At 53.6% G+C, this 67,664-nt stretch overlaps 4 protein-coding genes across 5 annotated transcripts in view; 1 reads left to right on the forward strand and 3 right to left on the reverse strand.

Annotated features, from left to right (window-relative positions):
* Positions 1-1,121: 1,121 nt before the first annotated feature.
* On the forward strand, positions 1,122-39,979 carry ITPR3 (inositol 1,4,5-trisphosphate receptor type 3). The gene is made up of 59 exons (XM_030473258.1): positions 1,122-1,159; positions 1,447-1,852; positions 8,698-8,768; positions 12,258-12,379; positions 14,569-14,655; positions 14,834-14,992; positions 15,134-15,232; positions 15,354-15,437; positions 16,158-16,304; positions 16,476-16,571; positions 17,587-17,637; positions 18,197-18,339; positions 18,494-18,593; positions 18,879-19,039; positions 19,680-19,821; positions 20,024-20,185; positions 20,304-20,476; positions 20,585-20,704; positions 20,840-21,022; positions 21,107-21,358; positions 21,631-21,775; positions 21,939-22,086; positions 22,366-22,562; positions 22,709-22,838; positions 23,087-23,144; positions 23,353-23,518; positions 23,670-23,834; positions 24,049-24,117; positions 24,301-24,426; positions 24,559-24,681; positions 24,838-25,038; positions 25,390-25,641; positions 25,728-25,853; positions 26,138-26,263; positions 26,382-26,502; positions 27,205-27,389; positions 27,525-27,673; positions 27,854-27,962; positions 28,096-28,186; positions 28,420-28,589; positions 29,226-29,400; positions 29,486-29,670; positions 30,005-30,205; positions 30,614-30,724; positions 30,810-30,905; positions 31,132-31,233; positions 31,502-31,588; positions 32,222-32,332; positions 32,842-33,034; positions 33,981-34,106; positions 34,610-34,782; positions 34,881-35,045; positions 35,517-35,709; positions 36,141-36,236; positions 36,665-36,789; positions 37,045-37,210; positions 37,922-38,082; positions 38,604-38,765; positions 39,104-39,979. Exons 2-59 carry the CDS (start codon positions 1,764-1,766, stop codon positions 39,170-39,172), a joined length of 7,995 nt encoding a protein of 2,664 aa, XP_030329118.1. The 5' UTR covers positions 1,122-1,159; positions 1,447-1,763; the 3' UTR covers positions 39,173-39,979.
* A 1,064-nt stretch (positions 39,980-41,043) lies between these two features.
* Positions 41,044-44,961, reverse strand: LOC115602290 (ubiquinol-cytochrome-c reductase complex assembly factor 2). Of its 2 annotated transcripts, none has more exons than XM_030473259.1 (4): positions 44,761-44,961; positions 42,359-42,433; positions 41,935-42,004; positions 41,044-41,219 (listed from the first exon to the last, which is right to left on the reverse strand). In XM_030473259.1, exons 1-4 carry the CDS (start codon positions 44,896-44,898, stop codon positions 41,125-41,127), a joined length of 378 nt encoding a protein of 125 aa, XP_030329119.1. In that variant the 5' UTR covers positions 44,899-44,961; the 3' UTR covers positions 41,044-41,124. The 2 variants fall into 2 exon arrangements, with proteins under 2 accessions (XP_030329119.1, XP_030329120.1); XM_030473260.1 differs by having other exon boundaries at positions 41,044-41,242; positions 44,761-44,939.
* A 1,306-nt stretch (positions 44,962-46,267) lies between these two features.
* On the reverse strand, positions 46,268-55,676 carry IP6K3 (inositol hexakisphosphate kinase 3). The gene is made up of 5 exons (XM_030473262.1): positions 55,484-55,676; positions 50,949-51,171; positions 49,771-49,943; positions 49,010-49,185; positions 46,268-47,779 (listed from the first exon to the last, which is right to left on the reverse strand). The coding sequence occupies exons 1-5, from the start codon at positions 55,674-55,676 to the stop codon at positions 47,309-47,311; spliced, it is 1,236 nt and encodes a 411-aa protein (XP_030329122.1). The 3' UTR covers positions 46,268-47,308.
* An 8,776-nt stretch (positions 55,677-64,452) lies between these two features.
* LEMD2 (LEM domain nuclear envelope protein 2) overlaps positions 64,453-67,664 on the reverse strand; it is a 12,740-nt gene continuing 9,528 nt past the window's right edge. Inside the window, exon 9 of the mRNA XM_030473263.1 lies at positions 64,453-66,613. Coding sequence (XP_030329123.1) covers positions 66,463-66,613 — 151 coding nt within the window. The 3' untranslated portion in view covers positions 64,453-66,462. The remainder of the gene's footprint in view (positions 66,614-67,664) is intronic.

Below are 67,664 nucleotides of genomic sequence, written 5' to 3' on the forward strand. Positions count from 1 at the left end.
ACCAGTGTTATATTCATGGAATCATGGAATATGTTGAAGTGACCTTAAAGCTCATCCAGTTCCAACCCCCTGCCATGGGCAGGGACACCTTCCACTAGAGCAGGTTGCTCCAAGCCCCTGTGTCCAACCTGGCCTTGAACACTGCCAGGGATGGGGCAGCCACAGCTTCTCTGGGCACCCTGTGCCAGCGCCTCAGCACCCTCACAGGGGAAAGCTTCTGCCTCAGAGCTCATCTCAATCTCCCTCTGGCAGGTTAAAGCCATTCCCCTTGGCCTGTCCCTACAGGCCTTGTCCAAAGCCCCTCTCCAGGTTTCCTGGAGCCCCTTTAGGCACTGGAGCTGCTCTAAGGTCTCCCCTTCAGGAGCCTTCTCTTCTCCAGGCTGCCCCAGCCCAGCTCTCTCAGCCCGGCTCCAGAGCAGAGCTGCTCCAGCCCTCGCAGCAGCTCCATGGCCTCCTCTGGGTGCCCAGAGCTGCTCACCTGGCCCTGTCATGTTGGGTTTACTGTGGAAAGGCTCCTTATGGGCTGCTGGGACTGGGTGGGATCTGGGATGGGCTGGGGGGTCTCCTTCCTGCTCATGGTCCCAGTGGTGCTGGTGAACTCTGTGGCACCACCAGGGTGGACAGGCCTGGGGACAGCAGCTTGGTACCACCCTGGATGAGGGGTGAAGGGGGAAAGCTCCAGTATTGAGCAGGGTGAGGGTTTGGGCAGCGGTGCGAGCAAAGGATGGAGGTGGCAAGAGGTGAAGCAGGAATGAACCAGACCAGTGTGGGAGCGGCAGGTTGGCAGGAGGCTGCTGGGCTTCAGGAAGCCACAAGCACTTGCCTGGGGCAGAAAAATCCAGCGGGAGCCGCCAGGTCCTCACTGGGGTTTCCTTGCTCCGGGATCCCCGGGCTGGGGAAGCACCGGCCCACGGGCAGCTCTTGGGGTGCAGGGGTGGGGACAGGGAGCTGCGGCTCCTGGTGCCAAGTGAGGAGGAGGATGAAGCAAAGGGGAAGCGCAGGACGTGGAGCGGCAGGAGCAGGGCTGTGTGGGACAGCGGTGGCTGCAGGAGCCGGGGCCACGCGTGGGAAGGGGCCGGAGGGAGCTGGGACACCCCAAGTGCACCCGCTGCTGCTCCCGCTGGTGGACGCCGTCGGAGCACCCCAGGACCCCGCAAAGGTGCCTTTGCGAGCCCCAGCCGAGGAGGGGAAGAAGCCGTAGAGACCGCGGGGGGTGACACGGGGGGACCCCGCGGGGCCGGGAGCCGCGTCCCCCCATCCCCGGTGCCCCCCTCACCGCACGCTCGCCCAAGGCAGGAGGCGGGGAGGGGAGGGTGGGGCCTCATTTTGGGCACCCCCCGCTTCTCCCCCCCCCCCTCCCCCGGCGGCTCCGCTTCTCCTCCCAGGCCAAAAAGATTTGCATGCTTTTTCGAGCAGGACTTCCTGATCGCTCTCCATTGGCTGCAGGTAGAACGCTGAGCACGGACGGAGGCAGCCGGACAGACCTCCTGCAAACCTCGAGTTGAGCTTCACCCCCCCCCTCCTCCTTCATCCTCCTCCTCTTCTTCCTCCTCCTCCTCCCGCTCCTGCTCGCCGCACGTCCCGGCACATGTAGAAGTTGTTCGGGGGCTCCTGCTGCCGCCCCGCGCCCGTCGCGGCTCGCAGGGAGCCGGGCTGGGGTGACCCCCGCCCCGGGCAGGGACCCTCCGCTCGCCCCATGCTGGATTTCGGCTCGGGAAGGTGACTCGGGGAAGAAGCGGCGCCGCGCCGGGGCGAGGGCAACCATGAATGAGATGTCAAGTTTCCTGCACATCGGGGACATCGTCTCCCTGTACGCCGAGGGCTCCGTCAATGGCTTCATCAGCACCTTGGGGTGAGTGAGGCGCTCCTGCGGCTGCCCCGCAGAGAGCCGGGTCCCAGGCAGCCGGGTGGGACGGGACGGGATGGAACAAGGTGGTGGTTGAGTCTGGGACGAGCGGGAAGAGAGGCTGGGAAGCTCTGGAAGCTGCAGCGAGGGTAGGCGCAAAAGAAGCCGTGTGCCTCCAGGCTCTCCTGGGATCCAGTCACTGCCAGGGGCAGGAGGTGGCCCTGGAGGGACCCTGCGGGACACCCTTGCCCCCCATTAGGGGCTGGGGGAGATGAAATGGGCTTAAGCAGCATGAGGGGTTGGTGGGGTTAGGAAGGGGTTGTGTGTGTGTGTGGCTGAACGGGATGGCTCCAGGAGCTGGGATCCCTCCTGGGCATCAAGTGCTTCCAGCCCTGTCTGGTGCGGCTGGAGGCTGGATGGGCCAGGCAGTGATGGCTCTTGCTGTCCCCCCATCACTGCTGGTGGCCAGCAAGAATCACTGCAGGGTCATCAATGCGTAGGTACCCATGGCCACCAAGTGCTTTGGCTGCAGGGACCAGGACATTGCCAGGTCCAGGCTGAGCTGACTCCTTGCAGCCCCCTGGACGTGTCAGCACGGGCAAAGGGATCATCTCCAATGTGGGGAGATGCGATGAAAGCTCAGGGACCTGTCGCTTGTCCCTCCTGTTTCTGTTCAAGCCAAAGGCAAAGCCAGGCCAAGACCTTCAGCGATGCCCTTCGCCATCCACTGCCTGCCTGCTCCCAGCGGGAGTGCTTCCCTGCGGTGCTGAGGGCTCTGTCAGGGCTGCTGGGCGTCCCAGGGCACGGGTGGGTCTTTTTCTTACCCCAAGCAGGGACCCAAACCTTGCCCACAGCCCCAGGCGGGTGGACATGTGTCTGTGCCAGCGTGCCTGCCCCACGCTGCGTGTAGGAGAGGCTGAGCTCAGCCAGGAATGCTGACTTGGATGGGATTCCTGGGGCAAGAGCTGCCTGGCTCTATAATCTGTGCTGAATGCACTTGCTCCCACATGCCTATGTATAACCGGAGACATACGTACCTTCGCCTACACGTATTCATGCACCCACCGCTGGGCACATGCAGCCCCTGGGTTCATGCCCACCAGAGCCTTCCTCCAGCTCTATATAGTGTTGGGTGGATGGTCCTGCATGTGCAGGATGCAGCCTGTCGGTGCCAGCCCTCCCCGATGAGTGGAAGAACATCCCCATGGTCCATTCTGGACAGGTCTCCTTGTAGCTGCCCGCTCTCGCTGCCAGAGCCGTCCCTCAGCAGCTCGGTGCTGAGCACCCCTCCAGCCTGTCTGTTAAACTGGGTCCCTGGGACCCAACACTGGTTGTCAGTCCATGTAGCACATCCCAGTGGCTCACCAGGCACTGAGTTAAGAGGTGTTTAGACTCTTTGGAGCTCCCATCGCTTTGCAGCTCTGGCCCCAGGTCCCCCTTTTTGCCGGGTGCTTCTTTAGACTTACTTAGAAGCATCTGAAAAGCAGGGCTTGCTCGGAGATCCTCTCCTCCCAGGCCCCAGCACAGGGCAGCCCCACTTTCCTGGTGTTCTCCTTTCTCTGGGATGCTTCCTGCCCTCTGAAATTGTTTTCCCTTGTGGCCCTCAACCTCGGAGACCCAACCACACCTTAAATCACTTCTGCGATAAGGGACTGGGTGACACAGGGACAGTGCTTCTCCCTGGCCCTCCTGCCACAGCTCCGGGCCTTATTTGTCTCATTTGCAAAGCAAATGGCCCTGCCAGCCCCATGCCGGGTGCTGTGCGCTGGCTGAGCACCCAGTGGAAGCACCCCCTCCATCCTCCCTTGCAGAGGGACGAGGGGCTGGTTTTGGGTGTGCGATTGCTGGGGGTCTGCAGTGAGATCCTCTGTTGATATGGGGTGATGTGGAGTGTCTCCAGGTGCTGGTCGCAAGTGTTACGTTAAGGGATGTACCCCAGTGTGCGGTTGCTCTGATATCCCTGTGACTGTGTCTCAGCCGGGCAGGGAGCTCATCCTGGGGGCACTGCTGGGGATTGGGGTCTGTCATCTGGGCTCGGAATGTGCCCCTGGTGTATGGTGCAGCAGAGTTTGGAGCCTCTTCCCCTCTCCCTTTCTTTCCCCTCTCCCTTTCTTTCCCTCTCCCTTTCTTTCTCCTCTCCCTTTCTTCCCCTCTCCCTTTCTTCCCCTCTCCCTTTCTTTCCCCTCTCCCTTTCTTTCCCCTCTCCTTTTCTTTCCCCTCTCCCTTTCTTTCCCCTCTCCCTTTCTTCCCCTCTCCCTTTCTTTCCCCTCTCCCTTTCTTTCCCCTCTCCCTTTCTTTCCCCTCTCCCTTTCTTTCCCTCTCCCTTTCTTTCTCCTCTCCCTTTCTTCCCCTCTCCCTTTCTTTCCCCTCTCCCTTTCTTTCCCTCTCCTTTTCTTTCCCCTCTCCCTTTCTTCCCCTCTCCCTTTCTTTCCCCTCTCCCTTTCTTTCCCCTCTCCTTTTCTTTCCCCTCTCCCTTTCTTTCCCCTCTCCTTTTCTTTCCCCTCTCCTTTTCTTTCCCCTCTCCCTTTCTTTCCCCTCTCCTTTTCATTCCCCTCTCCCTTTCTTTCCCCTCTTCCTTTCTTTCCCTCTCCCTTTCTTTCCCCTCTTCCTTTCTTTCCCCTCTCCCTTTCTTCCCCTCTCCCTTTCTTCCCCTCTCCCTTTCTTTCCCCTCTCCCTTTCTTTCCCTTCTCCCTTTCTTTCCCTTCTCCCTTTCTTTCCCCTCTTCCTTTCTTTCCCTCTCCCTTTCTTTCCCCTCTTCCTTTCTTTCCCCTCTCCCTTTCTTTCCCCTCTCCCTTTCTTCCCCTCTCCCTTTCTTCCCCTCTCCCTTTCTTTCCCCTCTCCCTTTCTTTCCCTTCTCCCTTTCTTTCCCTTCTCCCTTTCTTTCCCCTCTCCCTTTCTTTCCCCTCTCCTTTTCTTTCCCCTCTCCCTTTCTTTCCCCTCTCCCTTTCTTTCCCCTCTCCCTTTCTTTCCCCTCTCCCTTTCTTTCCCCTCTCCCTTTCTTTCCCTCTTTCTTTCTTTCCCTCTTGCTTTCTTTCCCTTTCCCTTTCCCTCTCCCTTTTTCTCTCCCTTTCTCTCTGCCTTTTCCTCTGCCTTTCCTTCTCCCATCCCTTTCCTCCTTTCGTACCTGGTGTAAGCAGCAGCTTCCCCAGGACATGGCACCCACTGCAGGGAGCTGGGGTGTGTGTGCTGCTCAGGCACTGTCACTGATAACTCCTGGGGGATCTGTGCTTGGGGAGAAGGAACTTTTGGGACTGGGTCTGGGATGGAGGGAACAGCCACTGATGTGGGGTGCCCTGTGGGGATCATCCAGAGAAAGCAAACGCGCGGCAAGCAGGGAAAGGAGCTCAGAGACCTTGATGTGGTTCCTGCTCCCGCGTGATGGATGGGGTGATGCTGTGACCCTGGGAGACGCTGCTGCCATGAGTGTCCCCATCTTATCGTGTGTCCCTGAGAAGCCAGCACCACATAGCCAGAGCCAGAGAGAAGGAGCAATGCGGCGCTGGTGCCTGTGCTCCTGGGGACGTGCTGCCCTGTCCCTGCTATCCCAGGGGCTCAGGGGAGGGGAAGGGCCAGTGGCAAACCTGCCTGCATGGCTGTTTAAGGAGAAAGACTCCCTTTGATAGCTGTAGGTGCCGTTGCAGGTGGATTTGCAGGGTGGAGCAGCTCAGGGAAACGCAGTGGCTGGTTAAAGGGTAACTCCAGCTCTGCCGGGTCAGGACGAACTCGTCTGTGGGGAGGAGAAGCACGCGAGGCTGGGAGCAGTTCCTTCTCCTGGCACTGGGACAGGGCAAAGCTGCATTTTGGTGGCTGCCTTGTGTTCACTCGCTTTATTTCTCCCCATGGGCTCAGTGCCTGTCCTGCACCCTGAGCCAGAGAGGCTGACCTGACCCCGTGCCCAGCAGCGAGCTTTCTTCCTCATCATCCTCCTCCTCATCGCCAGGGGATGGTTGCTTTGTAGTGGGGTGCTCCTGCCTGCGTTGGGGCTCCCCTTCTCCCAGAGCACAGCTGGACCATGGAGCTCCCCTGTGCATCCAGCTCTCCGCAGCCGGGGAAGGCTCCCTCCCTCCTCTTCCTCAGTCCCGGTTCATGTTGTTCCACGTCAGTCTCGCTGGCCGCCATCCCCGGGGCTGCTCGGGGTGTCCAACCGCTGCACATCACTGTGCTGGACCCTGACCTCGCACGAGGCCAAGCACGCTGGCCCCCAGCCACGGAACCACTTTGTGCTTTATAATTTAAAGCCCCACTGGAACCACGGCGATGACTTGCGTGGCTTAAAGTGAACCAGATGCTGGCCCATGCTTTGCTGGGCTGTGGGCAGCAGGCTCAGCAGGGCAAGGACCCAGCCCCTGGAGGTTAAGTGGAAGGGTAAAATTAAGTTTCCACGGTGTTCATCAGTGCTTCCAGCCTCCTGCTTTGTTCAGGATCTTCCTCCAGGTGCTCGGACATCAGCCGCCTGTTTTCTCATTAACACCTGAGCAATGAAAGCTGCTCTCTGCATTCCCAGTGTCCTCCCTGCTGCTCGGTGTGGCAGTGAGTGCCCCCATGTCCCTGCTGCTCTAATAGCAGAGGGAGCCTCCACTGGCCCCATCCCGCTGCGGTGATGCTGGTTCTTAGTGGAAGCATGTCCTGGCCCCAGCAGTGTCCCAGGTGATTCATGTCCGCCCTCTCAGAATCTTTTTCTTTTCAGCAATTTTTGACTGAAGAATGTTAGTCTGGAGCATGAGTTTAATAGAAACAACACTGCGTTCTTGCAGAGCGCGTAATCCTGGGCTTAGAGATGCTGAAACTGCCGTGAGATCATTAATTAATTAAGACTTCCAGCCTGGCAGGTCACTGTCTCTAATGCTGCCCAGTGGAGCGGTAACTATGGGGATGCGGCCGGTGAGTGCTGCCGGCAGAGCTGGTGAGGGTGGGAGGCTCCTGTGCTGTTTACTTCGGCACTGGAAATAGGCCACTCAGGGCAGGAGCTTCCTTGGAGACCCCCAGCCATGACCATGGAGGATTTCTATTATTTGAAGTGCTTTGCTCTGTGACCATTGGGTTGATCGGGCTCAGCCCGTGGTGGTCTTTGCTCCCAGGAGCATTGAACACGTTTGTTTCTCCCTGTTCCCTCCCCAAAGTCATAGTAATAGAAATCAAAACCGCCTACAAGGGGCACTAGAGCTGGGCTGAGGCTCTGCATGTGCCCGGTGGGGTGGGATGTGGTACAGCCCCTGCCCGCGGCTGCCTCTGCTCCACTCTGTTTTTCCCCTCTTTACCTCTTTCCCTGCCCTCCCAACGCTCCGTGCCCTGCGGGAGTTTGGGAACATGCCCAACTACTTCCCTGCTGTCATGGCCCATGGAAGAGGCATCATGTTCGGGCAGCCCCTGGTTGGGGGCCTGAGACCCTGCGTTGCTGACCATGAGTGTCTGCTCCTGCCAGCCCACAGCAGTGCTGGAGTCCTGGGGTCCCAATCCATCAACGCAGAGGCCAAATTCCTCTCTGACGAGCTATTGAAAGGAATTTTCCCTTCCTCCGGCGAGCGGCGGGGCCGGGGGAAGAGGCTGGATCTGTGAATGGGATGTATGTGTCTTGCCAACCCTCTGCAGCGCAGCATGTTCATCTCCAGCACTGCTTTGGCTGTTTGCTTTCTTGTGGGGGGTTTGAGTGTCCCTTGGGGAGCGGAAGGGACAGCATGGGCTCTGCTGTGCCACATGCATGGACCCCGCTTTGTCAGTCTGCATTGTCACTCCCATCCCAGGGACAGACAGAGCTGGATGGGATGCTCCCTCCTGGGATGGCATCATGGGTGCATTCCTGCATCCACTCGCACGCTCACCGGCTGCCTGAATTGAGCCTCCGCAGGTGGGGACACGCTTCTCACTTCCTTGCCTGCGGCAGGAACGGAGTTTCTCTTGCTGCATCACTTCCCAGGCGCTCGGAGAAAGCGGGCGAGCGGGTACAGCCTGTCTTGCTGGAGCCCCAGACAGCTCCAGTGGCCCCTGGCGCCACCAGCCCCTTGGGCGCCACTCATCCCGCTGTGCTTCGGCTGCCGAGCAGAACCTCATGCAGGGTTATAGAATCTGAATCGGTACCCATCTGTTTCATATGCTTTGCTATTCTTGGTAACTTTGAAAAGCAGCGTCCCATCTGTCCCCACATCGGTCCTCAGCATCCAAGGCCAACCCGCAGGATTTTGCTCAACGCTGAGAAAGCAGAGGTGGGCAGGGAGGAGACACAGCCCTTTGCATCTGATGGGCAGAGCCAGCTCCTCTGATCAGATATTAGTTAATAACTGGTTTTGGGGGGCCCTGCCACCTCCATCTGCAGCAGCTACACCCTCCATGTCCCGGTGGGGTGAGCTCCTGGCCAGAGAAGGAAAACCACTGAATGAAAGTGGAACTCATCCTGGTTTTGCCAGATTACCAGTGAAATAACACTGCAGGCCGTGTGGGGAGGGGGTTTGGCTCAGCCGGGAGCTGGGCAAGGATTTACTGCAGTAGGACGCGGGTGTCAGGGCCTCCTGCATGAGCCGCTGAGCAAAGGGCCGACACGAGGCACCGTGTTCGTCACTGTTTTGTGTCTGCACCATTTGCTCTAAGGGACTGGGATGAAAAACACACATGAAAGAGATGGTGGGTGATGGGGAACAAGAAGTGACGTGTTCAGAGCAAGTGCCCCAAAGCAGCTGCCTGCTCCAGGAGCTGTGTTGTTGTGCTAAATATTTATAGAGTGCGAACGGGTGGCAAACAGGAGACACAGTTTTGGTGTTGTCGCTCGGGGCCTGGTGACGGTGGCACAGAGCTGCGGGTTGTGGTGAAGCCGCTCCCCTCGCCAGTGCTGACCTGCTCCTGCTCTGTGTCCCACACAGGCTGGTGGATGACCGATGCGTGGTGGAGCCGGCTGCTGGCGACCTGGACAACCCGCCCAAGAAGTTCCGAGGTGAGACTGGGGCAGCTCCATCGCTGCTGTGAGCAGCCTCGGGGATGATGCTGGCCCCGGGCATCCATGCTGGGGATGGGGACCAGGGTCCCAGCTATCACAGCTATCCTGGGCTGGGAGGTGCTGCTTGTCCTTTGCTGAGGAGCCTGGAGGGTTCTTGGTCAGCCTCCATAGCCTTGTTTCCATGGCTTGGTCAAACCACCTACCCTCCTGTGTTTGGGGTCATTTATGCATTTATTGGCATCACCTCCAAGGTGGGGTGGTCCTTAGGACCCCTTAGCCCATCCCTAAAGAATAGGGGTGGCTGGGAACCATCCTCTGCAAAGGTGGGTCTGACCATCCCAAAACGCATCCCTAGGGATGCTGGCAGCTGAGTGTTTACCCACCAGGGGCCAGGGACAGGAGGGGACATTCAGAGGGGCAGTTTCAACAGGCAAAGTATTTCAAGGCGAGCCTGTTAGCACTCGGCACTAATTACATCTGCTGTGCTTGGCTGCACCTCAGAGGGAGTCAAGGATTAAGCCGCCCATTTACGAGGCAGGCAGGGCTTAGGGAGGGCTGGTAAATCCCGATCTGTCCTCGGCCGTCATTTCTGGGCTGTGTCGGCTCCTCTGGTGCTCAGGGCTGTGCTCGTCATTTCCCATTTGGGTGAGGGGCTGCCTGGGTGCAGTGAGCTGTGGAATTCCCCCAGAGCAGTGACTGTGGTGTTGGATCTGGGGTGTGGATCAGGGCAGCCGTTCCTCTCATCCCAGCTGCTGGCACTTCAAGCCCCCTTTTAAAAACACTCTTTTGACATGAGAGTTTCCCCCTCCACCTTTTTCCCAGGGTGGCTTTAACATCCCACAGCGAGGTGCCGTGCAGGACCCCTTTCCCTCCGTGCACCTTTCCCATAGGGGTCCCACCAAGCAGTGGTGTGTTTCCATGGGAGCTGCTGCCACTAACTTGTACATGGGGCTGGTTAACGAGCTCCCCAGTGTCCCGCATCCCTGACTGGGCAGCCATCCCCATTCCCAGACATCAGTTGATTTTCACCTGGGGCTAGATGGGAAGAGCTGGAAGCAGCCGGTGCGAGCCCTGTCCTGGTAGCCACGCCATCTCCCTGCCTGGACATGGGTGGGTGTTGAATCTCTTTTCCAGGCACAGGTCTGGTCTAGACTCACCCTGCTCCATGCAAACCCTATCAGGATATCCAGCCGCCTGTTGTAATGGCCGGAAAAGCAGCGGTCTGCCTTCTCGATAGCGATCATCACGGGGAGGTAAAAACAACGGGCTGCTGTGTTCCCCTGCGGCACCAGCGAGAGGCTTAAGAGGATTTTCATGTGCTGTTGCCGTCCCCATATCCTGTGGCTGGACCCTGCCCTATCCTGCGCTGCGGTGAGATGCACGTGGGTCGTGCCAGGATCCTGCTTGGCTTCCCGGTGGGAAAATGGGACCCAGCAGTGAGCTCAGAGCCCGGAACCCCCTCGTGTGCTGGGCTGCGCCCCCAGATCGTGAGCAGCAGGTAACGGAGGGGATTCTGCTCCTCTGCTGCGCTCTGGGGAGACCCCCCCTGCAGTCCTGATCCAGCTCTGGGGCAGCAGCACAAGAGGGACGTGGAGCTGCTGGAGCGAGGCCAGAGGAGGCCACGGAGCTGCTGCGAGGGCTGGAGCAGCTCTGCTCTGGAGCCAGGCTGAGAGAGCTGGGCTGGGGCAGCCTGGAGAAGAGAAGGCTCCTGAAGGGGACACCTTAGAGCAGCTCCAGTGCCTAAAGGGGCTCCAGGAAACATGGAGAGGGGCTTTGGACAAGGGCCTGTAGGGACAGGCCAAGGGGAATGGCTTTAACCTGCCAGAGGGGAGATTGAGATGAGCTCTTAGGCAGAAGCTCTTCCCTGTGAGGGTGCTGAGGCGCTGGCACAGGGTGCCCAGAGAAGCTGTGGCTGCCCCATCCCTGGCAGTGTTCAAGGCCAGGTTGGACACTGGGGCTTGGAGCAACCTGCTCTAGTGGAAGGTGTCCCTGCCCATGGCAGGGGGTTGGAAATGGTTGAGCTTTAAGGTCACTTCCAACACAAATCAGTCTGTGATTCTCCTGGAGTTAGGTCCAAATGGCTTAGCCCTGAGATAGGGATGTCAGGCAGCACCTCTGAGCAGGGTGTGCTTGGAGCCCCTGTCTCTTCATAGCTCTCTTGGGCTTTTTTTAGCTCTCCCCGGTTTCTACTTTCTACCAGGTTCTTCTGCACCATAATTAGCAATTGAATGAAAACGATTCCAGGTGCTGCAGGTGGCCCGAGTGTTCCCGTAGCCATTTGGAGGTGGTGGGAGTAGGCAGCTGGGTGCTGCAGCAGCTCTGCTCCGTGCTGCCCTGGCACAGGATGTGCCATTAGCAAACAGACCTGTACAACGCAATGTGAAACTTGGCCTGTCCCCAGCAGCCCGAGCGGTGAGAACTGTGCTCCGTGTTGTTTGCTCGTCACTCCCAGGTAAATAAACAGGAGCTTGCCAGCGCCTCGGGACCGCGCCAGAGATGGAAGTGATGCCTTTTTCTTTTTGTGTCTGAAGTTTCTGGGCTGCTATTCCAGGCGGAATTAGGTTGATCCAGGCAGCAGAGCGCTTCCTGCCTTCGCCCCATACAGCTTCCAGCCCTGAATGAGGGTTTGGGAGATGTAAGTGCCTCCTTGTCTCCAGACATCTGCTCTTGTGCTTCAATTCTAAAGCCTGGACTTGGGTGTCTGCGTTTTCTGCACCCCATCTAGCCACAGCAGCCTGGGGAAAACCAGGCAAAGTGGGGCAACCTGCAGAGCACAAAATCAGCACGAGTGTTTGGAGGAGCTGGGATGCAAACCTGTGCCCGTCAGGTCCCCAGAGTGTTTATTTTAAGACCCAAAATGCAGTTGTGGATGTACAGATTGTAGGAGTGGTTGCTCGCTTCCAGCACGGATAATTGAGGCTCCCTGTGAGCAGCCCAGGAGAAGAGCAAAGTGTTTGCAATTCCAGTGTATCCTGATGGCATGGCCACCACAGGGCAGCAGCCTGCGGGTGTCCAATGGGTAGGGTAACAAGGGAGATGTGGAGACTTCTGCTCGTGTCCTGGTCTCCCAGTGCCTGTGTCCTGCTGGCTTCCCTCTTCCTTCCCTCCCTCCCAGTGGGATCCTCTCCTCCTTTGGTACAGCTGGGCTTCATCAGTACTTTTCTCGCCCTGAAGTTTTCCTTCCCACATTGCACGGCCGTTTCCGATGGGAATGCTTCTGATCACTAGTCCAAGAAGTGGAGTCACTCCTGGCCTCATTTACCCTGATTCGAAGCTAGCCCCGCAGCTAATACAAGGCAGTGTGACCCTCCACCAGCCCCAGACCTTGGACCCCCAGCAGTGGATGGGTTGCTGTGTATCAGAAGGACCATCTCCCAGGGATGCTGCTGGGACAGGAGCAGTGTCCTGGGGGTGCGCTTGCTCCTGCCCCACTGAGGACACACTGGAGGCTGCTGCAGCCTCATGCTGGCCTTCCTCTCCTCCCAGATTGCCTCTTCAAAGTCTGTCCCATGAACCGCTACTCTGCCCAGAAGCAGTACTGGAAGGCCAAGCAAACCAAGCAGGACAAGGAGAAGATCGCGGACGTGGTGCTGCTGCAGAAACTCCAGGTGAGCAGCTCTTTTGCTTTCGTGGCATCCCTGCACGTGTGCCCTTGATGAAGGGGAAGCTCTGGGCAGTGTGGCACGGCCACACTCACTCCATGCTGTGACAGCCCTTGGTAAACACAGCAGCGACCAAGGTGCCAAACATGATTCTGTTGCTCTCACTGCAAGGAAGATGTCCCAGGGAGGAGCTATAGAGAAGGATCCAGGGGACTGAGCAGGAAGGGAGAGGAAGGGGGAGGGCAGGGGTGCTGCTTTTGGGATGAGAGGTGATGTCCACCTGCCTTTCCACCTTGCTGCCATGCCCAGCACTTGCTGTCTCAGCCCTCCTGATGCTCCTGTGCAGAGGAGCCCATGGCAGAGAAGGCAGAGGTGCTGCAGCACCCAGGGGTGCCTGGCATGGAGGAGGAAGCCGCTGCAGCCAGGGCTGGCTCCAAAGGGCTGTGGAAGAGAAAGGCTCCTGTTGACTTCCACGAGGTTTGGAAAAGGCCCATGTTAAACATTGCACAATCGCCTCAGACAGCTGGCGAGGCCCTGAGCATGATTCATGAAACTGAAGCTCAGGAGAGACTCATTAAATCATCTCATCAGGCTCCAAGCCCAGCCCCAGCAGCCCCCAGTTTTGCCTTTGGAGAGCGAGCTCTGATGGAGTGTCAGGACAGAGCGTCCCGGAGCATCCCGGAGATGAGGGGCAGGGTCTGGGCCTCCTGCCGTGTCCAGCCATACATGGTCTATGGAAATGCTGTTTTCCTGCTCCAGTTAGAGCATAACTTGTAATGTGGACAGCTGTACTGGCCATGACTGGATAGAGAGGCTCATTTCTGAGCCTGATTGATTGCACCTTGGTTCGGATTTGTCTTAAAGAGATTCTGTCATTTCCTTCTTCCTTTCCGCTGCTCCCAATGTTGCCCTTTTGGCAAATGCTCCCTCATGTCCGGAGCCCTGCTGCTCTGCTGATGCCTCCTATTCCTCCCTATATTGTCCCAGGCTGCCCACCCCATGCCCTTGGCACCCCATCACACCTCGGGTGCTTGGGAACAGACCTTGTCCCACCCAAGGGACAGGCTGGGAACATCAGCCCCCATGGACCTGTGTGCTCAGGGCAGCCAGTCCCGCTCCCAGCCCCGCTGGCTTTCAGATCTGGACACAGATTTAGGACACGCCATGGTGCCAGATCCACCACCGGGGCTGTGTTGCTCCATGGGGTTGTGGTTAAACTCCCAGCTCTGCATCAGTGTGGGATTTCTTGGCAGCAGGTTGGTTTCCTGATGGCAGCAGCCACCACCATGGGGCTCACATCCCCAGGTGGCACCCCGAGCTGCGTGGGGATGGAGGGTTAACTGAAGTGGTGGCAACATTCAAAAGAGCAAAGGTTTTGGATTGCCACAATGGTGCCAAGTGCCTTCAGAGCCCCCGCATCCCCTGCTCGGGCATTCGTGAAGAATGGGAAAGGGTTGACACTCTCCCAGCTCCATCCCTCACCACCATTTCCCATCCCAGGCGCTGGGCTGTGCCCAGGCTGGCGCCGAGGCTGTCAGCGCACCCTCGCCCTTCCCAGACAGATCCTGCCTTGCTCCGTGCACGTCAGCATCGCTCCTCCAGCTGCCAGAGCCAGCACATGGAAAATCTCTGTGGTTTTGGAGAGAGGGGCTGCAAGCGGTGCTGAGCAATTCACACTTGGGGCATCTTGGCTGGCAGGGACCAATCCTGCCACATCTGCAGTGAGGCTGAGATGGGTGCCCCGGTCCCTGGCATGTGCACAGAGTCCCTTTTTGGTACTGCCCTGTAGGACCTGCTGGGGTTTTGATGGAATTTTGGTGCCATTTTGTCCCTGTCCTAAGTTTTAAGCCCTCAGTGTAAAGCTCACATGGACTTCATATTGGGAAGAAGTTCTTCCCTGTGAGGGTGCTGAGGCGCTGGCACAGGGTGCCCAGAGAAGCTGTGGCTGCCCCATCCCTGGCAGTGTTCAAGGCCAGGTTGGACACAGGGGCTTGGAGCAACCTGCTCTAGTGGAAGGTGTCCCTGCGTGGAACTGGATGAGTTTTAAGGTCCCTTCCTACCCAAACCATTCCATGATTCTATGATTCATACAGCTGCTCAGGGCCGCACCATGGTCCCGGGCTGAGCTTTTGGACGCAGAGGACCATATTGTAGCTCTGGCCTGTGCACTCAGCTCTTCTCCTTTCGGCATTCAGCATGCAGCCCAGATGGAGCAGAAGCAGAACGATACGGAGAACAAGAAGGTGCACGGGGACGTGGTGAAATACGGCAGCGTCATACAGGTACGGGTGCTCGCCCTCCCTCCTCTGTGCTTGGATGGTGAGTCTGGGGGGGATGCGCAGATCCAGCATGTGCAAGTCGGCTCGGGAAAGTGCTTGTGGGGTCACCCCTGGGTACGACCCATGTGGGGACCTCGGGGACTGTCCTGCTCACAGCTCACCCCAGCATGTGCTCCTCCAGCTCCTCCACATGAAGAGCAACAAGTACCTGACGGTGAACAAGCGACTGCCAGCCCTGCTCGAGAAGAACGCCATGCGGGTGACACTGGATGCCACCGGCAATGAGGGATCCTGGCTCTTCATCCAGCCCTTCTGGAAGCTGAGGAGCAACGGAGATAACGTGAGTGCAGGGCTGAAGAGTCCTCAATGAAGCTCAATGAAGATGTGCAGAAAACACCATGCATGCTGCCAGCCAGGGCTCTTCTCCTCGCCAGGCGCCTGGTCTCATCCTCGATCCTTCCTTTCCCAATTTCCTCCCCAGGTAGTTGTGGGAGACAAAGTCATCCTGAACCCTGTCAACGCCGGGCAGCCGCTGCACGCCAGCAACTACGAGCTTGCTGACAACGCTGGCTGCAAGGAGGTACAGAGAAGCTGGCCTGCCACTGCGGGGTTGGGCTTTTATGGCTTGCCTTGTTTTCTTTCCCTTTTTGTCCTTTTTTCCTCTGTCCCAGGGATCATGACCGTGTTCTCTTGCTCCTTAGGTGAACTCGGTCAATTGTAACACCAGCTGGAAAATCAACCTTTTCATGCAGTTCTGTGACCACATGGAGGAAGTGCTGAAAGGGGTAAGGAAGGAGGTTCAGCTCTGCAAGAACAGGACGTGTGAACAGCCGCTGGGCTGTGTGACAGGGGCAGAGGAAGGAGATCCTGCCTTGGATTCTCCCAGAAATTAAGGTCCTCATCACCTGGAGAACTGAACAGCAAGCTAGCATTGGGTATTTTAGTATCTCCTGGCAGCAGGTACCCATGGGGGCATGAAATTGCTCTCTGCCTTATTGTATTGAACTGGCTCTCGAGGACAATACAAGGCACACACAGTGCCAGCAGCGGCTTCTGGCTGTGAGGACCATTTTCAGCTGCTGAGCCGTGCAGCAGGGCTGGCTGCTGCCTGGGAAAGGAACTTTCCCTGTGGAGCTATTGTTCAGGGCTGAGGTCCTCCAGGAAGCAGCTGGATGGATATTGATTGTTATGATCTTACAGACCCCCGTCCCCAGGCGCCACGCTTATCCCCAGCTTCCCGCATCCCCTGCATCCTCCTTCCTGGGGCGTTAATGCCTTAAACACATTGGTGAGCAGAGCCTCTGCCCGGTCCCGGGGTGTAAAGTGGTGGGTTTGATGCCCAGGCTCCTGCAGTCTTGCTATGCCATGGCTGGGAGCTGGGATCTGTTCTGGACCATGCATGGGAGGGATCCCATCCCCTTTGCAGGGTTGGGGGTCGCAGGAGGAGATACTTTGGCTTGTAGGAGAGCCATATCCCTGGGTCTCACCACCACGTCCTGGTCCAGGGGGATGTGGTGAGGCTCTTCCACGCTGAGCAAGAGAAGTTTCTCACATGCGACGAGTACAAAGGCAAGCTGCACGTCTTCCTCCGCACCACCCTGAGGCAGTCGGCCACCTCGGCCACCAGCTCCAATGCCCTGTGGGAGGTGGAGGTGAGCAGGGAAGGGATGGAGCATGTGTCTGTGGGATTTTGGGGTGCCTCCATGGGCTGCAGCGCTTTCACTGGGGTCTGGTCATTGCTGTGTTTGCCTGGGGTCAGTGGAGGCAGCACCAGCATCCCAGCTCCTTGCAGCCCCAGCTGAGCTCTCCTGTGCTTCTCCCAGGTTGTCCACCACGACCCATGCCGAGGAGGAGCCGGGCACTGGAATGGCTTGTACCGCTTCAAGCACCTCGCCACGGGCAACTACCTGGCAGCAGAGGTAAGGGGGGGAGCAGAGGGGTGCAGAAACCTGCCCTCAGGAGGCTGGCACATCGCTGGCAGAGGCAGTGCCCGCCCGCCCAGGGTTGATTCTGGTCCCGCTCGAGTTGGCTTCCAGGAGGTGCTGGCACCGGGGCTGTGAGCATCAGCAGCATGGACCTGTTTGCAGGACTAGGCTTCCCACTGAACCCCCACCCCGTGGTGCAGGGGTTTGCTTGCCAAAACTGCTGTTCCTGGCTCCCTCCTCTTCTGGCCCAGGGGCAGGAGGGGTGGACAGGGCTTTCCTCTGTTTGCTTGCTCTAATACCATCTCCTGGTTCAATGGAAGCAGGGGATACTCATCCTACTGTCCTTGCCTAGGGAAAGTGTGGGCAAAACCTGGCCTGGAAACACCACCTGCCTTTTTTTTTTTGCTCGTTTAAGTCCAGCTCAAGACCTCCCAATAGAGGCACAAAGAAGTTTCTGCACTTAGATAATGTTGTTGGTTTGACACTAATGAGCTGCCACGACCAAAGGCTACCCCCTGCTGCCAGGGGAGCAAGGACTTACCGAGGGGTATCTCAGTGCTCCATGTGCAAGAGGTGCTCCCTAGCTGGAGAAGACAACCAAAGGCAGCCCCAGGGTGCCTTCCACCACTGCAGGGTGGAAAACAGCAAATACTAGGGCTCTGAAATATCTGCTTTAAACTAAAAGACGCTCAGGTGACAGCTGCAGAGGAAAGAAGATCACAGATTGATCCCCATGCTGGGTTGGTGCTGCCCAGCTCGTGCTGGTCACTGAGACCTCAGGAGGGATTTACAGCAAGACCTTGTTGCAGCGCAGAGCCCAGGTCTGCCTGTCCCACTCCTTGGGGATGGCAGTGCTGTGCATTGGGAATGGGTCCCAGCCTCCAGCTCCATCTGGGCAGGTTTCCTCTGTTGAGGGAGGCAGGAACAGAGATAACACCCCGTGCTCAGGGTGGAGGGACCGAGTGGGAGGACTGATAGCTCTCTTTCATCTCCCTCTTTAACTTTTCAGGAAAACCCAAGTTATAAAGGAGACGTGGCTGAGCCCAAAGCAGCGCCCACGGTGAGCTGTGTGCAGCCTCGCTAGCAGAAACGCTGCTGCCGCTGCCTGAAATCATGCCGTCTCTTAGAATCTGCCTGAAAGCAGGGAAATGCCCCAAAAATGAGCCCGCTGCGGGGCCAGTGCCCATGCTGTGCCACCAAGTCCTGTGTGGTGCTGAGGCTGCAGCCAGAGCCTGTCCCGCTGCCCAGCCGAGCATCCCACACCCCAGGATAGCATCCCCACGTCCCGCTTTTGAGAGGACCCTGCCAAAATCCATTGGAGGGGTCCCAGCGCATGTTGGATCCCCAGCCCATGGGGAAGTGCTGGTAGAAGAGAGATTTGGACTTTCAGGGTTTATTTTCTCTTTGCTGATGGAGAGATTTGGACAAGGGGTGGCCTTGTAGCTCAGGTGCATCCTGCCATGCTTCTGCTCTCGCAGCCCGTCCACGCTGCGAGGCTCAGCCCAGTGTCCAAGCCAGCGCTTCTGCTCTGAGCGTGTGTCCTGTGCTGTGTGTGTCCTGTGCTGTGTGTGCGCCGGGGCCGTGCTCACACCACACTCAGAGCTGCTTTCCCGGTGCAGGGGGGCAGTGGCCGGGCCAGCCGCAGGAACACGGGCGAGAAGATCAAATACCGGCTGGTGGCCGTGCCCCACGGCAACGACATCGCCTCCCTTTTCGAGCTGGACCCTACCACGCTGCAGAAGACTGACTCCTTCGTCCCGCGGTATGTAAGCGTCTGCCATCCTAGAGGGACTGAGTTAAAGAAGGGAGGATGGATTGCCTGGTGAAGGATATTGGCAAGTCTGTTCTTACGGGGTCTTTGCTGGGTGCTGGTGTCTGTGTGGGGATCACTCACCAGGACACTGTGCCCTTCGCAGGAACTCCTATGTGAGGCTGCGCCACCTCTGCACCAACACCTGGATCCAGAGCACCAACGTGCCCATTGACATCGATGAGGAGAGGCCCATTCGCCTCATGGTACGGCCCTGCTCCCTCCTCCCGGGCGAGGATTTATCCCCTGTGCCCCAATAGCTCTTGGCATGCTCTTTCCCACCCAGGCTTTACCCAGGGATTGAAATACCCTCATGATCCAAGGGGGTGGCTGGACACCAGCCTAGCGTCCATCCCAGTAACCCAGAGTCCAGCCCAGTCTTTCTGATGGGGACAAGCTGGGTCATTGACTTCACCCGGGTTGGTGGCAGATAGTGGGGATATGCTTACAATTGCCCTGTCTGTGTGATGCTGCTTCCCTGTGCTTCCCAGCTGGGCACATGCCCCACCAAAGAAGACAAAGAAGCTTTTGCCATCGTCTCTGTGCCAGTGTCTGAGATCCGGGACCTGGATTTTGCTAATGATGCCAGCTCGATGCTGGCCAACGTGGTGGAGAAGATGAACGAAGGTTTTCTCAGCCAGAATGATCGGAGGTAAGAAGCCATTTCCCCTTGGAGATGGGGCTGTGCTGGGCTCCTCCAAGGGCTCTCCAGCATCACTGCAGGATGGGGCCCCTGCCTGAGTCTCCGTGCCAGTGCTGTCTTGCTTTCCTGCCCACAACCTGAATCCACGCCTGCTTCTCCCAGGAGCCTGGCGAGGAAACCAGATAACGGCGCAGCCCCGCTCGGCCCCTCCTTTGCCGCTAAAATAATATCCGAGGGGCTGAGAGGTGGCCCCGTGATAGGGGCTGTGGGTTAGTCAGGGCATTATTTATAGGTGGGTGGGTTCTTGGTGCTTCCTGAGCAAACACAGATCCCTCGTGGGACAGAGCGAGCTGCTTCCGCCCTGCCAGCCCGCCCGTGTGGGTCCCACAGGGGTGACTGAGGGGGCAGAGGCGTTACATGCAAAATCGCTGGCATGAATCACAAGCCCAGGCCCTGGCATTTACCCTGGCACATATTAGTTTCTTTAGGAACCATAGGGGCTGTAAACCCTCTTGCTTCAGGGTGCCATTAACCTCTACCAGGGAGCGGAGGACCAGCTCTTTGGTCTTCCAAAATGCGCTGGCATTATTGCAGGGACCCAAGTCTAGGTGCAGACCCCTCAGCCCACGTGCACCATGTCCCTCTGCAGGTTCGTGATCCAGCTGCTGGAGGACTTGGTGTTTTTCGTCAGCGACGTCCCCAACAATGGCCAGAACGTGCTGGACATCGTGGTGACCAAACCCAACCGGGAGCGGCAGAAGCTGATGCGGGAACAGAACATCCTGAAGCAGGTGAGTGGCCTTGAGGTCCTTCATCTGAGAAAGGTTGGGGTCCTATCGAGATGCCCAGGGCCACAATGGAGGCCAGGAATGTGGAAGACCCCATGGAGGAGGTGTAGCTGGTCTCCAGCTCATGCCTCAGTGGTGTCCAGCCATGCATGGGGGTGATGGTGTGGAGGGGGACACAGTACTCATCCTGTCTGCTTTTGGGCAGATCTTTGGGATCCTGAAAGCCCCCTTCAAGGACAAGGGTGGGGAAGGGCCCCTGGTGCGGCTGGAAGAGCTGTCAGACCAGAAGAACGCTCCCTACCAGTACATGTTCCGGCTGTGCTACCGCGTGCTCCGGCATTCCCAGGAGGACTATCGCAAGAACCAGGTACATGGGAGGTAATGGGGGGAGACCCTGGGGGCTGCTGAGGTCTCGGTGGGCAGGGGGACATTGCCAGGCTCCAACACTGAGCCCCGTGTGCTCACCACCTCTCTGCCCGCTCCAGGAGCACATTGCCAAGCAGTTTGGCATGATGCAGTCCCAGATCGGCTACGACATCCTCGCTGAGGACACCATCACGGCCCTGCTGCACAACAACCGCAAGCTGCTGGAGAAGCACATCACCAAGACAGAGGTGGAGACGTTTGTCAGCCTGGTGCGCAAGAACCGTGAGCCACGGTGCGTGTCCCAAAGGGCTTTTTGCTGAGTTACGGGTGGGATGTGCCTTGGCCAGAGGTGGAGAGAGCCCCCAGGGACCCCTTTCACATCAAGCCTTCTGCTCTGCAGATTTTTGGACTACCTCTCGGACCTGTGTGTGTCCAACCACATCGCCATCCCCGTCACCCAGGAGCTGATCTGCAAGTGCGTGCTGGACTCAAAGAACAGCGACATCCTCATCAAAACGGAGTGAGTGGCCAAGGGCAGAGGTTTCTCACATTCAGGGTCTGGTGCCTGGCCCTGCCTTCCACCAGTGCCCTGGTAAAACCCCATCACCTCCTTGTCCATGGGAGCATCTCTAGTTTTACCTCTTTTCTGTCCCAGGCTGAGGCCGGTGAAGGAGATGTCCCAGACCCACGAGTACCTGAGCATCGAGTACTCGGAGGAGGAGGTCTGGCTCACCTGGACAGACAAGAACAATGACCACCATGAGAAAAGCATCCGGCAGCTGGCACAGGAGGCCCGGGCTGGCAATGCCCATGACGAGAACGTCCTCAGCTACTACAGGTGACGATCCTGTGGCATCTTCTCTCCATGTGAGGGTGCAAGGCTTGCATGGCCTCACGTCTTCTCCCCCTCATTCCCGCACAGGTACCAGCTGAAGCTCTTTGCCCGCATGTGCCTGGATCGCCAGTACCTGGCCATCAAGGAGATCTCCCAGCAGCTGGGTGTGGACCTGATCTTCCTCTGCATGGCAGATGAGATGCTGCCCTTCGATCTCCGGGCATCCTTCTGCCACCTCATGTTGCACGTGCACGTGGACAGGGACCCCCAGGAGCTGGTGATGCCCGTGAAGTTTGCACGGCTCTGGACGGAGATCCCCACAGCCATCACGATCAAAGAGTGAGACACGAGTGGGGCTCGGGGCGGCTTTGAAGGACAGGCAAGATGCCATCCAGTGTAGGGACTGGCTTGGCTTTAGCAGGGACTGGGAGGAGGGCATTTGTGGAGTGGCTTTGGTAGGTCTCAGACCTCGGAAGGAAGTGGGCTCCATCTCAGTCATGAGCATCACCTCTGGCTGTGACGGCTCAGCAGCTGCCTGGACAATGATCCTTCTAGGCGGGCTGTGAGGATCTCGCTGCCACCCAGCTCATCCCCACCATCTCCCTTCGCAGCTACGACTCCAACCTCAACGTCTCACGTGATGACAAGAAGAACAAGTTTGCCAGCACCATGGAGTTTGTGGAGGACTACCTCAACAATGTGGTGAGCGAGGCCGTGCCCTTTGCCAATGAGGAGAAGAACAAGCTCACCTTCGAGGTACGAGTCCTGCCAGTGTCAATGGCATGTTGCAGGACACGACAGGGTTTGCCTGCGACTACCTCTTAATGGGGTGGCCGTGCTGGCATCCCTCTCCCCGGGTTTGTGTCTTCTGCTCAGCCCTGAGCACGGCGAGGGCTGGAGTTGTCTTATCCTTCCCCAGGTCGTCAGCCTTGCCCACAACCTCATCTACTTCGGCTTCTACAGCTTCAGTGAGCTGCTGCGCCTGACGCGGACACTGCTGGGCATCATCGACTGTGTCCAAAACCCCCAGCTGATGATGCAGGCAGTCTACAACGATGAGGTGACGGGTGAGTCCCTGCTCCATAACCAGCCATGGTCCTGCAGGAAGGTGTTTTCCATGGTCTGCCCAGTGCTTTCCAGTATTGGCTGCCACGCTTTGCTGACACAGAAGCTCTGGCTGGGTCTGACCTGGGAGACAGGACGTGTCGAGCCCTTGGCCAGTCCCTCCTACTCATTCTCTGATTAACATCTACAGCGTTTTCCAGTCTAAGTGGGTCCTTTTGTTGGTCCTTTGTCACCTCCCTTTCCATCTGCATTAACTCTGCCCATTGTGGCTGCCTCTGCAGGGAAGAATGTGCGGAGGTCGATCCAGGGTGTTGGGCAGATGATGTCCACCATGGTGCTGAGCAGGAAACAGTCCATCTTCAGCCCCCCAAGCCTCAGTGCTGGGTCTGCCCCAGAGCAAGTGGACAGAGGGAGGAGCATTGAGAATGAGAACATTGTGGTGATGGAGACCAAGCTGAAGATCCTGGAGATCTTGCAGGTTAGAGCCGGTGGGGAGGGAGCATTATGGAGGTGGGACCTGAGGGATGGGGTGGTGCGGCGAAGACTTGGTTTTCTGATGCAGAGGACAGCTGGCATGAACAGAGCACTCACTTTTGCTTTCATCTTCTTCTTTGCTGCTGCCAGTTCATCCTGAATGTGCGGCTGGACTACAGGATTTCCTACCTGCTCTCTGTCTTCAAGAAGGAGTTTGTGGAGGTCTACCCCATGCAGGACAGCGCAGCCGATGGGACAGCTCCAGCCTTTGACTCCACAAGTAACTCTTCCACTTTGCTCCTGGTGCACCTTCAGCTCTGCAAACCCTGCAGGCTGGGGGGATTCAGGCGGTGGTGGTGATGGCTCCAGCAGCTTTCCACCCGCCGCTGCAGATGGGATGAGGTGTCCTGTGTCCTTTATGGATGCTCGGAGCAGGGCCCAGGGAGCTGGGTTGGTTCCTGCAGGACTCTGCCAATGCACAGGGATCATGTTGGCCGCGCCTTTCACCTCCCTTTCCTCTCCCTTCAGCTGCAGCCATGAACCTGGAGCGGATCGGCGAGCACGCAGAAGCCATGTTCGGTGTGGGGTGAGTCCCTGCCCCTCCAGTGCATAGTTAGCCTGGCCATAGGGCTCTTCCTCTCCTGTCCATACTGCCGAGGCTGAAGGCTGCAGGTGATGAGGAAGATGAGGCTCTAAAGGCTCATGCAGCTCTGCCCATCAGCCCCAAGGGGTGACTGAGTGCTTGGAAGCTCCCATGTGGCTGCTAACACCAAGCACTCTCGTCCCGGCTTCAGGAAGACAAGCAGCATGTTAGAGGTGGATGACGAGGGAGGGAGGATGTTTCTGCGGGTGCTGATCCACCTGACGATGCATGACTACCCACCGCTCATCTCCGGCTCCCTGCAGCTCCTCTTCAAGCACTTCAGCCAGAGGCAGGAGGTCTTGCACACCTTCAAACAGGTAACCCTCATGGGATCCTGCTCTGGAGCACCCTCAAGGCCACACGTGGCTGTGGGTGCAGGACATGGATGGGTCCTGGCCCCTTTCCTTGAGAGAGGAGGGCAATGGGGTTCATGCCCCAAACTGGAAAGCCCTGGGTATGTTGCTGCAGGTTCAGCTGCTGATCTCAGCCCAGGATGTTGAGAACTACAAAGTGATCAAGTCAGAGCTGGACAAACTCCGCACTATGGTGGAGAAATCAGAGCTCTGGGTGGACAAGAAGGGCAGCAGCAAAGGGGACACCACGGTGGAGGGGAACAAGAAGGAGAAAAAGGAGGTGAGAGCCGTGTGCCAGACCCTGGGAACCGGGGGGGAGAGGATTGGGAGGCAGAGGTGCTGCTCACTTCAGCCCAACACCTAATGCCTCTCGACGGGCCGTGCACCCCTCTCCATGGAAGAGGAGGGTCATGGAGGGTCCCACAGGGTGTAGCTTTGCCCCAGGCTTTGGAGAGGTGCAGTGGGACCCTGATGCTATTTCTGTCCCCTTGCAGCTTGCTGCTGATGAAGAGGTCATTGCTCCGGGAGAGAAGAGCAGTGAGAACTATCAGATAGTCAAGGGGGTGAGTGAGACCAAGTCATGTCACCAGGGCTGCCCTGGAGGCACGGCCAGAGGTGTCTGCCTGGGCTGGGCTGGCACGAGTGCACCAGCATGAAGGGAAGGGGGTCTCCAAGCTCAGTGCTGGTGGCCATCCTGATGGGCTCCCAGGCTCAATTCCCCTCTGCCATGGTCCTTCTCTCCCCAGATCCTGGAGCGGCTGAATAAGATGTGCGGGGTCGGAGAGCAAGTGCGCAAGAAGCAGCAGCGCCTTCTGAAGAACATGGATGCCCACAAAGTGATGCTGGATCTGCTGCAGATCCCTTATGAGAAGGTGGGTGGGCACAAACTGGCTGGTCCTGAAGTGCCCAGGGCAAGGGGTGGGGGGCTGTGTCCTGCTGGTCAGCCTGATGCTGTTCTCCATCCCTCAACAACTCTGGGTTGTCTCTTCTCTGCCCTTCCCCAGGGTGATGCCAAGATGATGGAGATCCTGAAGTTCACCCACCAGTTCCTGCAGAAGTTTTGTGCTGGCAATCAGGAAAACCAGGCCCTGCTGCACAAACACCTCAACCTGTTCCTCACCCCAGGGGTAAGGAAAGGGACCGAAGGGTGGTCGCAGGCAGCAATTTCAGCATCACTCCTGGGACTGGGAGCAAGAGATACCAAAGCCAAGAGGAGACCCTGGGAGAAGATGGAGGCTGTTCCTCACAACCCCTTGGTCTCACTCTGCTCCCTTGTCCCACAGCTCCTGGAGGCTGAGACGATGCAGCACATCTTCCTCAACAACTACCAGCTCTGCTCGGAGATCAACGAGACGGTGCCGCAGCACTTCATCCACTGCGTGGCCACGCACGGCCGCCACGTGCAGTACCTCGACTTCCTGCACACCATCATCAAGGCTGAGGGCAAGTACGTCAAGAAGTGCCAGGACATGATCATGACTGAGGTGAGCACCTCTCCCCCAGCCTGTGGGGCATGAGCATGGGGTGTAGCAGGGCTTCGGTCCTGGGAGGTGCATGGTTGGCTTCTTCCTTGAGGAAGAGCCTTTCCGGCCATGCTGGCTTCTTCCTGGAGCAGGAAACATCTCCGGGAGCTTAATGCAAGGTCCAAGAGCCAGTAACCGTTTTGGAGTCTCAGAAGCTGTGATTTTGGGTTTCACTGCAAATGACTGCTTTTCCTTGTAAATGCATTGCCCGTTCACCCTTTCCTGCTGCTGCCTCTCGTCATCCTGTTTTCTGCCTCGTGACGTTTCTGACCCTCCTTCTCTGGAGTGGTGACCACTGACCCTTCCCTGCAGCTCACCAATGCTGGGGACGATGTGGTGGTTTTCTACAATGACAAGGCTTCGCTGGCTACCCTGCTGGAGATGATGACAGCAGCCAGGGATGGGGTGGAGGAGAACAGCCCCCTCATGTACCACATCTCACTGGTGGACCTGCTGGCTGCCTGCGCCGAGGGCAAGAACGTCTACACAGAGATCAAGTGCACGTCCCTGCTGCCCTTGGAGGACGTGGTGCGGGTGGTGACACACGAGGACTGCATCACGGAGGTACAGGGTGCCCAGTGAGGAGGTGCCAGTGGCTTTGCACCGTTTGACTTCTCCTGATGGTGCCCCTGCTCCCTCCCTCCTCGCAGGTGAAGATGGCCTACGTGAACTTCGTCAACCACTGCTACGTGGACACGGAGGTGGAGATGAAGGAGATCTACACCAGCAACCACATCTGGACTCTCTTTGAGAACTTCACCCTGGACATGGCCCGGGTGCGTGGGGAGCGTTGGGTGGGAGGGACACAGCAGCAATGGCTGCTGTATTGGATGGATGGGGAGAGGTTGATGTCACTGAGGCATGGGCACCATGGGGACTTGTTTAGCTGCCACACGAGGGGTTGGGGAGCAGCCAGGGCTCTCTGATATAGACCCAGGAGTTGTGTCACCAGTCACATCCATCAGCAAGGTCCCAGCAGTGCTGTATGCCAGCAGCACCCAGCCAGGACACATTGCTCACCTCACCCTGGTGCCAACATCGTTCTCCCTTCTCCTCACAGATGTGCAAGAAGCGAGAGAAACGCATGCCAGACCCTACCCTGGAGAAGTACGTGCTGACAGTGGTGCTGGACACCATCAATGCGTTCTTCAGCTCCCCCTTCTCAGAGAACAGCACCTCATTGCAGGTAATAAGGTGCTGCATGGATAGGACATGTCTGGGGGAGGAAAGCAGCTCATTGAGCCCCCTGAAACAAGGTCTGGACACAATTGCACTGATACATACCTGCCTGCTCTCTCCTTCAGACCCACCAGACCATTGTGGTGCAGCTTCTCCAGTCCACCATGAGGCTGCTGGAGTGCCCCTGGCTGCAGCAGCAGCATAAGAGCTCGGTGGAGGCCTGCATCCGCACGCTGGCTATGGTTGGTAAGGAGCCAGAGTGGTCCTGTGTTCCCCACCGGCCACATGCAGCACCCCTGGCTGCCTCCGCTCCAGCAGCGAGCAAGAGCCATCGTCCCTCCTGTGGGTCTTGGCAGGGACACCAGCGGGAAGCTGCCAGCTGGGAATGGGGAGGTTTGGCTCCGGGATGTGCTTTTCTTGGGCTGCATCTCTGGGTACGAGCAGGGTGGCTTGGGGATAGCTGGAGCCTGGGCTTGGCTGGGAGGTGTCCCTGCTAGTGAAGGGCCTGGAAATAAACCCAGCATTTATGGTGGTTTTCCTCACCAGGACTTTGCCCTCAGCCTGACTCGGGAGAAGGGTTGTTAGCACTGAGTCACCACGTGGAAAGGATTGCTCGTGGTTAGCGCTGGGTGGGGATTTCCCTTTGTAATCTGAGGCATGGTGCTTACAGCATCCCCATGCTGGGCTTTCCCAACCAAAAAGTGGTGCCTCTTTCCATCCTACATCTGGCTGGGGGCCTGTGGGCAATGTTCTGCTGCAGTGGGGAGGGATGGATGGAAATGCTCCACCCCTCGCTAGGCTGGAGGAGTTTACTCTTGTATTTAACCCAAATCTTCTCTGCTGCAAATGAAGAGCTGGTGAAGGGGCATCTGGCCCAAGGCAGTGTGTGAGGGTCAATGCAGTGAGATGGGTCATGGCTGTCCCCAACCCTGGCTCTGTCTCCCACAGCCAAGAGCCGCTCCATCGCGCTGCCCATGGATCTGGATGCCCACGTCAGCTCCCTGCTCAACAGCAGCTCCACCAGCACCATGCAGAGGAACACGTCCAGCTACAAGGCGGCCACACGGACCTTCCCCCGTGTCTCCACCACCCCCAACCAGTGGGACTACAAGAACATCATAGAGAAGCTGCAGGTATGAGACTGGAGGAGGGGGTCGCATGGGTCAGTGCCTGGTAGCGAGAAGGTGCTGGCGTTGCAGGGGTCCCTCTCCCGTGCTCGTGCCTCCTAGGCACACATTGGCCCTAAAAGTGTGTGCTGTGACTTGTAGGACATCATCAATGCCCTGGAGGATCGCTTGAAACCGCTGGTGGAGGCTGAGCTGTCTGTCCTGGTGGATGTTCTCCATCGGCCAGAGCTGCTTTTCATGGAGGGGACAGAGGCGTTTCAGCGGTGCGAGAGCGGAGGGTTCCTGTCCAAGTGAGGATGCTTTGGAATTGCCTGGAGCTTGCTGGGGGTACTGGGAAGGGCTGGTGACCTTCGTCCTTTGGGGGCTGTCCATCCTGGTGTGTGCCTGCAGCCTGGAGGGGTGGGGGGGACAGTTACCCCCAGGACTCTGTTGTCCTTCTCAGCTGTGTGGTGGTGGCTCTGTTGTGCCAGGCTGGTGCAGCACACCAAGGACCTCATGGAGACGGAGGAGAAGCTGTGTATCAAGGTGCTGAGGACACTGCAGCAGATGCTGGTGAAGAGGAACAAGTACGGCGAGAGGGTGAGCACTGTGGTCCCATGGCACATCCTCAGCCCCACTCCCTGTCAGTGCAGCTTCCCGGATGCTCAGCCACCTCCTGCTCTGGTGCTGGCCCTGCTGCCAGAACACTTGGGATGTGCATTTGTCTTGGCAGGGCAACCTGCTGCGGAAAATGCTGCTGAACAACTACCTGCAGAACAAGAAGTCCAGCTCCAAAGGGGAAATCATGGATGCTGCTGGGGGAGGTGAGTGCCCCTGTCCTGTGTATTCCCTGTCTCTCTGTGCTGCTCACACGCACCTCGAATCCCCAGCTCCCGAGCCACAATGGGATCAGGTCTGTAGCTGGTTGCCATGCCCACACCTCCATGGCATGGGTGATGATGAAAGGATGGGACTGTGATGCCCCTGGCAGTGACTGAGCTGTGCTCATTCTCCTGCACTTCCACAGCATCACATCCATCCGTGTCCTCTCATGCAGGAGGAGACCAGGACTGGTCCGCTATTGCTGCTGTCCAGTGCCGGCTGGACCGAGAAGGGGCCACCAAGTTGGTGGCTGACCTCATCATGAACACCAAGAATGAGAAGATCTTCCAGGAAAGCATCCTGCTTGCCATCCGGCTGCTGGACGGAGGCAACACCGAGATCCAGGTACCAAGCCCCGGCGGCGTGGTGGGTACCAGTCTCAGGGGTGGGCAGCAGGGGTTGATGTGTGCAGTGGGACGGTCCCAGCACTTGGAAGATGTGGGCACGGGGCAGCCCCCAGCCCTGGGTTGTTCCCTGTGCTTTGCCAAAACACTGCTCGGGTGCATGTGTTTGGTGGCCGTGCAGAGGAGGAACTGAGATGTGTCTGGTTTTAGGTTTTCCAGCTCTGTGAGTGGATGGAGGAGAAGGGGCAGGTTGTTGCAGGGTGTTTCTGGAGCGGTGCTGATGCCCTCTGCCGGGTACTGCTAAAATGGCTCAGGGCTGCAGCTCTGGGTGATAACTTGTGGGTTGTTTTGAATCCTTTATCACAGGGAAGCTGAGAAATTGTACATGCAGAAAAGCAGTGAGGTTCCAGTGCTGGAGCTGCTGCGATCGCTGCTTCCTCTGTCCCTAGGGGCACAGCAGCAGGGAACCATCCAGCCCTGTAAATCCAAGAGGACTGTGATATCCAGGGCTGTTGCATGGAAATAAATCCTATCTCAGATGAGGTCTTGAATGCTGGAGGCCACCAAAGAAGAGGGGCAGGCAGGGGCAGTTCGGAGCCCATGATGGAGACTTGAATGACTGTCCTCCCTCCTCCAGAAATCCTTTTACAACCTCATGACCAGTGACAAGAAGTCTGAGAAGTTCTTTAAGGTGTTGCACGACCGGATGAAGAAGGCACAGCAGGAGACCAAGTCTACGGTGTCTGTGAACATGAGTGACATCGGGAACAAGCCTCGCGAGGACAAAGATGAGCCTGACCCTGGTACCAAAGGTATGGATGGGGCCACGTCCCCTTGTAGAGCCAGTGTCTGTCTCATTGGATAGCCTGGTGCAAACGAGCTTGGATTGCCCTCTAGGACGAGGAGACACATTCCTGATGCCCGGCACCCCATCCCGCTACCCGATGGCCATAGGGTTTCGGAAGGGCCATGACACTGGGGAGCAAGGCCAGAACAATGAGATGGGGGTGACAGTCCTGATCATGGAGCCAATCCTGCGATTCCTGCAACTGCTCTGTGAGAACCACAACCGGGACCTGCAGGTTGGTTACAGGGTGCTGGGGTTTGGGGCTCAGGACAGAGGCCATGGGACTGGGGTCTGGACCCCAGTTTGGTCCAAAATGCCATTGCAACAGCCACTCTGTGCCTCAGTTTCCCCATCTGCAAAGGCACCATACCTTCTGGTGTTATGGAAGGAGCTGTTCAAGGTACAACTGTGTCTGTGGGGCTGAGTGCCGCTCTTGGAGATCTGGACATTAATAGGGGTGGCCCCAGCCCATTGAACTGCAGCTGGAAGGGTGTCAGGGGAGGGACCAGGACTGTCCCCCCACCAGAGTGATGCCGCTCAGCCCCGTAACCACAGGCTTTGCTCGACAGAATTTCCTCCGGTGCCAGAACAACAAAACCAACTACAACCTGGTGTGTGAGACGCTGCAGTTCCTGGACATCATGTGCGGCAGCACCACGGGCGGGCTGGGGCTGCTGGGCCTCTACATCAACGAGTACAACGTGGCCCTCATCACCCAGACCCTGGAGACCCTGACCGAGTACTGCCAAGGGCCCTGCCATGAGAACCAGGTCTGTGGGCATCCCTGCAGCTCCGGGTCATTCCCTGCGTGCCTGAATGGGGTGTTTCACCACTGATCTGGGATGCCTGAGGAAGGATTTGGGGTGAATGAGTGGGAAAGGTGCAGGGACAGGGACAGCTTTAGGTTTCAGGATGTTAATAGGAGCAGAACGTGGACAGCAGAGGATGCCGGGGTGCACGAGGATGCTGCATGGGTTATGGGCTACTGCTTGGCTAGATAATAGTGATGCAAATGGGGGTTAAATAATTCAGTGTGCAAACAGTGCCCTTTCCAGGGAGACAAGGGGCCCAGGAGCCCTGGGGTAATGGGGCAGGGTGAGTGTTATAGGCATGGCACCACTTCAGACCTTGGCAGACTGGCAGCACCCATGGGATAACACATTGCATTGCTCCTGCAGAGCTGCATCGTGACACACGAATCCAATGGGATCGATATCATCACAGCCCTCATCCTGAACGACATCAGCCCCCTTTGCAAGTACCGCATGGACCTGGTCCTGCAGCTGAAGGTAGGCAGAGCCTTGGGGCACGTGTATGTGTATCCCTGCATGGGCAGCAGCAGGGCACCCCTCAGCAAGGGCTTCTCCTCGGCAGGACAATGCCTCCAAGCTCCTCCTGGCCCTCATGGAGAGCAGACATGACAGCGAGAACGCCGAGCGGATCCTCATCAGCCTCCGCCCGCAGGAGCTGGTAAGGGCTGACAGTGAAACACCCCCAGGCTGCCCACCCATTGCTGGAGCTCTTCTCCCTGCAGGTCCTGGTGCAGTTTCTGGTTTGCAGCCATTAACCATCTCCTCTGCCATAGTGCTGGTCACTGCCACCTGCACAAGCATCCTTGCCTCGTGGTTTTCCCAGAGCCATTTGGTGCCAGGGGAGGAAAATGAGGCAAGCTCATTGTCCCTGTGCTGCCTTCCAGGTCGACGTGATTAAGAAGGCCTATCTGCAGGAGGAGGAGTGTGAGAACGCCGAGGTTTCCCCCCGGGAAGTTGGCCACAACATTTATATCCTGGCGCTGCAGGTACCGAGCTGTGACAGCAGGGTCCCTGCCAGGCTGGGCTCCCCATGCTGAGCTGGGCTCCCACTCGCTGACAGCACATGTCTCTCTATGTTTATTGACACCTCCTCTGGCCAGGCTGGTTTCTTGAGGAGCTGTGGCTGGGAAATGAGCTTTAGCTCCTATGGAAGCCCTGGGCTCGCTGGCTGCCTGCTCCCCTGTGCACCCCACGTCCCGTGCTCATGTTCACAGCCAGCCCCTGCTCACCCAGCTATTGCTGTCCCTCTTCCAGCTGTCCCGGCACAACAAGTCTCTGCAGCAGCTCCTGAAACCGGTGAAGCGAATCCAGGAGGAAGAGGAGGAGGGCATCTCATCCATGGTATGGAAAAGCCTCGGGAGTAGAGGCAGAGCCCCTCTGAGCTACCCTGACCAGAGACTGCAAAGAGTCTCCCACCCCTGCTGAGCCACACTGGGTTGTGTTGGTTAAGATGTGATGGATTTTGGTATTCCCCAGCGGGACTAAAGACACACAAATTTACCAATGCCTTGTAGATGAAATTGCAAGTCTAAAGGCAGTGCACTAAGCCCTGTCTGTGGGGCTCAGCCGTAGGGTGACATCCACCTCACTGGTGGCACTGGTGGGGTCCTGCTGGTACCCACTTTCTCCCCTTCCCTTTGGAAAAGGAAGGGCTGAGTCCTTTGCTGTCGTTTCTTGCCTGTCTACCTTAGATCACAAATGAGATTCAGCAGTAATATGATTTCCCTGGGGTTTTATGGGCATTGGGTTGTAATTTGTGGATTAGCAGCGTTTGGATATAATTATTGCAGGGAATTGAATGTCTGTCACCTCAGGGAGGGCTCGTGCCCCTTTAGAGAAGCTTTAATTCATTTGCTTTCCCCTGAAACCTCCTCAGCTTTGGTAGATTTTGAGGAACACTGCTGTCAGAGCAGAGCTGGACCTGGCTCCTCAGCCGAGGCCACGCTCATCTTCTCTCCCTCTCCCACATCCCAGCTCAGCCTAAATAACAAGCAACTGACGCAGATGCTGAAGTCGTCGGCCCCGGTGCAGGAGGAAGAGGAGGATCCGCTGGCATATTATGAGAAACATACATCCCAGATTGAGGCAAGGCCCGTTCGCTGTTGGCTTATCGATGTGCACATGGCTGGCGAACCCCACGTGTGCTCCGACCGCCTTGTGCCAGTTATTTTGCATTAGGAGCTTTCCCGTCCCTGTGCCAGCAAAGCAGCAGACGGGTCTTTTTGCTCTGCAGAGAGCTGAAGGCATAGCAGAGCTTGTGAGGAGCTGAGGGAACAAACTGTCTCCCGGATCCTTCCCTTTTCCCCCAGCAGCAGCGGGATGCAGCCAATCCAGCAGCCCCGTCCTTGTGTGTTGGCATAGATCTCCTCGCAGATGGGCCAGGAAGGGTTCACGTTGTCTCAGCTTTCCTCCAGCACAGCCAGGGCTGCCTCTGCTGGGTCCATTTGTAGTGTTATAGATGGGTGGCTGGTGGCATTTGGATCCTGGTGCAGTGGGAGGGAGAAGGGAAGGCACAGCAGGGTCTAGGAAAGAGGAAACTGAAGCATGGCAGGGGCAGGATCTGACGCAGCCTCCCCTCGCCCTGCTTCCTGCAGATTGTGCGTCTGGACCGAAGCATGGAGCAGATAATCTTCCCGGTGCCTGGCATCTGTGAGTTCCTCACCAAGGAGACCAAGTACCGGCTCTTCACCACCACGGAGCAGGACGAGCAGGGCAGCAAAGTCAGTGATTTCTTCGACCAGTCGTCCTTCCTGCACAACGAGATGGAATGGCAGAAGAAGCTGCGCAGTAAGAGCAAAGCAGACCTTGCCCTGGGGCTCCCCAGCCAGCACGGCGCTTCCAATTGTCCCTGCTGTGGAACCAGGAGGCAGCCCTTGCTTTGGAAGGGCTGAAAACCCTGGAAATCACATCTCGGAGTTCCCTGTGCTTTGTTGAGCACAACACACATGGCACTTTGCAGAGAGTGGAGGTTAACTGAGATCCCAGGGATGGATTTCCTCCATGCCTGTTAGTGCAATTCTTTGGTAGTGTGAAATGCATCTTATAGCACATTCCTTGGGATTTTCCCCTGGAAAGCCCTCACTTCATTTGTGTTCAGTTGCCTTCTCCTAAGCCAGGATCTAGTAGCTACCTATGGGAAATAAAACCTGTTTTTCTGCACCCTGCAGACCTGGTTAGGTGCTTTCAGCGCTGCATGAGGACGGAAATCCTGGATTAAAATAACAGGAGCTCAGTAAAGAATCACACTATAAATACTGTGATGCAGCTAACGAGGAGCGTAGCAGCTCTGAAAACACTTGCAGGTCCAGTCAAAACTATCTTAGGAATTCAGCAGGAAACAAGTTTCCAGCTTGGATGGGAAATTGTTGGCTGGGTCTCCTGGGACCGAGCACCAGCACTGAAAACACAAAGACACTGTTGTTTTGAGGGACGTGAGTGGTGAGGCTGTATGAGATGGGGAGGAGGGTGAGGAGGAGGACAGAGCTGAGTTGATTCCAAGGCGCCAGAGCAGGTTGAAGGGCCAAGAAGGCAAGAAACATGAGCAGTAACACTGTGAACTTGCACTCCTGTTTCAGCACATAAGGAGGGAGGTTTTGTTCATGTTTGGAAGGATGTGGGAGCCAATGGTCCCTGCGGCCACCGGCTGTATGAGCCGAGCCCTTGGGGTGTCTGGGAGCACAAAGCCTGGCACAAAGCTGGCTGAGATTGGTGTGTCTGCCTCCTCTCCCTCCAGGCATGCCGCTGATGTACTGGTTCTCCCGCAGAATGACGCTCTGGGGGAGCATTTCCTTCAACCTGGCTGTCTTCATCAACATAATCATTGCTTTCTTCTACCCCTATGTTGAAGCCACTTCCATGGGTAAGTGCCCCAGCATCTGCTGCTCCTCAAGGAGGAAGAAAAAGGGGACCTGCATATGCAGGAAGACTGGCCCCCTTACTTGTACATCCATCCCCTCAGTCTCCTTTTGACTCCTAAAGCCCTGAGTTCTTTCTGCTGGAAGGGATTGAGTCAAGATTTCAGTTACCAGCCCTCCCACTGCTTCCTTCTTAGGGAAAAGTCTTTTCCCTGGGCTGTGCTGTCCCATTTGTAAAATGGGGAAGCAATGACAGAATATGTACCTGCTGCCAGGCGAAGCCTCCATCATTTACAGCAGTGTTGAGATCTCAGATAAAAGATGTTAGAAAAATGTTATCAGTAAGAAAATCTTAATCAATACTAGTCCTTGCAGTCAAGCATTGTTTGTCTTTATTCCCTCTGATAATCAGCACATTAGTTTTTCTGGGCAGTCTGGACAGCAGCAGTGTCTCACTGGCAGCATCTAATCTCATGCCATTTAATTGCTGTGGGTTTTCTCTTCCCAGGAGTGCTGGATTCCCCCTTGATCTCGCTGCTCTTCTGGATGCTGATCTGCTTCTCCATCATGGCCTTGTTCACCAAGCGCTATGGTGTCAGGCCGCTCCTCGTGGCACTGATCTTGCGGTCCATCTATTACTTGGGGATTGGACTCACCCTGAACATACTGGGAGCTCTCAATGTAAGTCTTCCACGTGCTGGAAAAATAGCATAGGAGGCTGTTCTGCACTCATAAAGTGCAGCAAACCCCACTCCCTCCCATTTCTGGTTGTTCCCCAGCTGACCAACAAGATTGTGTTTGTGGTGAGCTTCGTGGGCAATCGTGGGACCTTCATCCGAGGCTACAAGGCCATGATCATGGATGTGGAATTCCTTTACCATGTTGGCTACATCGTGACGAGTGTCCTGGGACTCTTTGTGCACGAACTCTTCTACAGCATCCTGGTACAATAAATGCAGATGTCTGGGGTAGCCTGTCTGCCCTGTTAGAATCTAGAAGGTTCCTGTGACACTGTCCAGGGGCTGATAGGTAGCAGCAATAAGAACAGTTCACTGTGCTCTAATCTTTGCTTAGGCTGATCTTCTGCCTTCCAACAGTATCTATTACTGTCTTTCCCCTGGTCTTTTGCTTTCTAATCTCTGCTGTGTACTTTATCTGGGTCAGCTGGGAGACAATGTGAGCTGGTGAGGGCAGAGGCAGGGTGCATGTGTCCTATTCTTGGCTCCCCTGCTGTGCCCAAGTCACTTCATTCTTCTCTGCTTCCCTTCAGTAAGCTGGGAAACTTAAATGCTTTCTGTGAAAGCTGGTCAAGGTCTGCTGAGGCATCCAAGAGCTCAGAATGAAAGGGCTGTAGGTAGGCCAGGCATTCTCAAGAAAGCACCCCGCGGCAATTCATTGCTCCTGGGTCCTTTCAGCTCTTTGACTTGATCTACCGCGAGGAGACCTTGTTTAATGTCATCAAAAGCGTGACGCGGAATGGGCGCTCCATCCTGCTGACGGCCCTCCTGGCTCTCATCCTCGTCTACCTCTTCTCCATCGTCGGCTTCCTGTTCCTGAAGGATGACTTCATCCTGGAGGTGGACCGGCTGCCGGACAGCAAAGCCAAAGGTTGTTCACCCCCTGCCCTTGCTGGTTGTGGTGCTTGGGCTGGAGAGGGGCCAAGCAGAGCACGGGTCCTCTTCTGTATCATGAGCCCCTGCTCCCCCCGGTGCAGAGCACACACGTGTCTCTCTGCATGTGTCATGGGTAAGCCCATGGGTTTGGGCTTGGCAGAGGACCTCGTGCTGCAGAGGGCAGGATTTTGGGGTTGAGAGTGATTGCAGAGAAGTGGGGAGACAGCTACAAGTGGCATTTTAGCACTGTAGAGAGAAACTTGGGCAAAAGATTCAAAGCCTGGAAAAGGCTCGGAAAATATGGAGCAACTTTTTTTCCGAGAAGCTTGAGAGCTACAAGAAGAGGCAGTTGAAAAGAAGTGGAGTGAGGAGCTTTCCTAAGGCAAGCTGATGCTCTGATGAGGCTGTGGCCTCTTTTCCTTGCAGATGACCCCTTGGGGATGCAAAGGAACATGGAGACCTTCATGGAGTCATGCAGCGGTGACAAAATTAGCTGCTCTGCTGTGCCCACTGCCTTGGAAGGTAAGCGAGCTCATTAGGAAGGTTGGCTCTGTTAGAGGCAGAGTAGGTTGGCTGCCTTTGTCAGCAAGCTCAGAAAATTCCCAGCTTTTCAAAAGTGGAAACAAGCAACCCACTTCTGGCATGTATTAGGCAAGAGGCCCACAAGTTTTGCACTGACCCTGGCATAAAAAGTGTTGAAGCAGATTCAATTTAGTCATAAAGAAAGTGGGAACTTCGGGAGCGCTCGGCCAAACACCTCCACAACAAGAAGCAAGCTGGAGGCTCGGCTGGGAAGTTGCTGGTGGGAGATCCACAGCTCCCAGGAGATTTGCCCCTGCATCCCTGCAGCAGGAGTCATCCCACGGCTCTGGATTCTTTGTAATGCTCTGGCACTTCAGCCCTGTCTGTGCTCTGAGTCTTTGCTCTCATTTCCCCCTCTCGTGTCCCAGAAGCAGAGGCGGAGCAGTGGGAACGCGCCTGCGACACGCTGCTCATGTGCATCGTCACGGTGCTGAACCACGGGCTGAGGAACGGCGGCGGCGTGGGGGACATCCTGCGGAAGCCATCCAAGGACGTGAGTTTGGGCAGCACGTGGGAGCTCATCCTCTTGCTGCATCCTCTGCATCTGTGCCCTGCACACCCCCATGGAACCTGGGACCCTTCCAGCTCCATCCCCACGCTGTCCTCCAGTGCTGCCTCCTCTTCCCCATCACACCTTCATTCCTTGTCAGCGGGTACCCTCAGCACTCGGTCTGTGTAACAAGGCAGCACAGTTGGAGTGGCTAAAGAGGTATGCAAGAGACACATCTATCCCTTTCATCTATTACAGGAGTCCTTGTTTCCTGCTCGGGTTGTCTACGACCTCCTCTTCTTCTTTATTGTCATTATCATTGTCCTTAACCTCATCTTTGGGGTCATTATTGACACCTTTGCTGATCTGAGGAGCGAGAAACAAAAGAAGGAAGAGATACTGAAGACAACCTGTTTCATATGTGGTGAGTGCTGGGACCTCAGTGTGTAGGAACTGCTCCAAAGCTCTTCCTCCTTTCTAAGCTGAGCGAAGGGGAGAAGTTTCAGTTGGTTTCTGGTTTTCATTTGGTTCACAGCAAAACTTCAGTATATTCACTGATTGTTCACTGCAGTGTCAGGAGGCTTAAGCAAGGACACAAACCGAGAGGGGAAATTATCTGTCTTGTTCCTCACCTTCTGTTAATGAGCTGTTAAACTAAACCACCACATTGTGGAGTTCTTGTCACTGTGTATCTGTGACTCCTGAGGCCATCATTTAGCCAGTGGGGAAAAAAAGCACCATATTCCTAAAGAAATAAGATACAGAAAATGTTCTGGAATCCTTTCAGTCATGGGAAGGCATCCAAAAAAGGAATACCCCATTAAGCCTAGCTGCTTTTTTCTTAAAAGATCCGCTGGGTGCATTTTATGCTCTTAGATATATAGGCAGAACACATAGCTGGTAGTACTTCAAATAGAAGCCTCCTGAATACTCGGCTGGGTTATTTCCCCCGTTTTGGATGCTTGTTGTGTGCTAAATGCCAACTAATTATTAAAAGCACTTCTTGAAAGTCACACCTGGGAGAGGATACAACTATCTGGCTTCCTTTCACATGCATTGCTCACTTCTTTCTTACCTTCTCTTCCCCTCCCCGTCGCCTCCCACCACCTTCTCCCATCTCACCTGCCTTTCCCAGGGCTCGAAAGGGACAAGTTTGACAACAAGACGGTGTCCTTTGAGGAGCATATTAAATACGAGCACAACATGTGGAACTACTTATACTTCATAGTGCTGGTGCGAGTGAAGAACAAAACAGACTACACAGGGCCAGAGAGTTACGTGGCGCAGATGATAAAGGTATGGCTCCTCTCAGGGCAGCTCTTTCACTGCTGCAACCTGCCTATCCTGGGGAGTACTTGAGAACAAGGGGCTTGCCAGAGAAAAACAGTTTGAGAAGGAGCTTTTGGAAAGTATTTAGTAACAGTGTTGTGCATTCATTCTTTCTTAGATGGTTATTTCCACTTTGCAATCTCAGCCAACAACACATTGTCTATTTGATGTTTTGTACTGTGTACTGAAGGATTGAACCAAGGGCAGAACCAAGCAGTAGGGAGTGTGACTTCAAGGTGATTTCAAGACAAGAAGGGAAGGAAAGGAAATCTAGGGGGAAAAAACACCTTCTGAACTTAAGCCCAGAAGGCTGTAAGAGGAAAAAACACCTAGAAGTAGACCATTCATGGAAAATTTGCACAGATAGAGACAAGATGAGCCTTTGAGAATTTCTTTAACCCTCAAGCACAGGCAGGCTTCCTGTGACATCCTACCACGTCTCTTCCCTCCTCCTCTCCCACTCCCATTCTCCGTGCTCATTTTTCCAGAACAAGAACCTTGACTGGTTCCCCCGGATGCGAGCCATGTCTCTGGTCAGCAATGAAGGGGAAGGGGAACAGAATGAGATCCGGAATCTTCAAGACAAACTCAACACCACAATGAAGCTGGTGTCCCATCTCACCTCCCAGCTGAACGAGCTGAAGGAACAGGTATTAAACATACTTAAAATAGGAACACTTGAGGAACACCTGACTAGGAACCCGCTGTCCTTACTAAAATAGTCACCAACTGCAAGGAACAGGCAGGAGCAGCCCCCACCAGTACAACTTCAGATACAAAGCAAAGGGCTCTTGCAGCCCTTTTGGTGGGGGGGCTCAGGGATACTTGGGGCTTTCTGATACTTAGCTTCCTCATCAGCTGGAGTCCAACTCGCAGGGATTTTTGGCAGAGGCTTAAAGCAGCCTCGTCAGTCCCACACTTGCGGGTGTCAGTGAACAGAAAGGCAGCCTGGTTTCCTACCTCACCTGTGTCCTTGTTTGAACTGCAGATGACAGAGCAACGGAAGCGCAGACAAAGGATGGGGTTTGTGGATGTCCAGAATACCATGAACCACTAAGACACAGCCGAAGCACTGGCTTCACTCACCGAGGGACTGCGCTATGCATCAGCTACGAGGCTGCTTATTCCTGGGTTCCACGCGTGGCTGTTGCTGTCGGGGAGGGATGGACTATGCCAAGGGCTTCAGCCACCGTTTCCCATAGAGTGCTTGTAAGCAATTCAGGAGCCAGGGACTGGCCAGGATTCCTCACAATACCTGGACCCACACGTTACTCTAATGCCCTTGTAGGAAGATAAGTTATACAGGACTTTAATTCCTCATTGCAATAACTCTTTATTTTGCAAATGTGGAGGGTTGTATCTTTATCTCCATGCGCTGCATTCTGATGGCCTCCACCTCAGGTGCAGTGCAAGTAGCTGTAGGGCTGCAATATTTAACTTATTCCAAGAGTGGCACTAGTACACGTGGATCTTTGCAAACCAGCCATCGTATTTGCTGTACCTGCTCCATGCTGATCCCTCTCCATTTAAAGAACTCTGTTCATCACTGGGGTGCAGTAAAGAGAAGCTGAACTCAAGGAGATGGATTTGTTAATGTAACTCACCCGATGAGTATCTAAGCTTGTACTAGTGTGAACTAGTCTTTTTTTTCCTTCTGTGGACCAAGAGTATCTGGGCAGTAGTAGTAGGAGAGTGCAGGTTTACAGGAGTTCACTGTGAAGGGGTGTCCTGTGTTTTAGTTTCATCTCTGGTGTAATGTTTTACTTTTTGTTATTGTTGTTACTTAAGAACTGAAGTGTAAGTTGCCTTAACTAAATTAAATACAAAATCATGTTATAATAAAAACTTAAACATGGTCAAGAAAGCTCCCTTCCTGTGCACTCTGCTACGTAATGGGGCTGTTACAGAGAGAGATGCAGAACAGCCCAAGGACCTGAAGCCAAACCCGGGCTGTATTATCCAAGGTGCTCCACAACCCAGTGCTCTCAGCTCCAGCTGGTAAACATTAACATGTAGTACGATGCTCCAGCCAGAAGAAGAATCCTACCTTGAACACCAGCCCTGTTTTCTGAAGCTTTGGATTGGAGCCTGCTGCAAAGTTTCAAATTCTTTCAGTACTTGCCAGGAAAACACTGTTCAAATACATAAAAAGGACATAAAAAGGAGCAGCTGCTGGTGCTGCCTGGAGCCAAGCAGCGTCCTGGCAGAGCTGTGTTCTAGACACTCATCCTGCCCAAGCCAAGCAGTGCTGCAGGCATCCCAGCTCCAGCCTCTGCTCCCGAGAATAGACACTGATGCAAGTATCAAAGCTTTAAAAAGGAATTAAAATAGGCCACAGCAATGGCCTAATCACAGTTGAAATTTGTTTATGGCCCTATATACCAACATGTCATTAAAACCTATCTTTAACCCTCGGATATGCAGTAACCCACAGAACTTTCTCATCATGCTGAGGGAAAGCTGCACACAGCTACCTTGAGTTGCAACACACCCCAGCAGCATCTGATTGAAATCTCAATTAAACTCTTGCACCACTCCACTGTCACCATGGTAAAGACACCCTCAGGCTTCTCCTGTGTCTTCTCAAAGGGAAAATAAATGTGATGATTAAAGTATCCCTCCCTCAATTTCACTGCTACCAGTGCTAACACACAGAAACACAGGCATAGCTACGTTTTCACATCACTATTGTTATCTTCACAAGCCCATTCAAAGCTAACATAGTCGCACCTCCTGCCTCTGTGCGTCTTCCTGGTTGTTTCATTTCTCATAATACAAAGGATCACTTCTAACACCACTAAGATCTTTCCTCTGCACTACATTGCTCCAATAAGGTTTCAGCACAATGTGTTAAGCATGTCCTAGATTTTAAGGAAAAGAGGGAGCACTAAATATGAAGGGTGTAGGGCTGAACAAAAATGCTGTTGCTAAGAGGAATAAATGGTTTTATTCATCATGGCAACATACAGTGTTCAGGAATATATACAGTGGAGAATTGGAGCTGGCCTATCACTTGGAGTCCTCTTCAGGTTTCTTGGCATAAAACTTTTCTCGCAGTTTTTTCCACGTCCCTTTTTTCATGTCTTCCATCTGTTGCAGAACGTCTGCAAAAGGAGAAAAGAGAGAGCTGGCGAAAGAGAAAGCAAAGCAAAGGAATGAAAGCCCTCTTATAACAGCTTTGCCTTACATATATTTCCCTTTTTTTTGACTTTCATCTTAATGAATTTCTATTTTGGGGCCAGAAGCAAGTTTGTTTTCCCTTCCAATCCATTGTGCAGGGAGTCTCTTATCACTAACAAGTAATATTCAGTTTCCACACATTGCAGTCAAAGTCAGGAACTGGAGCAGAACAAAACTGCACTAGATTCCTACACTGCACTTACTTAATAAATGATCTGGCTGAGAGTGTTTCTGCATCATGGTACCCTGTTTTCTCTCGAAGTCTAACACAAAAAAACACTGAAGGGAACTCAAACCTGGTGAAACAGAAGCCAAGCTATATTTTGGAATGACACAGTGAATGTGCCTATCTCTCACACAGTTCCTGCAATCTGATGTCAAAGAGCCTTTGCAAACTCTTTGCTGTTCCTGCCCAGTGCAAACTACAATTGACTTTTCACCCTGACGGATTACTGAAGATCTCCTCAATTACTCCTGAAGTTACTCCCCATTAAACATCCTAATATACTTGCACAGCAGTCCCATTCTGTCCTTTAGTCACAGGGGTTCAATAGGAGTGATGCAGTGAACGCTACAAAGACTAGAATGTACTTTATCTCCTGCACTGACTTATTCTCAGGTCAAGCACACTATCGGTACCTGTTGCTAGTATCATCTTGCAATCTTCTACTGTCACTCCTGTGAAGTTCGTGTCTTTCAGGCGTGGATACTGCACAAGGGAGCAAGCAGGTGAGAGAAGGAGAGAGAGACAGAAAAGAATGTTACTTGTAGTGCATTAAAAAAGGTAAAAAAGTCACCATATGGTAGAATCTGAGCTCAGTTTCAGTCGAGCTCTGGGAGTTCTGTTCATCCATACCAAGAACCGTTCATACATGTCACAGAGAACAAGATGTCTGCAGCTTTCCTGGAGTGACCAAAGGCACCAGGTCGTGCTGCATCCACCCAACTGCTCAATTGTCTGTTCAACACTTCCAGAAATCCTGCTGGGATGAGGCAGCCAACGCCAGAGGAGGGAGGTGACTCACCCCCTAGAAGAGGGATGATGGCTAATGCCAAACCTCACCTTGTTTTTGTAGTAGTTGGTGTGGATTCTGACTAAGCTCTCGTACATTTGGTCACAGTTCTCAGGGTCAGCAATCTGGAAAGGGATAAAAGTATTACACGAGTCTTACTTTAAACCTCCACAGCAAAACCCACCTCGTTTCAAGACTTGTGAGAAGGACAGTCAAGGAGCACCTTCGGTGACTTCCCAGTAGGATGCTTGTGACCACTACTATGCTGCTCCAGAATGCAGATCATTTTCTTTCCCCTCTACTTCTCACCCACTCGGTGAATAACAAGGCATGTTATTTCCAGAAGGGACCTAAAACTTTGTTCAAAAAGATTTGACAGATCAACTGTGAATACACAGTTAATGAGAATATTGCTGGACAGCTTTCTCACTTCTATAGCGCTGTGAAATCTGCAAGACTTCTTGCTCAAAGGCCAGTTTTGCCTCCTGTTTGATTCTAAAGCATCAACTAGAATAATGTACCAGGATGGAAGTTAGAAAATCCTGGCGCAGGCTAAAAATACTTATAACTGATCAAGGAAAAGCAGCATGAAAGACATTGCACAGCTTGTGAAGGGTAAATGGATTTCTATTTTGGTCTAGTAGATTGGAAAGATCTTGCTAATAACTAAACCTCTGCTAGGTGCCTCTGACAGATGCCTCTGCCTTGCAGAGCCATCGAGTTAGCAGCGTGGCTGGCATGTCATCTTGGTTTTCTGCTTTACAGTTGGGGCCAACCCGACCAGAACTCTGCATAGCTGCCCAATGACATCAAACATAAATGATTCAAACGGATACATGAATAAGAATAGCATCAACAGAAGCATGTCAGGATAAAATGACACGGCTCATCTGTCCCTGGGGGACTGGCTCAGGTTCAGCACAGGGCGGGTAATGCCTCCTCTGCACAAGCTATAGGACTAAAGCAAGGCTCTCCTTATTCAGTAGGTAAAGGCTGCTGCAGGAGAGAGGATACGTAGACAGTCAGTCAGAAGTAAGCACCATCACAATGCAGATCATCTTCAGTTTAACATATCTTGGAGTCACATCTCAAATGACCCTGCTAATGTTTTAGTAATGACAGCAGCAACAGCTATTAAATGGGCAGCAGAAACAGCATTCCCCCACCCTGTACAATCAGCAAACCTTATTCCACGTGAATAAACCAGACATTAGCCTGACTAAGTATCCTTTATGGTTCAAGTTCTTTCCTCAGACATTCCTCCTGCTGTCTGCCAGTACATTTCCTTAGCTATATTAAACCTTTATACATACAAATAGACATCAGTGCTGCAGGCATCAATTTAGATTTTCAAGATGAGTAGCAACTTTGGGACCTTGTAGCCAATTGGTGCAGCACATTCAGCTGTCCTGAGCGCAAGGAAAAGCAATAAGCACTTTCCGAAATGCCTGCTGCAGACTGTTCTGGTGACCAATAGAGAATTAGATAACTATAATGGCCCCTTGAAGTAGAAAACGCCTATCTGGAATGTTTTTATGCTGAGAAAAGGCAATTTGACACTCCACAGCAACACCTCCATGGCTCTAAAGGTCTGCATCCCAAGTCAAGCATTGACTTGTCTAATTTATTTCAGCACCAAAGCCTAAACTCCAACACAATTATGCTGTAACTGGAATTTAATTTTACAACTGCTGCATCCTAACAGTGCCAGGCAACGCTGCATTTCACTATGTACTCCACACTGCAGCACACTGTCATCACGGTGAGCAAAACACACAAACCAACTCAATTCCAGCACAGCACTGACAAAGTCACGGTGCTTTCTGCCCCACTGCCCCGACCACAGGAATGGGGTTCTCCAAAGCACACAGTGCACATGGAAGGTACATGCACATGATGCAAGAACTGGGTATAAACTGCAGCTTGCCCTAAGTGAGGGACCTGTTGGAGTGAGGCCAGAGGAGGCCACGGAGCTACTGCGAGGGCTGGAGCAGCTCTGCTCTGGAGACAGGCTGAGAGAGCTGGGCTGGGGCAGCCTGGAGAAGAGAAGGCTCCTGAAGGGGAGACCTTAGAGCAGCTCCAGTGCCTAAAGGGGCTACAAGAAACCTGGAGAGGGGCTTTGGACAAGGGCCTGTGGGGACAGGACAAGGGGAATGGCTTTAACCTGCCAGAGGGGAGATTGAGATGAGCTCTTAGGCAGAAGTTCTTCCCTGTGAGGGTGCTGAGGCGCTGGCACAGGGTGCCCAGAGAAGCTGTGGCTGCCCCATCCCTGGCAGTGTTCAAGGCCAGGTTGGACACAGGGGCTTGGAGCAACCTGCTCTAGTGGAAGGTGTCCCTGCCCGTGGCAGGGGGTTGGAGCTGGAGGAGCTTTAAGGTCCCTTCAACCCAAGCTCTGGTTTGTGCCTCAGACAGCCCGTTAAACCGTGTGCGCCCGCCCCGCCGCCTCCCTCACCTGCGTGTTCTCGCCCTCGCGGAAGGCCTGCGCCACCCGCTGCCGCAGGAACGCGCCCAGGTCCCGCTGCCGCTTCGTGTCCTCCACCGGCCACTCCTCGCACAGCTTCAGGAACCGCCGGTACCGGCTGGCGGCCATCGCGCCTCACGTGGCCTACGGCGGCCGAGACGGGCCCGGCGGGGCCGCGCAGGCGCAGCGCGGCGGGGAACGGGCGGGTGTCCCCCGGGGGACAGGTCGTTACGCTGGTCCCGTCACCGCTCCGGGTGCCCGCAGCCTGCCCCGTGTGTCCGGAGGCAGCGATCGGCAGCGATCGGCAGCCTGGGTCCGCTGCAGAGGGACCTCGGTCCCGCACGGTCCCGGCCCGGGACGGCAGAGCCACATCACATCACATCAGCACAGCACAGCGCATCGCATCATCACATCACTGCAGTGATTGAGTTCTGGCCGGTTTAACACTTAGAAAGTCCTGTCTGGTTTTCCCCTACCCCACGTAGAGTAGTACATCATGTTGTGCGCTGGCTCAGAGCTCCCCCTTTGGCAGGCAAATGGTTAAGTACTTGGTAGTTATGTGCTGATGTATAAGGAGTAAAAACAGCAGGATGCCTTCTATCGCTACTGAAGCAACAGATAGAATCATGGAATCTCAGAATGCTTTGGGTTGGGAGGGAGCTTAAAGCTCCTCCAGCTTCAACCCCCTGCCACGGGCAGGGACACCTTCCACTAGAGCAGGTTGCTCCAAGCCCCTGTGTCCAACCTGGTCTTGAGCACTGCCAGGGATGGGGCAGCCACAGCTTCTCTGGGCACCCTGTGCCAGCGCCTCAGCACCCTCACAGGGAAGAGCTTCTTCCATATATCTAACCTGAATCTCCTTTGTTTAAGTTTTAACTCATTACCCCTTGTCCTACCTCGATTACTGTTTTCTTTCCATGAGCCAAAGCAGGGGTTTTGCTCCACTGACAAGCAAGTCTGGCTGCTGGTGTCATGCTTAGACCCTTCTTCATCCTTCCCCACTCCCGGAGTTTATGTTCCTCTGAGCAAGAGGCTCAGAGCATGTGGATGCTGAGGTGGGTCTGTATAAACCCCATCAGGAAAGCTGTGACCAGCCACAGTTAGCACTGATCACAGCCCACATGCATGCCTGCGAGCCAGGACATTGACAACTCAACCCTTTCGCTGCTGAAGCAGAGTGTTTGTGGGGTTTTATTATAGCCATCTGAGTTTGTGAGCAAGAAACAGGCAACACTGTGAACAACATGCAGTAAATAACAAGGTCTTCCCAGATGGACTTTAGGCCAAGTAAAACGCACAACTGGGCCAAATGACATAAATTTTCCAACTATAAACTGTAGCAATTCATCAGCTGTATGCAATAAAATACAAGTGAAGGGGTGTCCCTTGAGATCTGGTGGTTAAACCTGTGGAGATAACTGCTCAAAACATGCAGCCCTAAAACACAGATCACGTAACTTAAGGATGCTATAGAAGTGAAAGAGAGATGGACAACAAGTGGGAGTTATTTTGACAATTTTATTCATGTTTTACTCATATCCCCACTCCCCAGTAATGGGGTTCTGTAGCGCTGTTCCTTGTGTAAGGATTTCTCTTTCAGGTCTCCCACACCATGCAGGAAGGAATTATGTTTGTTCCATAATAATAAAATCTGTCCACAAAAGCTGTAAACATGATTTTCAGTCTTGCTATTGTCTCCTTCAAACGCACACAATATTTGTGTCAAAGAATTTCTAGGTGACCTTTAACGTCTAGTCCCTGACTCAATCTCACACTTTTTTTTCACTTTTTTAAAGCAAAAATACCTTGATGTGAATGTTTTTTGTGACTGATCGCTGACAGAATCATCACATTCCAGCCCCTGTGGAGCTCCTTGCTTAGAAGGTTCCTGAAACATGCCCTGATAGAATCCCACAGGGATATTAAACCTTTGTGAGGTCCAGTTCTTGGTTGAGGTCCCCAGCTCAGAACCTCTGCAGCATCTCGTAGGTCTGTGTTTCAGCCCCTGGGCTGTAGGGAGAGCACCCGCTGGCCTCACAGCGCTGGGCACATGCAGTGTGAGTGTTGAGGGCTGCTTTTCTTTCCCGTCTGTGGTGAGCAGGAGTCGGAGGTGATGCTGCAACCTGCTCAGACCCGCCAGCTCATTCTAATAGTCTCACTCGAGCCCACGGTATGGCCTCAGCCCGTTTGGCTTCCTGAGTGTAGAGGTGAGCAGGTCCTATTTTATCATTAAGACTCTTTCAAGTAATGCTTTCTTTTGGCTCACAAATAAATCAAGGACAGCAGTAAAACAAGAAGGGAAAATAAATCTTCTGATTGATTGCAGGCAAAACATTCTTTCAGCTCTTTGCTTTTTACGCTTCAGTTCATTCACGGCACCTAGAGCTTTTTGCACTTTCCTAGCAAGCTGTCCGTGCCCTCATTCCAAACGTGCACATGAGGTCCAGCAGCGGTGAGGGTCCCGTACAACTGACCCAACGTGGAACTTCCCAGGGCTATCAGTCACCAGTCAATCCAGGCTATTTCACACAGGAATTTCTCATTTTCCTTCTGAGATATTCTGAAGGATTTTGATGAGATTCTCCAAGCCAAAAATATAGCCGTGGTCTGGCCCATCATAAGTGGTGTGATTGCACTTGGAGCCCTTAAACGTGGTGTGGGCAAAGTCTATCATCCGGACGTCAACTCTGGAGTGATGAGTGCCCTGTGAGGTGGTGCAGTTTGTTTTTTGGAAGTGAAGGTGATTATCCAAGGGTGCCGTGTTCTCCTTGGGCTCCTGCCCGTCATAAATGATGAGAAGTGAGCTGGAGTAGAACCTGTAAGAGCTTTGCTTCCTAATGACAGAGAGCAGAGCTTTCAGCCGCAGGATGATGGGCTCCAGGAGATCCATCCGCAGGTGGTTGCCGTTACACAGGAACTGGCGCAGGGTTTGCCTGAATCCCTCCGGTGAGAGTTTCCTCCCATAATACTTGTCTTTGCAGAGAAAATGGCCAGTGTCTGCTTGGTAAACCTTGAGGAAAGAGAGCAACAGTCCGGATTGAGTTGTTCAGTTTTCCCAAAGCTCTAGATTTTGCCTATATCTAAAAAGCTCAGCCCCAAAGAGAGCAACAGGGCGAGGCTGCTCTGCAGCCTGGCAGTATGTAGTGATGCTGGCAATGCACCCGCAGGCTCCTCACTGAATCCCACCTCCTGTCTTTTCTGGAGATTTAAACTATTCCATTTAAACCACTAGTGCAGATTCTTGTTGCACTGCTATAAATTACCCCTTTGTGAAACCCAAATAGCTCTAAATCAGAGCCGTGTCAGTAGTGATTTATAGCATTTCACTCTGGCTGTGGCAGGAGTTTGCAGCAGTACAGGGATACCCCAGCTTTGTACCTTCCACAGTATGTAATGCCCGGGTAGCAATAATCTTGCTTTCTTAAACACAAAGAGACAAGACGTAGGCAGAAATTTGTATGTGAGGCTCTGGTAACACTGAGTAAGAAGCGAGGCAGTGAATACACAATGAGTTCACACGCCAGTTGTAATTTGAAGGATAATCTGCTCAAGAGAAACATGTCACAGACCAGAAAGGGACATGGGTTTTGACACCGAGTGTTTACCCTGCTATGTATGTGCTTTATAATCACCATCCTCATAATTACCCTTCAGGCACAGCAGAACAGTGCTTTGAAACCTGCTTGAGAAGCACGAGTGAAACAAATGCGTGGTTTGGGTTTCTAGAGGCAGGGTGGTGATTCTGAGCACGAGGAACCGTAACAGCACAAAATAAACCTTGGCTCTTGCAGCAGCGGGAGGCAGCTCTGCCAAGGCAGGAGCAGGGCAATGGGATGTTCTTTTGGTTTTGTTCTTTGTGCAGCAGCCAAGAGAGGAGCATGAGAAGGGAATCTGTTCATGTACAGGCAGATTCTCAGTTGGGGTAAACTGTTTCCAGCTGCTCATACTCGTAGCAGTGTTTCAGGGTGGTGCTTATCCATCTACTGCTTGTGAAGTCTCCAGAAGTCAGAGATGAATGGGGAAAGGGTTACCCTGCGTGTGCCATATTCTGTTCTCTTCCCTAAGCATCCCCTCCTGTTTGAGGACAGCACACACAGCGAGTGGCCAGTTCTCACAGTCTGTATTAGGTGTAGGACAAGAATTAAACTGCTTCACTTTACACTAACAAAGAGTCCCTTTAGGTTCCTAGCTTGGTTTCAAGCCGTGTGTCAGGCAAATACCAAAAGGCCCCAGGTCTTACCTGCATCCCACAGATGCGAACACCCAGAGATGCAGAGGTGCTTTGTTCACACTTCTTGATGTGCCGGGCTTTCTTCTCCTCTGAGGCATCATCACCATGCTGCCGCGTTCCCATCTTTAAGTCCAGGATGCAGGGATAGTTGTATTTTGATACCACGTTTTCAAGCAATAGAAACTCTGAGCATGAGTTAAGGGAAACCAAATACTTTTAAATTCTAATTGAAAGAGGTTTTAAATCAGAGCAACTGCTGACGCTCTCCATAACAGCTCACAACTGTAATGAGACTTCCTGAGCCAATTTTACCAACATGTCGTTGCTATAGGCCCCTTGCTGCCAATTTTAGTTAATTTACTGTAGTACAGTCCTACCAATTAAAGCACCAATAGCTCCATTCTCTAGTGACACGATAGCCCTGGGCTGTCAATCTGACACCTTGCCTCAGCGCTGTGCTCACTCCTGTGGGTGTGGGGGGAGTTGTTAAACTCTATTACTCACATGACTGGTGGGTAATGAAGTGTAATAGGAAAATCAAAGGTGAGACAGCTGCTAATTCTTATATAGTTGTGTTTTTAAATGTACGCCAAGGGGATCCTTCACTTATGCTGAATACCCTTTATGGGAAGTGGGTTTTTTTTACTCACAGCAACTTCCAGTAACTATATTCTGTATTTTCGCAGAGACTGGGCCGAGGAGGGATGCATACCCTTGATAAAACATATCTTGTTGCCTCCATGCTGGAGGGGAGAGAGGAAAAAGGATACGATGCAGTTTGTTCTCGTTGTGCTTGGAGGACATGCGGTTCAGGTGCTGCCGGTGACAGTGCAGTCCCCAGGGGTTGTAGCTCTTTCTTTCTGGCTGGTTTCCATTTGCATCTTCCAAAAGCGAATCTGTGCGGTACTGAAGGTCTGTCCTCAATAGCCTCTTCCCTGGGCAGCTAGACAAAACACACAAAAGAACACATTGGGTTTGTAAGCTCCAGAAGGGAATATTTCCTCCCTTCCTCTTTTGTAGAGCATCAAACTTGATAAGGTGAATTTTCAGGGACTCTCAAAGGAAACATATTGATCATGTCCAACCTGCAGACATCCTTTGTTACTCCGTAAAAGTAATTTTCAGAAATCCAGCTATTGCTAGGTGCCAGTATTTTCTTTCATTATAATTTCAAAGTGTGCTTGGCTCCTGTGAACAGCACCATGCATAGCACCGATCACCAGGGATCTCTATTTATCTCCCTAATGGGCACTACACAGGCAAGGTGTCCCACACTAGGAATCATTCCCAGTTTAGAGGGTCTGGCTTTGAGGAGGGCAGGGAGGGAGCAATGAAGAGATTTGTTCTCCCTGGAGGGTCATTCCTTGGTCTCGTCATCCAAAACTCATCACACTGAGGGCAGGGGTTTCACGGTAGCAATATTGCACCCTTCAGACAGAGCTGACCCAGGTCTTTTCTGAACCTGTTTGGGATGAAAGATGCCTTGCAGAAAGCCTGTGCAAGCGGCATGCTTGCAGGCACCATGATGCCTTTCAGAGATGGCTTTCCCCTGGAATGAGGGCAGGACTGAACCATCCTTGAGTGTGCCGTTGCTGTGTGGCTGTGACCAGCAGAAGGGTGTTATTTGCTGCGTGTTTGCTGGCTCTTCTCCTGGGGCCCTTCCTCCTTTTGGAGCACGCTGTGCTCCGAGGAAACAGGTTTAAAGCAGAGTTTGAGGCACATATTTGAGCAACAGCATCTCAGCAATAGCCACACCTGCCCCGCTCTATCCACAAGCAGGGGAGAGAGGAGCCATGAAGCCACTAGACTGGGCTTTGCTTTTCTTCGCCTTAGCTGTGCATCGCTTTTGCTCACTTTGCCTTAAAGCAGGAGTTGTGCCACCAAAACCACCCCAGGCAAGGCCTAGAGGAGGTTTGCAGGGAGCATCCCAGCCATGTCAGACCCTCACCTGTCTTTGAAGGTCTTGGTGACCTGTGTGTGGCTCCACGTGCTGAAGGCGTGCTCGCTGCCCGTGCCGGTGCTCGCAGCCCACTTGCATTTGTGCCATATCGTCACCGCAGGCTCACTGGTGGCATTGTCCACGCGGCCACAGGTCCCCGTCTGCAGGCTGGGGCTGGCGATGAGCATCACGTTCCCAAGGCTGTCCTTCTTGAGGTGCACGGAGACAGTGCCTGGACAAAAAGGGGGAAAACAAACAGGAATGAGTTAACCCAGGGGTTACCATACAGGCTTGGCCACCATCTGCACCAGCCCCAGGGGTCCAGCCTTCCTGAGAGGGCTGGCATGTAATAGGATGTATTTTAGTGGCCTCTCACACTGATCCCACTGTGATTTGAGGCCCAACAAACACCATTAGTCCGAGACCCTGGAAAACAGCCACAGGCTTTTCTAATGTTCCCTCCTCTCAAGGCTTGGCTTGAAACCTGTCTTGTCTGAACATCATGTTCTTTTATCCTCCATCCCTCCAGGCTCTGCTATGCCACAAGTGACCCAGCAAAGACCCTCTGTTGGACCAGGAGCTCCTGGCTTATTTATGACAAGGGATTTAGGTCTCACTATTTAAGACAGGGCAAAGCTGGAAATGCTTTTCATTGGCAGGTAGCAAAGGGAGGGTAGGGGAGAAGGACTTTTCCAAAGACAAATACTGTGCCAACTGCTTCCTTTAATTGGAGAGCCCCCAGGAGCAAGAGCAGATGCATGTGCCTGGGCTGGCAGCACTGCCTGCATACGTGATGCCCGTACATTGTCATGGTAGTGTCCTTCCCCAAGCACCAAGGACCAGCACCCCAACAGCCAATGACGGGGACCAAACCCCTACATGCCTGATGTTCGTTCATGCACGAGGGGAACATGACGTGACTGGGGATTACTACTTTCCATCCTAATTGCTTAAAACACCACAGTGTATTTTAGCAGTGTAATTTTCCCTGACTCTAACAGGAATCTCAGGGCTCAAATGCCATCCAGCATATTTAGCACAGCCCTGGCATGGGTACAGCTCCACATCTCAGATGACAGAGCAGGAATGGCCATGGCTTGTACCAGGCGCTCTGACCTTTCTGGGAAAGGCTGATAACAGCAGCCCCGCTCCTGCTGCTCCTCTGCCAGGGCCGTCTGAGCCTCTCAAGGCAGCAGAGGCACTTTTAGAGCAGCCCTTTGGGGCTCAGGGGGATGCCAGCTCATGAGTCGTACCCTGCTGCTTTCAAGTCTGGCTGCAGGAAGGCTGATCCAAAAGAGGACAGTCAAGGCAGTTGGACCAGCAAAGCTCATCACTGGAAAGAGCCCCCTTAGCAACTCATGGAGCTGGGTTTTATCCAGCTGTCCCCAGGGTATCCTCGCTTGGTCTGCCAGGCACTGCAGGGAGATGTGTTCCAGCAGCTGAGCAAACACAGAAGCTCTGTTCTCCCGAGCTAAGTTGCTGAAGCAAATAAATATGCAAACTCCCTTCGCCCCATTCAAAGTGAGATTATAGTATGCAAACACAGGCAGAAGGGTTTGCCCTCTGCTGCTTTCAGCCATCAACACTGTTAGACTCGGGGTGCCCATCCCTACCTGGTCCTGCACCCCATAACCCTGCAGCTCTTGCTATATTAGGATGCTCATGCCCTCCATACAGCCTCTCTGCTTAGGTACCACAACCGTTTCAGTTCCCTTTTGCCCTAAAATCTGCATTAATCTGAACGTGTGCCATGGCAGGCTTGGTTATATTGGCTAATTTTACACTGAAATGAGGGAGGAATATCCACAGGCTGCTCTGCCAAGGGAACTGGGGGGCTGGAAACCTTAACTAGGGGGTAAATCATATTTCGGCTGTATCAGTCCATTGCTCATGGTGATGGTGAGCACCAGGAGCTCTGTCTTCCTTTTATCGACTTGACCTTCTACTGAGTCCCATTCGTAAAAGATCCATATTGCAGATAACTGAGAGCAAGTGAAATTCCTACCAGCTCAGATGCCTGCTTTGGATTTCCAAGGGAGGTAGGCTCTTAAATCAATGCGAGGCAAATAAAGCCCTCAATTTCAAATCTAGTGCTGTATCTCAGCTACGGCGCGATAGCAGCCTGGAACCTTAACAACTGTCCCAGTTACAGACCTGCAAGTCAATGGAGCTGTGCTGATTTACATAGTGCTGACAATCTGGCCCTAAAAAACATTATATGTAGCATGAAACCAAGAGTTCTGAAGTATATTACGTTAATATGAAAATTAATGGGGAGATTTTCAAAGGCGAGCGTGAGCAGTTCAATGGCAAGGAAATGGGATCCTCTCCCTCCTTCCAGCCGAACAGTCTGTCTTCAAATACCTGTGTCTCAGTCTGAAAAATACTTTTGTTTCTTGGTGTGCTTCCATGCGGGGTTTGCATATGTCCTGCAAGTGACCTATGAGTGCAAACCAAACCTGTAACACATGGCTACCAACCTTCTCTTCTACTGCAATGAGAAAACACGTATCTGGAAGGAAAGGTGTATTTAGTACTTGTCTTTACTGGCCTTTTCGTGTCACCAGAACCCCAGCCCCACTCCTGTCCACCCCCAGCAAGGCACCCAGTGGGTATTCATGGGTGCTGTCACCATGCCCACGGCATCCAAGGGATCCTCAAGAGCATGTTGCTGTATAGCTCTACCCGCACTGATTTGTTCTTTGAATGTACAAGTGCATTTACTTACTGCCACATGCAGCAGGAACCCGAGCAGAACTGGCTTGAAAACAAGTCCAGCATCCCCCTGCAAGCTCAGCTTGGGGCAGGCAGAGCTTCAAAGGGTCTGGTGGGGGGAAAAGCTGGTCCCAAGGTCACCAACGTGCCTGAAGCAGTTAAGCAAGCAGTAGACATTCTTTAAGCAGCTGTCTCGGTGTTAGATTTGAATGGTGACATTTGATCAACACTGCACATAATGTCAGCATTACATAATGGTCCCAGCCCTGCAGCCTAAGAATAGAGATGAGGAACATGGACACATGTGAAGAGGTGATGAAGACCTCAGGATTGTTCCCCCTGATGCTCCTTTCCCCCGTCACCGCCTCTCTATTTTGCCTGGCATTCAGGCCAAGACAGTTATAAGCAGAAAAGAAGAAAACAAAGCATGTGCCCAATGTCAAATTGGAGAGGAAGTGCTATTTAATTACCCCTCATCACAAAACTCACTGGGACTTGCAACAGAAGAGAAAAAGAAGACAGAGGTATTAATAGCCAGGCCACCTGAACTGGTAAGCTGGGACTGCTGAACATCTTTATTAGAGAGACAGAGCAGGGCCCAGCTCTGCAGAACAGAACCCTGCCCTTGCTAAAGAAAATTGCTTAGAGGAAGACTTGTTTTCTTAAGCATCTTTTTAATGTTGTCCCATAAATCTGCGAAGGCCCCAGACTTTGTGGGAAAGGGAGAGATTGAATTGGAAGTGCATCAAAAGCGCAGCTGATGCTCGGAGCTCTTTTCTGCAACGCTGAAGGACCAAAAGATATATTTTAAGTTTTTACGTGTCAGCTGAGCTTCTCACAAAAATCCAGGGTCAGGAGCTTTATGAGCAGCAACAATAAAAGCAGAAATAGTGAGGGAACAAGACAGGGAGGGAGGAGGACGTCTCCACAGACAGCAAGTGCTGCTTCTCAGTAGCCAAGCTGAGAAATTCAGCTGGGAAAGTGGTGCAAGGCAAGGAGAGACACGGGTAGGGGAGGTGTTTGAAGAGGACCCCAGGAAGTGATGGGGGCACCAAGCCCAGGAGGCTCTTCCCTGTCCTGGGAAGGTCTCGCTTGTGGCAGGACAAGCACCTGGATCTGATTTTTGAGAAATGAAGTGGTCTATACCTCTGGTTTACCCAGGGGATGCTAATTTAAAGCCCTACTGAACAGAGCACATAATGTGTCAGCTCCTGGAATGTGTTTTGTGCAAGACTCTCCTAGTCCCTGTTTTCCTGCACCTATTCAGTGCCACCATTCACATACCATCACACCAGCTTATCGGGGCCATGACGTGCAAAATCCTCAAAGCAAACACTGTTGTGAAACCCCATCCTGTTCCTGCCCCTTGTTCTGTGTTCACCCTCTCTGACTTGCTCCTGCACTGCCCAGGCTCTTGGCTTCCCAGGAGGGGATCATGTTCATGCTTTCAGCATCCACCTTTTCACACCAGTCCCCCTAAAGACAGACCAATTTCAGCCCGACTTGACATAACAGGAGTCCCCTGTGTTACCAAGGCTGACCACGGCAGCAACGGGATGGGCTGGGGGGGGATCTCCATCACCCAGCACACAACCCTTAGACATCAGAGATTCCCGTCCCCCCCAAGTCACAGAGACCCAGGAAACCCTTCCAGTCTCACAGACCTGCCCCTGTGCACACTTCCATGCAGGAAGCATCCTTGCTCAGCAAGTCCTCCACAAGTGATGGGGCTCCACAGCTCAGACTGAGCCAGCTGGTGCCACCAGCCCCTTATCCCAGTGTCAAGACTAATCCCAGTGAGGATGCTGCCAGCTCCCATCTCCCCTTACCTTTGTACTGGGGCGTGAACTGCCTCATGGCCAAGGGCAGCGACTCGTAGAAGCTCAGCTCCTGCGAGACCAAGGGCTTGCAGACCGTGTGCTCGTCGTACTTCATCATGCTCATGTGGCCGCCGACCTGATGGACGAAGGGCTCCAGGAGCACAGTGCTGCTGCTCTCACAGGGGGGGCTCTGCCCCACCATGGTGCTGGCTGAAGGGCGGCAGGGGGCTGGAACCAAAGAGGGGTCGGGAGCCGGGTCTGGGACACACAGCACTGGGACACTTCACTCCCACTCCAGGTTCTCACCGACGGTGTCTGCAAAACAGGGGATGAGGGAGCATGAGGAAGGGGACAAGCCACCACGAAGCCTCTGTCCATGGAGCTGAGGCCAGGCTCGTGCTGCCCACTGCAGCCTGTGCTGTGTTGGGGGCACAGCCGGGGGGGGGGTGAGGGCTTTAGGTGCTCAGGGGCTGGCAGGGAGCCCCAGCCTGAAAGTCCAGAAAAGATCTGATTTAGATCTCCTGGGAGGAAAAGAGACAGAGGGGAATGACAAGAAGAGCTATCAAGTTAATGAGGTGGCCTTGTCAAAGCAGCTGGACCAGGGCATTCCTTGGACTGGTAATGTCAGGTTATTAATATGCTGTATTAATGACACCCCTTGCTGTGAAACAGCCCCAGTTCGCCTTACAAGATGGTGTTAATGATGGTCTCAGTCTTTTCCAAGCTAGGACATTCCTTGCAAAGGAGGTTTATTAATATAGCCTCTGCAAGCCCACGTCCTTGGGCAGTCTCTTGCATCTTAACACTGCTGGTGAGGTTAGCAACATTTTCTGCACCTTCTAAAGAAACCTCAGTTTGGGACATTCCCTGCCATTTAACACCAGTGCATTAGCAGGAGCGTTTTCTGCACCCTGCTAATATGTGAGGTTGTGTCAAACCAGCACCAAGACGTTCGCACCCAAGCGCTGGCTCCCCCGGGCTCTCCAGCCCTGCTCTCAGCTATAGCCCAAAGGAGCATCCAGCAATTGCTCCATTCCTGCTTCCAGCCCCCGGGAGAAATTCCTCCTTGATTTTGACAGCAACGAGTCCTGGCTCTAAACCAGTCAGGTAGGAAAAGCATGTACCAAATCTGTGCCAAACTGCCCCAGCGCCAGCACCCTGGTTTCACTTGCAGGCACCCAGCAACACCAACTCCTTCACTTTATGCTTTGCAGGGAGCCCATGGATGGCTCTTGCTCTGGTGGACATCAGGCAGGAGAAGCCCATAGCCACTGAAGAAGATAACAAGGCAGCTGAGCTAATATTGACACTGGAGAAGCAGACTGGCTTCATACCATCGAGGCAATAAAATCAGAGGAAGACACTCCAGACCCCAAACTAAAGGGGACTGGTAAAAAACCCTTATAAAATCATCCTTCTGAGGATGTCCGTGTTTCTGCAGCCCTCAAAAAGGGGGGCGCAGAGCCCCAGTTTGCCTGTTGGGGAGCTTTGCATCCTATTTTTGCCGGCAAAAACCCAGTGCAGTAGATAATAACGTCTCTGTAAGATCCATTTCTGTGGAGCAAAGCCTCCAGGCTGTGTTGCTGGGTGAGCAACACCAGCTCTGCCAACTCCAAGCCCTTCTGGGGCCAGGGCAGCGCATTCACCCTCCCCTAACCAGAAGGCACCAAACAGCAGTGGGTAATGGCACCTCCCTGCTCACCCTAGGAATAACCCTGGTGTTTCCCACCACCAGGCTGATCCCAGATCCCTGTGGGCATGGGGAGCTCAGCCTTTCCTCTTAGAGCACAGCCTGGAGGTTTATCCATTGCCATGCAGCCTATTCCTCCTCCTGCAACAAAGAGCCAAAGCTCTGCTGCTTCAATATCCCCTTCACACACAATTAAAGCACTGAGCACACAAGCATCCAGCGCTGGGCCCTGCTTTGTTTCCACCTGGAGGAGTGGGATGAAGTGGGTTGAAGGCACAGAAGGGGAGGAAGAAACCCTCCTACCTTCAAACCACACAGAGCAGCTCCTTTACCTTCCCCCAAGGTGGTCTTTTATTCCACTTCTCCCCCCCATTTTTCTATTCTTTCATCACCAAACACGTTGGAGAGGAATTGCTACTCCACAATTACCAGCCTGGATGGGAAGAAAGCCTGGCCACTTAGATGAGTGCTTTTGAGCTGGGGAAGAAAGCACTTCAGAGCCTTGCTGGAAGTTAATAAAAGCATTTAGAGCATTCGGAGAAGTTGTGGCAACTTTTAAAGAGGATTTCTCCCTTGAAAGCTGCAGCTTTGTTGTGCTTTGGGTGGTTTTTCCCCCTCCTTAAAAAGAGGGAGAAAAGCAAAAAGCAAGAGGATTTGTTGTAACACCTCTTTGGAGTGCTACAAGATGCAATCCAGTATTTATTACACCAGAGACAGACCAAGGCTGAAACTCAGCTGACATCACACACAACTCTGGCAACCTTGGCAGAGAGGTGGGCTTAAAACCCCACAGTTTGATGTGGCTTTTACTGTTTTCTTTTAAGCAAAACTCGGAGCAACTACTGTTTGCAGTAAGAAAAAGGCGCTCTTTACGTTTAGTTCTTGTTCCAAAGCAGCTCGTCCGCTCAGAGCATATAAATGTTACTGCAAACGCTTGCCGAGCTGCTCTGAGCTCCTCCGAAACAAGACACCCTGAAATAAATCTCTTCTGCCGGCTCAAGTTATCGCGGGTGCCAAAGGATATTTACACCGCTAAAAATACACAGAATTACAAATAAATCTGAATCCTCACAAATAAAACCAGAAACCCTGAATATTTCCCCCTAGCTAAAATAAATAAAAGCAAAACCAAAAAGCAACCCAGGGCACTGCAGATGCAGAGAAGTCAGAAAATACTGGGGAAGGAGAATATGTCTCTGTACAGAGAAAACCTGAGATACCTCAACAGGCATCTCTGTGGTCACTGTCAGAGAGCACGGCTTCCCTTCCAGTGCGTCACAGGCCTGAGCCCAACCTGCATCACCAACGATGGTGTGTGAAGAGCTGGGATCCTCTTAGCAGGAATTCTTCTGGATATTAAAAAGCAAAATCACTTTAAAACCAAGCGCTCTGTGAGCACAGGACCATGTTCTTGGTCTTATATGTTGTGGTCAGCACCTTCCCCCTGGGGACCTGGCTCTCTGGAGCATCCCAAGGGACCCTGCTGTGAAGTTGGATCTCAAGTTGGTTGCTAATTATTCTTTGTATTCCATTAAAAGGCAAGAAAAGCACATAGCTGCTAATCTGAAGAGCTCTGTATGTCCATAGCTCTTGGTACTGGAGCTGACCTGGAATCACACCCAGCTCCTGCACCAAGCACCAGCCCAGCCCAAGAGCAGGGTGCGGGTGTCCTTTGCAAAGCCAAAGCCCAATTGCTCGTTTCCCTTAAATCTTTCACCTTGTCCCTCCAAATTCCTTGGCCATAAGGAAAATCCTTCTGGTTCCAGCTCAGCGCCCATCCCCACCGCGCTCAAGGCAGACCTGGGCTGATTGCACGGGCACGCAAACACGCTGCAACCTTTAATGAACCTTCAAACCTGCCTTTTCCTGCTCTTCCCATGGCTACAGCCAAAGTCAGAAATAGTTGCAGGGCAGCACCATGCTGGGAGCAGAAAGCTCAGCTCTCAGCAAGGAACCCAGCACCAACCATCCTGCCATAAATCCTTGCAGATTCCCCTCAGATCTTTTATCTTACATTTCCTTTCCTGAAACAAGATGATGTTCATAAAGTTGATGTCTGGTCCCCAGATCCCTCATGAAGAAGCAGCAAAGCTGCTGCACTGAAGGATTTATTTGGCTGCTTTGTGGGAAGCAGCAGGATCAATGGGAAGGGGCAGGAGTTGCCCTGTCTCATGCTGGCAGCCCCCCTGCCCATCCCTGGGGCTGGCACGGGCATCAGGCGATGGAGTGGGGCAGCAGTGGGACATGAGACCGCGCCGCAGGACAGGGGGACACGGTGCCACCACATCCCGTGTGAAAGGGTGTACACTTCCTCACTCCCCTGCCCAATTTGTGCCCTTCACACCAAACCCCATCCACCCCTCTGCTGCCCAGCCCTGTGCTCTGGCAATGCCATGAGTGCGATGGAGAACCAGAAGCCACCAGGCTCACTATTTGCAGACCTGGGTTGCTCCAGAGGTTCACTCCGGGTCCCCCAGGTGCCAGCTGCCCCCCGCTCCTTCCCTTCCCACAAACCAGGCTGTACTCGGAGCCTTCCTAATGGTATCCCACCAGCCAGCATCAAGCATGAGGCCAGTGCTGATGCAGGAGCCCCTCTGGACCTCACCTGGGTGCTGTGCGTGGCCGGTCCGGGCTCAGCGGTGAACTTGTCCCTGCTCCTCGCTGCTCCTCAGGTTTGAGAGATGAGGGCACAGGGGGAATGGGGACATTCAGGCCATCACCTGACCGCAGTGGGGCTGGCAGGCGCTTGGTATGTCCCGCTGACATCTGAGCTTTAGGGGGGATAAGCAGCCTCGGGCGTTAAAGGAAGCAAAGCAGCGTGTGAGAGGCGCCGGGATGGAGGCGAGGGGCTGGTGTGCGCTGGGCTTCCCGCGCCGCGGCTCTCTTGTGCAATCGTCTCTCCAGGAAAACAACTGTTGCTTTTTCCCCGTCTGTTTTCCACTTTCCTGCCTGGATAAGCCCTCCCCTGGTGTTTATCCCATCCTGGCAGGAGCGGATGAACACTGGCTTCCCAAAGCTCCCAGGGAGCTTCCTGCCAGGACAACCCACGTCCTGTAGCACGCCAAGGGCAGCCCATGCCCCTGGCCCCCTCTGGACACTCTGAACACCCACTACTGGGTCCGATCCGGTGCATGCTGAGGGCTATGGACATCCCCACACATCCCAACCACACAGGACCCATGTGTTGTGTAGGAGATCACACAGCACACGTAGTCCAGGCACCCCCCAGGACAAGGAGGGGGTTTCTGCTCTCATCACCCCATCCCAAGGGGGCACAGACCAGTCCCCATCAGTAACTCGAGGCCATTAGCAAAGCAGTGCCCATGACGGGCCCCACAGGCTGTGGTGGGGGCAGTCTTCACAGACAAACAGCAAGAGGCTGGGGAGAAAAACCTCACTGCTGAGATAAGGATTGATGGATGTGGTAATTCTCGGTAACTGGAGGGGAGAAAACAGGCTCACAGAGACGAGAGGGATCGAACTGATGGTCAGGAGCAGAGGCTGAGATCAAAGACAGGGAAGAAACAAAGATTCCCAGGCCCTGACTCCGCTCTGGTTCATGCTGGTTGTTTAGCTCAGGAAAGTGAATTTTTTTTTTCTTGATAAGCTTAGTTTCTGAAGGAAAAATCACTGAGCTGGGCACTGCACAAGGCCAGCGTGGTGCATCCCCACCGACAGCTTCGGAACCCATCCCAGCAGAATGCGAGTGTCAGAAATCCCCCTGAGGCCCCCTCGCCACCTTGCAGCAATGGGGTGAAACATCCCTGGCCATGGTTTGGCTCCGCTTGGCATTGCCTCTACATGATGCTTTAGAGCAGCCAGAGGGAGGGAGAGGACAGGTTGAGTGAGAAGCACACAGGGGGAAACTGTGCTGCCAGGCTGTGACCTGGGGCTTGGTCTGGAAAGGGCTCAGCATCACGGATCATCCCTGCAACAGGAACATGCTGGTTCCCAGCAGCTGCTTCTACCTTCTCCTGTCCCCCAAGTGAGGCTGGTCTTGGCATTTCCTCCTCCTTTTCCAGGACAGATGGGATAGGGCAGTCACTGAGCCATCTTCCCCTCACTATGCTCACCACAGGGGTGGCACGGGCAGGTCCTGACATCCCCTATTCTGTCCTTCACGCTCTATAGCACATTGCTCCAAAAGTCCCTGAAAAGAGAAGCCAAGCCCGTATGCAACCCCCAAGCACATCGGGCTTTAAATCTGATGGTTATTGACTGTTAGGAGGGGGCCAGGCCCATGCCAGGGGGGTCCGTGGGCTCTGTAAGAGACAGGACCGAGCACCCAGGTTTGCCCTGTGGCCCCAGGGAGCCCCGCACGTTGCCAGCACACACCTTTCTCCTTGGCCGAGGTCCATCCTGCTGGGTATCGTGTGTGTTTTTAATGCAAGTGTTACCTGAAGCAATCTCATTTTGATGGCTGGTGTATTGCTGGGCTGGGAGATGTGTCCTCTGCAGTCACTGCTCCACTAGCAGAAGCTCACCAAGGATGCTCGAGCCCGTGTGTGGCTGCCCAACAGCCGCGGAGCCGCAGAGGCAATTACTCAGCCTCTTGTAAAAGCGGAGCACTCTAAGGGGAAAGCAGCCCTGCCTCACATTAAAACTATGCTAATTAGGAGCTAATTATGGGCACACAGCTATGACTACCCTCGGCTAGCCCTGCAGGCTGCAGCCCTGATCCCAAAGCTCTCCTAGAGGGAGCACACGGACCCCCACAAGGACCTGCTTCAGACCTGTTTGACATGGAGGTGGCTCAGGAGCACCCTGTGAGCCCAGCCCTGCCCCAGCCAGCAGCTCCTCACCGCCCCGAGGGTGTTTTCCTGGGCTATTGCTGTTTGGATGCCAAGAGCTGTTTCGGAGCTGGGATGTAAACAGTGAATCTGGCCCCGCAGCAGGTCACTGGGAAGTGGCACAGGGCAGGCAACCTCCTTCGTCAGAGGGGAGATCAGCAGCGGCTCCGATGTCCTCCTGCCATGCAAGAGCACGGAGCCCACGCTCTGCCCTGGGGTGAACCCGAAGCCAGGCAATGCTTCCACAGCCCACTGGGGTCTCCTCGCTTAGGAGAGCCAAGTCAAAACACACCCATGGTTCCTATAGAAAGAATTAGTCTGAGCTTAGGGCAGAGGTGGGGGGTGAGGACAGGACTTGGACCTTGTGCTCTCCATTCAGTAACGTGCACAAAAACCTTTTGCAACACCTACCTGGAGGCTGTTCTCGGAGGTTAAATGAAGTCAAATCGCAGGGCGGGCGCTGGGGAGCAATGGGGCTGTACCCAAGGGAGGTGCCTTTGGGCAGGACTCGCTGGCCGTGCTGGGACCGTGCTGTTTCTTCTCCAGTTCATGCCGATCTTTCCAGGAGAACTGGCGCAGCGCCCTGACTGTGCGCCCCATAAATAAGGTGCAGCATCAGCTGTCATGTCAGCAGGAGACGAAACATGTAATGTGAAAGGCTTTAAATGGAAGCAGGAAATGAAAAGATAAAGGGCCGATTTTATTTTAGATGCCTTGTTGGTACATATTTCCTCTCTGACAGTAAGGGATGCCATGGCTTTATCAGCCCCGACGTTGGGGAATTTATTTATAGAGACTTCATACTTTGCAAGAAACCAGGAGGGTGATGTTAGTGACTGCGGCTGGGTATGAGCTGTAAGGAGAGCAGGGCAGGCATGAACCACCCAGCTACTGCCTTTCCTTTGAATGGACCTGGGGTTCTGGGAAAACTGCTGGTACCACAGAAATCATCAACACTGCTTGTACGGAGCAGCAGGAGCTTGGCACAAACCTCGTCGTCTCTGCTGTCATGACAGCTCATGAAAGAAGGGACACAAGGGGAAGACTATCGCAGAAAACATCATGGCAGCTTGGCTGAAAGCAAACATCCTCTGGCACATGTAATTACACCAAACTGAAGACTATTTCGTAACCTTGAATATATTTCAGCTGTAACTTAGCAACCTACACTGAGTAAAAGCATCTGAGCAGGAATGCAGGTTCAGAGGAGAGATTTAGCCTTGCATTCCCTTTTGTTCCCATACCTTAGCAACAACTCCATGCCAGGGAGGAGGTAACCAGTTCCCACCGACTTCCACAGCAGCCCCAGAGCCAACCGCCTCCTGCACCGGTGGAGATCTCCCCCTCTGCCACCCAGACCTCCAGTAGGTGATTAATGAAGCGCTTCTCTAACCAAACACGGGTGAGTCAACCGTGTCCACGCAAGTTACACAACGGTGACTCAAGGACTACTCGTGCTGCTTCAGGAGCAGGCTCTGAAGAACCTGGAACTCGTGGTGGCACGTGTCGAGTCGCTGACATGGGTGGGAGAAGAACTGAAAACACACAAGGAAACAGACCCTCAAGAGAAATCGGCCTTGCCAAGGTGTACTTGGGTGTCTTCTACTCGCCAGGCAGCCTTGGGGATCTGAAAAATAGCCCAAGGCTTGACTTTTTGCCTTTTTCCTTGACATAAATATCCACCACCATCACCCCATCCTTTTACAGTGCTTTGTAACAGCCTTGCTTAAAGCCTATGAACCCCTGGGACACAAGGAGGGAAGCGATGTGTCCAGTGATGAGCAACAGCCTGGGAGCAAGGGCAGGAAGGGGCCTTAGAGTCCATCCCACGCCGGCACCGTATCCAACGCTTCCCTCATTACTTCCCAGTCTTCCTACACCATGACCTGGCACTTCACATCACGTCCCAAAAGCCAGGCGAGCTCCCCACGGCCTGAGGATGCCACAGTAATAGGATCAGCCACTTGGACCAGAGTCAGGATTTTCGGGAGCAGCTGTTTACTTCAGACACCCAACGTGTGAGGGATCTGCCTTGCACAGAACAAGTACAAAACACGTGAAGCTTGGGACACCCTCACTCAGTTGCCACAGCCTATTGCACCATCCCCTTCCCTCCAGAAATAGCTGCTTTATTTGGGCCACAGCAATACTGATCAACCCGCTGAACCACCATTTACAGCCCCACAACCCTCCAAGCTGTGGATCTCTACAAAACGCAGCTGAACAGCTAACTGCTTTTCATACACACCTCTGCTTAATGCTAACTACTCCCAAAACACAGATTGAATTTGCAAGCCAACACCTGAGGCTGCCACCACGCCGCGATCGCCGGCCTCGCAGGAGCCACGCTGTCTCATTAGGCTGTCACGCCATCCCCATGCCATCTTCAGTCTTATTCTTAGAAACCCCGAGCTCCCTGGAGCAGGATCTATTTGATCTGCGTGAGCACAAGCACTTGGAACAATCCGTGACTCCTCAATAAAAACAAAGGTAACAAATCATTCGTAATAAATTTATTGTATGTATCGATTTACAGAGCTAAATTGAACATACAAACAGCACCAAGCCAGTGAAATTTATTCTACAAAACCAAGTTTAATACAAAAAGATGACTGCAATGCCTCACTCTTCACTTCTGGATTTGGACGGTTAAAAAAAGCTAAGCCAAACCCCACAGATTCAGTTTAAAAAGGCTTAAGAACGTAGGCACCGGTGTTTGCAAGGATTCCATGGCGGCAGTGAGGAACTCGTTACAGCACTTCAGAAGAATCAAGACTGCCTTCACTTTATTCCCTATTTTACTAACAGTGGAAGACGCTGGTCATTGTCTTGAAGACAAGTGGGAGTCTCCTCTCCTATTCAAACACCTTCCCTTTGTGACCAGGAAGAAAATATGGGGTAGGAGTCACCTCCACGCAGATTATTTCCTATTTCATGGGAAAGACCTCCCTGTGCTTTGCTGCTGGAGGGATCCGCTCCCTCCACTCGCTTTGGTGGATGACCAGCAGCAGGAGGTACCTGAGGGCTCTCCGCAGTCCTGCAGCAGCAGCCTGTGGGGTGTGGAAGTGGAAAACACACCAAAGCAGACCTCATACCCAGAGGTGAGCAGGGACTGGCACCAGGAACCCACCTTGCGTGTGGCACCACCAGCCTGCAATGCGGGAGCAGGGTTTCTAAGCCAGCCCAGAGCCTGGGGAGGCAGCTCTCCACACATCCAGCGCCAGAGATGAACACGAGCATTCACACTGTGCCTGTGTGCTGAGGAGAACCACATCCACGGTGACACAGGCTCAAATCAGCGCTGGCTTCCCTGCAGGTTTTACTGCCTTATGCCAGAAATTAAAATTGGTCCCTGCTGTCTTGGCGAGCTCTTTTACAGTATTGGGAAGAGTAGATTAGCAGTATCTCTGCCTAGCCTAAACTGCCACACACTGGTGCTATTTTCTTTGAAACAAACACTTTTGCTGGACATAAAAAGAAACTTAAGTAAAGAAATTATTACAGAATACAAAATACGACGCCTGCAGCATGAACAGAGGATTGATCGCTGCTCCTTGTACCCACTGTGAGGCTGCAGGAACACTGACTCAGCAATCCCACACCCATGCTGCACGCCTGGTACGTCTCTGCTCTGACACACAGCACACACATTGCAGCTGCCCAGGATAAACATGTACATTCAGCCCTAATAGCCTTTCTAAAGCTGCTCTTTAATAGCCCACGAAGCAGCCCCTTTGGCTGTAGCCACAAGAAAGCGCTTTTGGAAGCTTCCTATATCCTTTATTTTCCACCCAAATTCCCCCCACCCCTCCCAGAAATCATAAAGCACACAGACTGCAGACTTAAAAAGTATAACAGGGTCACAACCACTCTTCCATCCCACCCAACCCAGCCCAAACCCCCAAGGCACGTCAGACTGCCCTCCCTCTAGGACTACCTTCACCTAACTTTGCCCCCTTTCCCCCATTTTTAAAGGGTGAAGCCAACACGTTTTCCTCACCAAGTGCTTTCACCACTCTTTGTACTGCTAAAAACAAATTCGAACAAAAATGCATCTGAACTCCCACCCTAGTGTTTCCATGGGAAATGTTAATCTTCTTTAAACACATTCCCTGATGGACGTTGCCACCAGTTGGCCTTTGCAGAACTGAGGTCGAATTTGGAAAGCTGTGTCAGAGAGATCCCGAGTCCCTCGACACTAGATAGGCCTTTTTAATTTTGTTTGCAAGTTGTTCTAGGTTTGCTTGCTCATGGAAGCCAGACATCTGCTGGAAGGCTAACTTTGGTGCAATTCTAGCTTCCCACCAGCTCAAGCCCATCTCCTTTCCAAGCCAACGTTATTGCCCTGAATTTTTGTGTGTGAAGATTTTCAGAAAGAAGAGCAAACAGCTACGTGCAATCCCCCACCCCAGGAGATCAGGACCATGACCTGCTCTTTCCCACCACCAGAGAGGGGACTGTCCCCTTGCCGAGGTCCATATTGACAGTTGCTCAACTTCTGTTCCTCTTCAGTGCTCTGAATCCGAGACGTAAGAAGGCTGAGTCCATCTCCACACGAGCATATCTTCTCCTGCTACCCTGTGTGACTCTGTCTGAATCCGTGACTCATTGGAAGCCAGGAAGTCCACAGCTCTCTCCCACACCCGCTTCATTTTTTTTCTGCAAGAAACAGCAAGAGAAGGAAAGCAAATGAGAATCATATCCTCATTGTGCTTTCCTGCTTACAGCAACTGTGGCTGCTCATCAAGCTACCGCTAGCTGCCTCCTCTTCCCTGTGCAGACAGTAAAGGAGATTAAACCAGAAGGCTGGTGTAGAGGCAATTTCAGGCCAGGACATGACAAAACAGGTCCTGCCTGGGGGAGAAAACGAGACCTTCTCTCAGTACCATGATAACTGCCCTGAATTTCAAGCTCAATCTGCACTGTGAAGGGGCTCTATTAGCAAACTGCCCTCACCCTTCCTGCGTGCAGAGATATCTCAGACCAGGGAGGACAAACTGAAGTTCACCCCGGTTTTGAATCAATGTCTAGTAATTCTGGGTGTCACACACACAGAGTTCAAACCACCTGAAATTACCACTAGTAGGAAAAGGAGTTTTGTGGCTGACAAAGACTGAGGATGTTTAAGACTGCAGCACACACAGTGTGCTGTGCCACCAGAACAAAATAGCTCCGTTTAACTAAAGCACAACGCTCCTGCAGAGACAGAGCAAGTGGCACAGAAACCACCAAGAACCAGGCTGCACCCTCTGGCCCCTGGAGCAACTATCCCGACCACAACTCCTTTTTGACAGAGCACCAAAACCAGCCATCTCGCTGTATCTCCCTTTCAAGCTGCCCAACTTGAACTGGTAACTTTCTAGGCAGCAACACACACAACCACCTGAGAAGGTCCTCCCAGTCCCCTATTCAAATTGTGGGAAGGTTTGTTCTGAAAAGCACAGCACCTGTCAGAAGAATAAGGTATGGCTGAGAAAGAGGACAGCATCTTACACACATGAGATGAAGGGGAGAAAATCAGATGCTCCATGCCCAAGCAGAACAAAATCCAATTACTGTTTGATAGCACATTGACAGTACACCTGTGTGACTGCACAAAATATCAGCCCCAGGACTGTCACATTAATCTGCAGCAGGTTAAGACATAGCCTGAGTTATGTCAAAGTCCTTTAGAAACTGAAAAGCCAGACTAGTCTGGCTCAGTCTCTTT

Source organism: Strigops habroptila, chromosome 18 (genome assembly GCF_004027225.2).
Source record: "Strigops habroptila isolate Jane chromosome 18, bStrHab1.2.pri, whole genome shotgun sequence".
NCBI classification, from domain to species: domain Eukaryota; kingdom Metazoa; phylum Chordata; class Aves; order Psittaciformes; family Psittacidae; genus Strigops; species Strigops habroptila.

Excerpts from the sequence above, each read along its gene's own strand:
- LOC115602290 (XM_030473259.1), bottom strand. The coding sequence starts at position 44,898 with ATGGCCGCCAGCCGGTACCGGCGGTTCCTGAAGCTGTGCGAGGAGTGG. Across the intron at positions 42,434-44,760 it reads GCGAGGGCGAGAACACGCAG|ATTGCTGACCCTGAGAACTG; the intron begins GTGAGGGAGGCG and ends ATCCCTTTCCAG. Across the intron at positions 41,220-41,934 it reads CAAGATGATACTAGCAACAG|ACGTTCTGCAACAGATGGAA; the intron begins GTACCGATAGTG and ends CTCCTTTTGCAG.
- IP6K3 (XM_030473262.1), bottom strand. The coding sequence starts at position 55,676 with ATGGTGGGGCAGAGCCCCCCCTGTGAGAGCAGCAGCACTGTGCTCCTG. Across the intron at positions 51,172-55,483 it reads GTTCACGCCCCAGTACAAAG|GCACTGTCTCCGTGCACCTC; the intron begins GTAAGGGGAGAT and ends CTTTTTGTCCAG. Across the intron at positions 47,780-49,009 it reads TTCGCATCTGTGGGATGCAG|GTTTACCAAGCAGACACTGG; the intron begins GTAAGACCTGGG and ends TCTTTCCTCAAG.
- ITPR3 (XM_030473258.1), top strand. The coding sequence starts at position 1,764 with ATGAATGAGATGTCAAGTTTCCTGCACATCGGGGACATCGTCTCCCTG. Across the intron at positions 26,264-26,381 it reads AGAACAGCACCTCATTGCAG|ACCCACCAGACCATTGTGGT; the intron begins GTAATAAGGTGC and ends TCTCTCCTTCAG. Across the intron at positions 28,590-29,225 it reads GAGGCAACACCGAGATCCAG|AAATCCTTTTACAACCTCAT; the intron begins GTACCAAGCCCC and ends TCCCTCCTCCAG.